Consider the following 60,948-nt stretch of genomic DNA (forward strand, 5'->3'; position numbering starts at 1 on the left):
GAACATATACCACTGATTCTGGCCCCCTTGAACTGGCTGGCTGTATGTTTCCGAGCCTGATTCAAAGTTTTGGTTTTGACCTATAAAGCCTTACACTGCACAGGACTGCAATGCTGTGAACTGCCCAGAGAGCGTCAGCTATTGGGCAGTACAGAAATGTAATAAATGCCTTTACAGAGTGTCTCTTGCTGCATGAACCTACCCATACACTACACTCCTCTGAGTGCCTCCTCCAAGGGAGGCTCGGAAGGTGGCAATGAGGGAGACGGCCTTCTTGGTGGTGGCCCCCTCAATTATGGAATGAACTACCCAGCAAGGCCCACCTGGCACCAACATTGTTTGGCAGCATATGATAGGCTTTTAATCGGGTCATGGTGTGTGTGTGTGTGTGTGTGTGTGCACTGTGTTTACATGTGTGCAGCTATGTTTTTATATTACGCATAATACTGTATTTTAAAGGTTTTTAATCTTTGTAAACAGCCCAGGGAGCTTTGGCTATTGGGCGGTATAGAAATGTAATTAATGAAATTAATGAAATTTCTCCATTGGCTTCTATGGGTAGAAATAGCATCGGAAGAATCTTTCCCAGACAATTATCATTCTAAATTTTCTATCTCTAGGTTGAGATTCATGCAGGGTGGATCAGCTCAAAGACTACACAGCGTCGATTGCATATCTATGAAGAATATCGGGCGGGCTGTTAGGAGATTTTATTGAATAACTCCCCTGTCAATATCACCGCGGAGAAGCCTATTGGTAGCGATGGACGTAAATCCTAATTATGAGGACTTCCACGTCGCTTCTATTGGTTCCTTGTCTTAGCAGTCAAGTGGCGGTTAGTGAGATCTCTCTTTTCTATTTGCTACGCCGGTTGGGCGGGGCGGGACGTTCCTTTCAGTGCGAGGCCAGGCGGCTGCGAGAGGACGGCGCAGCCTCGGGAGCCCCGAAGAAAGGGGACAAGGAGAAAGTGGGGAGCTCCCCTTTCTCCTGTGCGGGGACACTCTGGTCACCATGGAGGACGGCATCTATGGTAGGGACACCTGAGACTCGCTCGTTGGAAAGCGTAAATGGGACGAGGGGAATAGGCGGAAGGTACCATTGTGAGACCCGCCCAGCAACTACAATGGGAAAAAAGGGTGGGTGGACTGAGCCATTCTCTGCGAGGGGGCGGGGCCGGTCCCTTACAAAGAGGGGTGTGGCTGGAGTGAACCATGCGACTTAAAGGGGGAATATGTGGGTGGGCTGTATCGAAGGGAAGAAATAAGGATCTGACGTGACCCAGACTGATCTATACCATTATATTAACCGGGCGGGCCTTTTTTTTTAGGCTGTACCCTTCTAGTGGAGGGGCGAGATAGGGCTGCACCATTGCAGTAAGAAGGCTGGGGCTACCTATGGTGTCGAGCCCGTCAAAGCCGACCGAGACATGAGGGGGCGTGCGGGGCGAGCCATTCTGTTGAGGAGGGGTGGGGGTTGCTGGCTGAACCATTTCGGCTGAGCGGAGGAAGGGAGGCTTAAGGGGGGAAATCCCGTTACAGTTTAAATGAGGGGCTGTACCATTCCTGGGGGGGGGGGATCCGAGGTTAACCATGCTGGGGCGGGGGGAGCGCTGTGTGAGTCACAGAATCGTCATTAATGCTACTGCTGCTAACCGGATTATTTAATTTAAATTTTTGTAAGCGGCCTTGGGAGCCCAGTCTTAAATGAAAAGTGGTTCCTGAGCACAACTACTTATTTTTATAATTAATTAATTGTACTTGGCATTTTATGTAGCACTTCCGAGTATTCAAAGCATACATTACCTCAGGGTTTGCTACAACAGCATTTCCCCAAACCTGTGATAGCTAAAGAACGCAATTTTTCTCTATAATTAAACTGAATTTAATTTAAAATGGGAGGTGCTTGCACCCAAAAAGGTTTAGTTTTCGCATGTGTGGAAGAGTAAGAATTATCCAACCTCAGAGAGTTGTGTATGCAGTGATCTGGTTAGCAGAATCGCAGCATGCTTAACAAGCCATGTCAGTGAGGATAATTAGGGAAATCCAGCATGCACAGCAGGGGAAATATGCCACCATGGCTTATTGCCCTCGCTGCGATTGCGTGAACTGGCCCAGTGTCTTTCTGCAAAAAACCCTGTTCTGGGTGTACCTCCTGGTTGGAAGGGAGCCATCCCAGAGCAAAGAGCTCATCACACACATCATACACCTCTCCTTCAAGTAGCTCAAGGCAGCGTAATGGTTTTCCACTCCCCATTTTTCATTCCCTGTATCAGTGAAGTAGGCTAGGCTGAGCAATAGGGATTGGCCCAAGATTGCCCAATGAGCTTCATGGCTGTTTTGAGATTTGAACCTGGGTCTCCCAGTTGTGGCCCAACACTCTAACCACTATACCACACTGACTCTTCTGAGGACAGGTAATTCTGCCACATCTGTGTATCAGAAGTGATTGAATCTGCTCACACCCAATGCAGAGTGACTGAAAGACCATATTTATAATGCTTTAAAATACTAACCATGCCAGTTTAAGCTAGTAGTTAACCGCAACCTGCAATGCAGAACCCACTTTACATTTTTATTACCATATGCCCCCACCTCTCTTCCTCTTTCTGTTCATTTCCCACTTTTCTCTCCCTTCCTCCCCCCCACTTCCCTCTATGCCCTGCTCTGTCTCTTGGGATCTCCCTTTCTCTGTCCTTCTTAAAAAAACAACAATGAAGAAATAAAAAAGAAAATGGCAGTGATACTTCTGGTGTAACTTACCTTTAGCTAAGGGCATGCTCAACCTAGCAGTGAACACTGGTTGAAGACCAATGGTTTAAACAATTCCTAATCAATAAAGCACTGGCTGGACATTGGAAAGATGGGATGCTTGTCATCAGGTCTCTGGATATTACTTTATCTTTTAGGTAGATGGTGTCCATACCTTACATTGCTGTGTGAAGAGGCAAATTCAGCAGCTGAAAAAATTCTGTACTTGCTGAGTTCCTTTACAGCTATTAAGGGCACAGGTGCTCATGTCATCTTCTGCACCTGGTCACCCTGTCACCAGTCGCTGGGATGGAGGCATATATGTGTGTGTGGGGGGGGGGGGGGGATTTAGGGAAAGGCAGGGCCTATACTAGAGGGCATGGCTTCCTCTAATTTGGTCCCACTCCAGGCTTTGGTTTCCATTGCCACCAGCAGGGGGTGATCAAAATGGCTAGAAGCCTACACTCTCCAATCCTCTCCTCTTCACACAGTGCCTCCAGATCTGACGCCAGAGGAGAGGCTAGAGTTGGAGAACATCCGGCGGCGGAAGCAAGAACTCCTGGTGGAAATCCAGCGGCTGCGAGATGAGCTCAGCGAAGCCATGAACGAGGTGGAGGGGCTAGAAGCCAATGAGGGAAGGTGAGGGATACCTTTTCTGCCTACGTGACTCCTGGCAAGAGATTTCTTTACACAGAGTGACCACATCCAGATTGTCCCTATATCCTGGTGCCAAGAGGGATCTTTCTGAAAAGAACTAACTTCTTCCTTGGGATATCTCAGAATATGCTAATCCTGATACTTGTTTGCCTGCCACTTCCTTGATTGGCTGGGATTTTCTTGCAACATTTTAATCCAGCCTTTCCCAACCTGGTGCCCTCTGGATATGTTGGACTACAACTCCCTGCATTCTGACCATAGCCATGCTGGCTGGGGCTGGCAGGGAGTTGAAGTCCAAACATCTGGAGGGCATCAGGTTGGGGAAAGTTGATTAATCGATTCATCAGATTGCTTCACTTTATTTATTTATTTATTAGATTTATTAGCCGCCCATCTGGCCGGCTACCTGGTCACTCTAAAAGTGGTTAATCATCTAAAAGGTGCCCCTGATAAATTGGACAGCAGATGCACTTTATAAAAACTGCAGATGGCAGATGCTTTCTTATGAAACATTCCGCAGTTCTCTCTAACATACAGAAGGAATGTCTCTCCTAAGATGATGCCTGCTGCCACACATGTGCATCATGTAAAGATGAAGAAAATACATTTTTTGCTTCAGAGGTAGCATTCATATGCATGTACAAATGTAATTAGTAGCTTAGGGCACAATCCTATGCATGTTTAGACAGAAAAAAGTCCTAGAATTTCCAGCATGGAACACTGATTAATCTACTAAAATTGACAGGTAATTCATTAACATTTTAAAAATCAGGTTGTAGTCCTAATTTAAAATACCACTGGGTCAAAAATCTCCCACTGCCCCCCATTGGATCCTTTATGCCCTGTAAGGGTTGGAGGGTAGTTTTCTGCTAATTCACGAGCAGGGACCTAAATTTTGTAAACCTAGGGAGATGGGGAACCTACCTGTATGATATGGGGTGACATAGGTTTTCCTCAATTTTTTCTTCCTTTTAAACAAAACAAAAAATGCTTTGCCACCATGCGAAGCCAACAGTGCCCCTGAGAACTATAGGAAAAACAGAAAGAGAAACTGAAGGAAATCCTCTGCTATCTCATATAGGAAAGTCCACCACATCAGGGGTTGGACTCGATGGTCTTGTAGGCCCCTTCCAACTCTACTATTCTATGATTCTATGATCTCAAAAATTTATATTGTTCACCTCTTTCCCAAAAGACAGCTGGAATTTGGCTGCACTGCACTTCACTCAGCGCTAATTTAAACCCACCTATAGGCTGCTTGTCCTTTCCCTCATTTTTAGCATGAGTTGAATGAACCATATTTGTGTTCTTTTGGGTTTCTGTGCAACCATGTCCCAATGGCTGCTAGAGAAAAGAAAGAAGAATGGGAAGGCACCAAATGCAGGAAGAGAATGAACATATATATCTATGCTGGAGGCTTCCTCTCTTTGTTTTCCAACAGCTGCTAAAGGCCACAGTTAAACTATTCCTGAAAAATCCTGCAAAGCCTCAGGCTACCCTACCATTTCTACACAAGCTGCGTGATGGGGAAATGTACCTTATTGTAGAGAAATAAAAATAAAAAGAAATAAAAGCCCCACAGCACACATCCTGTGAACACATCCTGATTCTTCTAAAAGCAGTACCTGTCTCAGTCAAAATTTCCCATCTTTCCTAAATGGACTGTGGAAGATAAGCCTATCAACCACCTTTAGCCATTACATCTTTAAAAAATGAGACCAGATGCTGGGGGGAAACAAGGACTGTCATGCCTTGCTTGCATGTGGCATTTCCAAATTGCCACTTGTTCAAGTGCTTGTGAGTTTCTCAGGGACACTCCGCACCAAGCACTGTCCAAGATGGTCCTTTGGTCTGCTGGGGCACAAGGCCATTCTTGCCTCCTCATTTCTTTTTTGTACAGAAGGTTCAGTGTCTGTGTCCATCATTTCAAAGAGTTTCATCACTGATTATCCCTCTTTTAGAGCCAGTTTGAATTCTCTGGAAAAGCATATGGCATGGTTGACTGTACTGCTCCAGAGTGCAGGTTGAAGGTTGTGTGTTTGGATAGTTTCCCAGGTTAAAAAAAAAACCTTCATGTGAAAAACTCATTCAGAGGTTCTGAGGTAGCTGCCTCCCTGAAATGTAGATTTCCATGTATTGTGACATGGGAAAGTATTCAGACATGCAAGCCCTACATACATCTGCATTCTGAGGTGATACAGTCTCCAGAAGACTGTATCACTCACATTTCCTGAAGTCTGAAAGACTGTAGAGGTTTGCACTCCCTTTCTTTAAGAATCAAAGTTGTGCTTCCTTGTCTTGGACAGTAAAACTCTTCAGAGGAACCGGAAGATGGGGATGGGCCGCAAGAAATTCAACATGGATCCCAAAAAAGTAAGTGGCTGCTGGAGGTTGCATGCTACAACTTTCTGAGGTTTGTGGAAAGGTAATATAGACGTTTTCTGATGGAACAGGAGCTGCTGGGAATGACTAATCCTGGGTTCTCTGCAAGCGTGGTTATGTCAGAATTACATTAAAATGGGGTAAGAAGCTGATGCACCCAAAGTTATCTGCGAAGGGTGCCTGAGGTTTAAAGGTTTTGATGGGTGGGAAGATGTTTGAGCCAAGATGCCGAGTCCGATGGTTCTAAGTTTCTCGGTCTGGTTTTTCAGGGAATCCAATTCCTGGTGGAAAATGAGCTGCTGCGCTCCACTCCTGAGGACATTGCCCGCTTCCTCTACAAAGGGGAAGGGCTCAACAAGACAGCCATTGGCGACTACCTGGGCGAGCGGTGAGAGGGGGCGGGACTCGGGGTAGAGCAGACAGAACCACTAAAAAGATGTGGCCATTTATGATCCAGTGCAAGCCCAGTGTTGGTGCTTGGGAGCTTCCTAGGGCACTGAGAAAGAAAGTAGAGATGGGAGGGGACGTAGGTTCACCCTGTGTAGCCAGGGGAGATAAACGGGTTTGGACATTTCTGAGTGTGGTGGGTGGTTTAAAGGGAACGTCAGTGGGGGAAGAAGGGAGGCTTTTTGCTAGACTGGTATGGCAGTGGTCACTGTGCAGGGGAAAGGAGCAGGCTTGACTTTAACTCTCTCCACTCTTTATTCAGGGAGGACTTTAATATCGCCGTGCTCCATGCCTTTGTTGACTTGCACGAATTTACTGACCTCAACCTTGTGCAGGCGCTCAGGTGAGTCTGGAAATGCTCAGTCCTCTGCTAGGATAATGGAGGACTGAGCAAGCCTCCCTTGCTGGCTAGAGTAGGTCTCCTAGACTTTTGGCTGCAGGCAGCCTTGCCCCTTACTGTGCTGACGGAGGGAATGGCAGTAGCTACGTAGCCTTTCCCTCAGCCAGAGTTGGACATTCTTAGCTCTGCCTCCAAATAAGTTTTGAACCAGGCAGATGTGGACATTGCCATGAGGCTCAAGGACAGAGGACCCCTACAGTGTCCTTATATGCCTAATTTATGACAGAGAGAAAACTCGCCCCACATATTCTCCTCAAACGAGGCTTTCTTGTTACTTGTGCACCTGCATGCAGCCAAAGTACTATTTACTACTGTTTAATATGCCCATGGTTTTAATGTCAATGTGATTGTATTGGGGCATCTGTGTAAGATAGCCTAGCCACAGGGGAAAATCACCATGACATATCTTTCTGATTTCTTCTGTCATGAGCAGCGTTTAAGAAAATCACTGGAAGGAGCTAGAGTTCAACACTTGCCCCAGTATCCCTCAGTATGATTTAACTTGCCTGATGGAGGACTGTCAAATATCACAAGCAGAGAATAAGAATACAGATGGCATTTGCGGAGCAGAGAACTCAGGCCACTTCCCAATTTCATGGTCTGTTCATGATCTTTCCCACACCCACAATGCCCTTTCCAGGCAGTTCCTGTGGAGTTTCCGATTGCCAGGAGAAGCCCAGAAGATTGACCGTATGATGGAGGCCTTTGCCCAGCGGTACTGTCTGTGCAACCCGGGGGTCTTTCAGTCCACAGGTATTGTGTTCCCTGGGAAATAGAATGGGGGGGCCTCTTTGGTTGAAAACATGGGATCTGGGAATCAAGGAGCTCCAATGTTCTCTGGCATGGAAAAGAATTCTGGCACTAATTCAGCTAGACAATGTGCATTGAATATGAGTCTGTGTTTGCTATTAATTTCCCTACCAGGAAATTGACTTCAACTTTGCATGGTCGGGTTTTGTTACTGTTATTACTGATATCCTGCTGGTCCACCAGTGTCTTAAAAATTTTAGAAGCAATTGCAAAGCTTAGGCTATCTTTGACAAGTAAGGCGTAACTAGTCTGTATTAAGTGATCCTAAGTATGTGTTCTTACTAAGAATGTAAGCAGTGCCTTGCAGGATCAGGCTACAGACTACCTTGTTCAGCATTCTTTGCAAGCATCCCAGCAGCTATCAGGTACTAGCTGTTCCAGCAGAATGATCCACCAGCAGGCCATAGTGTACCTTTTGCCCATCTCCATCGTGCAATTGCAGCTGGCCTCTGACAGACCCACAGTTCTCTCCGCTGGCTTAATCACAGGGGTTGAGGGCTGTAAGCACCACCCTCTTTTAGGGAGGGCTTAGAGCTTTTCTACATATTATGCAGAATAAGGGGGTAGAATTATGGACTTCTGTCTACAGGTGGGGTATCATATTTATTCAATACCCCCTTGTAAAAAAAGAATAAATATGTGTGCAGTAAGCTAGCACATGAGATAAATGCTTCTCATGACCTTCTCTCCTTCTCTTCCTGAGGTGCTAATGTTACTCCATGCAGGAAGCATTTTAAAAGGCAGAGCATTCTAAAATATCACACACACACATGCATTCGTTCAGAAGAATGGTCTACAATTCTACCATCTTTTGTAAAGTGTGTAAAATTCCTCTTAGCATGAAAAGCCAGACAACTGTTAGAGCCATAGAACAGCCAATGTCAAAGCATACTACACAAATACATATTAGAATTAAAGTTCCATCAGATCCTACGATGAGAAGCTACAATAGGTAAGTTTCTAAATCAAAATAAACTATACAGGAGTTACAAGACAGATGTGCTGAAATGGGTATTGAGGGCTTTTTTCTTTGTTGACCTTCACCCTCTCACCCCTTCCCCAGATACCTGCTATGTCCTCTCCTTCGCGGTGATCATGCTCAACACCAGCCTCCACAACCCCAACGTCCGCGACAAGCCCACAGTCGAGCGGTTCATCACCATGAACCGTGGCATCAACGATGGAGGGGACTTGCCTGAGGAACTGCTGCGGGTGAGAGGCTGACAAAAGGGAACATGAGGCCTTTGGCCAAGCTAGATGGGCCTGTTCGGGGTGACCTTTGTGTGGTTTTCAGGGCAGGGGTAGAAGGGAGGAGGCTTTTCATACTCATTTTCACCATCTCAAAAATCCTCTGCCCGCTTGTGAGAAGTTTTAACTTCTTATTTTGACATAATGTTCTTGTTGCAAGTGCAATTTTTTCTGCATTCATTGAAACATTGTTGCCATTTGTTGTGAGCTCTTTGTTCTGCGTTTTTTCCCCAGGATACGTTTGATACAATGTAGTCTCAGTGTTGTACCAAGCACATGTCTTTTCTCTTTGCCTTGGAGAGGGATGTGGTCTTCCTGTAACTCCTCCCCTTCCTCCCCTCCCCCTAGAACCTCTACGACAGCATCCGTAATGAACCCTTCAAGATCCCCGAGGATGATGGGAACGACCTGACACACACTTTTTTTAACCCTGACCGCGAGGGCTGGCTCCTCAAGCTCGGTGAGAGGGCCTCCCCCACTTCCCCTTAAACACTGTGGCCTTTCCCCCTTCCGTTCCCTGCTACCCTTCCCCTTGCCCTCCCCCACCACCACTACCCACTACCCCGCGATCTTTGCACGTCTCTGCGCTCTCCTCTCTTCCCCCCACCCACCTGTTGTGTCATTTAAAGCATGACCTCTCTCCATCAGATCAAAGGGATCCTCCTGAAATCCACCCCAATATCTCTCCCCTCCTCACCAACAAATACACAAAACCCACTGGGATCTACTGTTCATCAGATTGCAAGGATCTGGTGAAAACCAGGATCCTTCTTCCCCACACCCCTTCCCCCGGCTCCTCACTGAGGTGGATCTCCTCTGATGGATGATGAGAGGGGTCTGCTGGGATTTTTCGGATTTCCTCTAAAAGCTGGGATCCACTGGAGATGTCACGAAGGTCACTGAACCCCACCCGCCCTGACCACTGAAAGACCTGCTAAAAAAAAGCCTCTCTGGCATCTGCTGTTTCGCCAGTTGTTGCGGGTATGTTTTCAAGGCAATCTTATGCACCCATAAAATTTGCTTTTTAAAAACAAAACAGGACATTTCAGGATGCTGAAGCCTAAGTCTCTTCCCATATTCAGCACCTGATATTTGTCTGGTTGTTAGCCATACGTGCTCCCAAGTGATCAAGCAGGCTGGCAATGCATCCTAGAAGGTGCCCTTGAAGCACAGCACTCAGTCTGCCAGGCTTGCATGGAAACATGGTTGATGGCAGGCAACGTCGTGGCACTTGACTGCCAGGTGCACCAGTTCAAGAGACCCCCTCCCTTTGCCTCACGAAGAAATTGACCTGAGGGTAGTCGTGCTGTGCTCTTCCAGCCTCTGGCCAGCTTCAGTGTGTGGCGTAGATGAAGCACTTCCACCCTTGCTGAAGTTAGTCTGAAGAAGGCATGGTATTTCCCATCCCATCACCTTTTCCTGTACTCCAAGCCTGATGTGGCACCAGTAGAGTCTAATAATAGTTCACAGACAGACAAGCAAAATCATATTACAGACCTCAAGTTCAAGTTAGAGGTGGCCAGATCAAGAGTAAAGGGAAGGTGAAGGGTTGTGTGGCCAAAGCAGCATGACTTCAAGCTGAAGGAAACAAGAGAAAAACAGTGTTACGGGGAAGATGTGCTGCTCACCCCATTGGCTCTCCACACAAGGGGGTGAAACATCAGTTCAGAAGGCGGTGGGCTCGGAACCCTGCCAGGCCTGGTTAGGGTGCAAACTGGAGAGGTCGGGACCCATAGCAACTGTCCACATCTCCCTATATAGGTTGATGTTTGGAAAACCATTGCTGCAGTCAGTTTACCCAATGCCGCCTGCACTTTTAGTAGTAGAGTTCCATGCAATGTGTCAGTGTTTAGGGGGGCTTGTCATTTGGCCAAGTGATGCCTGCCCCTTATACCCACCCCAATAAAATTTAAACCCTTTTTCCCTGTGCCCATCCACCCACCTCCCAACCCTAATGTCCCCAAATACCTGTGTCTGTGTTGGAGGATTTTTGATTTGACCATGTACTTCTACCTTATGTTGATGTAACTTGTTCTCCTTTCTCTCTCTTCCTCTCTCTCTCTCACCCCCATTCTCTCTATCCTGACTCCCTGGTCCCCACCTTTCTCTGCCCCCTCTTTCCCCACCACTGCTGCCCTGCCCCCCTCTCTCCTCCACCATCCCACGGCGCGGACTACCACTGTCTGAATTCTGCCCCCCAACCCAGGAGGTAGGTGGAGAGGAGGGGGCATTTGGCTTTGCAGCAGAGAGCTGGTTTGCCTCGTGTTCTCTCGGGGGGAGTGGGGGCTGATGTTTGGGGGTTAGGGCATGGAGGCTGGCAATGTACTGTGCTGGGTGGTCTCAAACAGTGGGTGAGACGTGGATGTGGAGCCCAAGTAGGAACTAGGATTCCTTTGTTTTCTGAAATGGGAATATGCTTTAATGCAGCCTTCCCTGGCCTGTCGCCCTGCAGATGTGTTGGACTACAACTCCCACTATCCCCAACCAGTGGGGCCACTGGGGATGATGGCAGTTCTGGTCCAACAGATGTGCAGGGCAACAGGTCAGGGAAGGCTGTCTTAAATCATAGGTTGTTTGGCTGACTGCTGGTGGTTTGGGACCCACAAGTGGGTCACGCCCTGACCTGAGATGGCTTGCCGGGGTGAAATCATTGCTACTATCCTTCTAAATCTGTTTTTGTTTTCTTTTTAAAGGGACAGAAAATCTGAGAGGAGGGGGGATGACTGGATGCAAAGGAGAACAGGCTTCCTGTATCTTTAAATAGTTGTGCAGAAGGTGGCTAAAAGGGAGCTCTGGTCAAAGGCAACTTGCCACTGAATGCCAATAGCAGGAGAGGGCCTGCTTGTCAGCTTCCCAGAAGCATCTGATTGGCCGTTTTGGGAAGCAGCGGAATGCTGGTTGATGTAGACCTTTGGTTGGATCCAGCAGGGCTCTATTTATAGGTTCTTAAGAAGGAATTTCAGCTGCCCATAACATTGCCCATTCCCACATGAGAAGCTGCACCTGCTGAAATTCCTTTTTCAGAACTAGTAAAGGTGGATGAGCCCTCCCTTACTTTACATCTGGTCACCCTAGAGCAGTCTTCCCCAACCTGATGCCCTCCAGGTGTTTTGGGCTTCAACTCCCATCATGAGACCATTGGCCATGCTGGCTGGGCCTGATGGAAGTTGTAGTCCAGAGCATCTGGAGGCCATCTGGTTAAGGAATGCTGCCCTGGGGGGAAGCAGGGAGATGGGAGATGTATGGTTAAAAAAAGGAAACTGGGTCCCATGTTGCAGTGAGCGGTGAGCCCTGGGTCTGAAAGGTTGAAAACTACTGCCGTAATAGATTGTGGGGGATGCAGAATGGGGGAATTGTGTTTGAGTTCAAAATGGGAAGCCTAAAAGGAGGACCCAGAATGAAATCCCATATTTTCTTTCCAAATCAGCCTCCCCAAAGGATTAAAAGTTTTGCCACATGTCATATAAGAAGGCATCGCAAGCCAGACCTCTGCACATATGCACACATACAGATTAACCTTGCCTTACGCTGGGAATGGCACTTGGCTTGAGCCTTGTATAAGTAGCTTGCCTCAAGCCTGTCGCAACTGCTTGTTCTGTATGCCAAGGTTGGCAACATTCCCCAGAGGGCTATACCATGGTCTTTTCCTGAATATATAGATTGGTCTATATTCAGGAGAACCCAGTGCATCTGCAAAATCTGCCTATCATAGCAGTAGCGGAAGGCGAGAAGTCCCCCCCACCTTCTAGGAGAACGTTCCTTAAAGCCAGGAACAGCTCTTTGCTTCACAAAAGCAGCAGAGAAACGATGCTTTATCAAAGTAGGTTCTCTCAAGCTAGCTGCATGTTTGCTTGTTAGGGTTTTACCTAACCCTGCTAAATGTTAGCTATGATATTAAACAGTAGTCCAAATTCACATTGAATTAAGACCACCACCACAAGTGACAGCCTTATGAGGTCCTCATAGAGTGAACTTTGAAGTGTATCCCAGTAACCTGTGCTTCCATTTTCCTTTTAAAAATGGGGGTCCGCATTTGGAGGCCATTGGGTCAATTCTGTGTCTCCCCCCATTCCCCAGTTTCCAACAGAGGGGGGAAATAGTATAGCAAAGCAGCAAATGTGGCAACAGAACTTGCTGGGAAGCCACAATAGAAGGTGCTGCATCACTCATTCACAACTTAAACTAGCCCACTGGGATAACTAATGTGTACAAAGTAAATCCACACTTGAAAAAAAAATTACATACTCCTGTTCTAGAGGAACTATCCCCCAGAAGCCACTACTTGCAGTTGTGTTTGGTAATTTTGAGTAACTCCTATAAGGGGGTTTTCTGCCTCCCCCCAAAAACGAGGTACCATTCTCGGGTTCTCCTTGATCATTCATCTCCCTTCTTTGCTTTTTGTTTCCTTTTCACTGAACCCTTTTATTGCATTGCCTTTATTCGTAAGCATGACTTCCTGCCCCAAGGCACCAAGGTTTGGGAAGGGTTAGAAATCTAAAGAAAATGTATATTAAAAAAAAGCACAAATCCCACCAATTTTACTTTCAGGAGGGCGAGTGAAGACATGGAAGAGACGCTGGTTCATCTTGACCGACAACTGCCTCTATTACTTTGAATACACTACAGTTAGTACAATTTCTCTTCCCACCCCACACTCTCATTACCAGCAGCATGGAATCTAAGTGCCCCAGTCCAGGACAGTTGTGTAGCCTGCTGCACAGAGTGCAAAATGAACAAAAAAGGGAGAAAGGCCCCTTGGCAATAACGTGAGCCCTGGCGTTGCGTCAGTGTGGCACAATGGCCCACGATCCTACAAAGGTGTGACAACATGGGGCAGTGCAGCTGCTCTAGAGCACCTTGCTCAGGACACAGGCAAGGCAGGGCATGGGGAGTAACTTCACTAAGTTCAATCCTATCTGTGTCAGTGGGACCATTAAAACACACACACGCACGCACGCACCACCAGCTTCACGTTTTAATGTTGTGGCTACAAATCGAGAGTAACTCAAAACACACGAGTGACACGTGCTTCACCAAATGCCAAGAACAAGCACTAAAACAAATAAGCACCAAGTACTTGTCCCAACTAGGAGGAGGGTGCCAACTTGCTTGTGCCAGTGGCAAAGTGGAAGCTTCCATAGGTTCAGGCTGTCATCTTCCCCATATCCCAGAACAAGTCCATCTAGCATAACCCTAAATCTCTGCCCCCCCCCCCCGCCCCAATCTACTCAAGTCCTTGGGCATCTTCCATTTCATTCATATTCTTAAATTCATTGATAGGACAAGGAGCCAAGAGGAATCATCCCGTTAGAGAACCTGAGCATCCGGGAAGTGGAAGATCCACGGAAACCAGTGAGTGATGCTGCCTTACCTTTTCATTTATTTTAGTGTTAACAGATTGCCTGCCTGGTGCTTGTGGTTTGGGGTTGGCCACGTTTTACTTATTTACAGAAAACGTTTATACCCCACTTCTCTGCTCTCAAGAGATATTAATATACAATCTGCTGTTTTAAAATTTTCAATGCTATCTACTGGATTTTTTATTTTCTACTATCTGTTCATATTTTAATTGCTACTTTAATTAAATTAATTAAATAATTTAATTTAATTTAATTCCAAAGGGTCATTTGTCAGTCTCTTGTAGCAGAAACCACAAAAAGTCCTGTGGCACTAACAAATGTATTATGCCTTGCCAGCTAGGCATTTTATTGTTACCAGTTTTGTTTGCCTTTAACTTTGTTTTTATTCTGATGTATTTTCTTATTTTGTTGTAAGCTGCTTTGGTTAATGGAAAAGTAGGTTTTAAATGTAAACTAAGGCTACAGCTGTATACACACTTAACTGAGAGTAAGCACTATTGAACTCAGTGGGCCTTCTGAGTAAATGTGTATAGGATTGCACTCTATATAAATAAACTGAGGGCACAATTCTATGCTGGGCCTTGCTGGGAGTTTTTTCTGTCTGAACGTGAATAGAATTGTGCCCTAAGGATCAAAACACACCTCCAGTTGAATGCAAAATCGTTGTACATTAAATGCTCAGGAGACTAAAACTGTTTTAAGCTGGTGCCTAAAAGACATAAAAGCTTTGGCAGCTGTTGGATATTTCTTGGGAGGGAATTCCATAAACAAGGTGCCACTTGGGAGGACCAGAAATCATAACTGTTCTTAAAATTTTAAAGCCATGCTTTAAAAAAAATCCTCTTATAAAAAGGAAGACATTTTTAAAAAAGTTAAATTCCATGATGGCTTCCCACATGCTTGCCAGTTGCTCTCAGTCTCCTGCCTCCCCCCACCCCCGGCCATCTACCACTCCTGCCTCCCCTCCTTGAACACTCCAGTCTGTTGAAAAGGCCTTAGTGTGAGGGTGCTTGCAAACACCTGACTTTTTAAGGAGCTGCTCTTTCTTCCTCCCTCCCTCCCCCCACTTTTTTTAGAACTGCTTTGAGCTCTATATTCCCAACAACAAAGGCCAGCTAATCAAAGCCTGCAAGACTGAGGCAGACGGGCGTGTGGTCGAGGGGAACCACATGGTCTACCGCATCTCAGCGCCTACGCAGGAGGAGAAGGACGAGTGGATCAAATCCATCAAGTGAGGAGAAGGCACCATTCCGTTCTGTGGGATCTCAAAAATCCTGGCCCCCAACTCTTCCCTCCTCCATGCTCTAGCCTATCCTTCCCCAACCTCTAAATGTTTTGGACTACAACTTCAAGAATTCCTGACCATTCACTGCGCTGCTTCAGAATGATGCGGGTTGAAGGGTACCAGATTGGGGAAGGCTGCTGTATCCTTTTAGATATCATACCGCTTCCAGAAAATTGTACACACCTCACTTGAATTTGTAGATCTCAATTAGCCTAGAGCAGCAGTTGTTAGCTTCTTCAGACTCTAGACCCATTGTTAACCCTAACTTGCGACATAGGCCCCAGATTTTAATGTTTTAATGTATATGTCCCTCTTTCTAGCTCCCTGTTTTTCTCCTCTCTCTAACTTTCTCAGAGCATATCTTCAGTGCAGACATACTGGTTTAACAGATTTCTTCTCCCTAGGAAACCTTGGGATAAGTAGTTCAGGAGAGAGGGCAGAGCTAGAAATCGCCAATACATTCCCTAGCACCTGCACTAATTTTCAATTCCTTGGATTTGGAGGGCGGGGTGGGGGAGAAAGTCATGACTTTAAACTAGTAGAACTGGCACATATTTGGAGTGTTGTTGCAGGAAGACTTGGGACTTGTAGACTCAGAGCTCCCGAGATCAGGGTCTTAATTTAAACTTCCCTAAATTCCCTCTTCTCATTTTCCACAGCCATTCAGATCAGGAATCACACAAAAGAGACTTCTGGGATGATTAAAATAATTCTTCTAAGATAAAAATAAGAGTTCTGAATAAGTTACAGACTTGCAGTGGGATTGCAAGAAAATAAGTTCATCGGTTGATCAGACAAGAATCTAAGAAAAATGTCAACTTAATAAGCATCATTTTACGACTATAGAGGTGACACCTCCTTCCTTAAGAGTTACAAAGTGAGCCTAGTAGGCGGAGGGTGCATCCTCTGTGGTCAGAGTGTGATGGGCCTCTGTAGCTTAGGTGTGATAAATTTGCTTTTTCAGAAATAGTGACACAAAGCGAGTCACTCATTCTAGCCCTTGCTTGAAAATTCCCCTGCTTCACAGGTTGCTTTGAGAGGCTCCGTTTTCTCATTGCACTAGAATGCAAGGTCTACAGCAAGCATCTCAAAGTGGCACTTCTTCTGCGCTGATCTCAACAAGCATAGACATACCCCACCTCCTTTTCTCCCACTCCAACCTTGTATTCTTTTTTAAGCAAATGTTTTTATGCCATTGTTGTGAACTCATTTAGCTCAGTCCCAAGAGATGAGTTAGAAACAAGTGATCTAGAGCAGGGATGGGGGAACTTGTGACGCTTCAGATATTGTTGGACCCCAACTCACATCATTCCAGCCAACATGTCCAGTGGTCAGGGATGATGGGAGGTGGAGTGCAACAATATCTGAAGGGCCACAACAGGTTGCCCAACCCTGACCTAGAGAATCCAGAAGTCCTGGCTCCCTTGGCATTCCTTTTTCTACCCCACTGAATTTCAGTTCTGTCCCAGGAAGAGAATCCAGGAGTCTTGCCTCCTGGTGAAGACTGAGGACATCCTTGCAAACAGGAGCAGGTGTGCAGGGTTTTCTGCTGCAGCATGAATGCTCTGCCTTCGCTGCCCAGATGTACATCCTGTGAATTGAATACTGAATCCCTCTTCCTCTTCACCCTTTTTCCCATTCTTCAGGCAGGCTGTTCCCTTTCCCTCCAAGAGCCTTCCATGTTTATCTGGTCAAAGTTTGTTTGGCTTTTTTTAATATCAGTTTGTTCAAAAAGTTATCTGAGAAAGTGGAGAGGTGGCTTCCTGGCCAACCAATCAGCACTTTGCACTTCCCCTTCAGCTCCAAACAGACAGAACAGGTTTTCTCTGAGCACAGAGGGAGAAGGTTGTACACCTGTCCAAAATGTGATGAGTTCTGTTCCACAGCCACAAAAATTATGTATGTCTGGATGCACCCGTAGTCTAGCCAACTTTTACCCTTCCCTCCCAAAAGTATTCCCTCTGGACTAATTCAATCAATCTAAATTTTTCCCAAGTATGGAATGAACTATACGTAGCGGTATGTTTAAATTATGGATCAAGATTATTTGGTGTGTGAGTGTAAGTGAGAGAGAGACCCCTGCTCTCTTACATAGAAGGGAATGCGTCTTCTGATGTAGTGCCTGCTTCAGTATGACCCAGTTCACACATCATAGCTCGCTGGTTCCCACACACACATGCTCCCATTGCAATAAACAGCCCAGGGACACCCCATCCCTTGGTTGTTTAGCATGACATCCAAACCCAGAACTTTTGAGTTCAAATTCTGGGTGGTTTGCCAGTTCCAGGTTCAAATATCACAATAAACAACCAAGAGATGGTATGTCCCTGGGTTGTTTATCATAGCAGGAGTGGGCAGGCACGTGGAAATCAGCACACTCACTTACTTCCGCTGCATTTTCAACAACCCACAGTCAACAAACTGGGTTGCTGATGACATGCAAACTGGGTCTGCATGATGTATACCATCACCATCAGTATCACCCATCTTAAAAACAAAAGTGTGCTCTAGAACTGCTGTCGTAACTCTTATGCAAATATATGCATAATTGACTAAACCTTGCAAGATTCCTTGAATCCGGTGATAGCCCTGACCTATAGAAGGGGGAATTAGATAAATACACTGTTAACTAGTAGCCATGATTGGCTAAGATTCCTCTTCCATATCCAGAGATAATTTAATTTGATCATGTTTGCTCAGAGAGCAATTCAGAGAGCAGTCCTATGGCCACTAGACACTGCCTAGATGACCATAGGATTTCTCAGATTCTGGGAACTGAGGTTTTCTGACCTTGGATCCCAGAAACCATGCTCGCCACCCTCTCCTCCTAGTCAGCACAGTTCTTTCCACTATGCTGCCCTCTCTGCACTTGTAAACGGAGCGCGGAGAGGGTGAAAATAGGGTGTTCCTAGGGGAGGGGAAGAGACTGCGAAGGCTGTTTTAGACAGCTTGCTATCTGGTCTCCGGGACCCTTCCTTCTCCCTCCCTGAAGCCGCAGTTAGACGCCCGAAAATGCACGTCTAGCCACAAATGCAGGGGAGCCGGAGCACAGAGGAGAGGATCCCCTCCGTGCTCCAGCCGGCCTGCATTGGATAAGCATCAGCCTCCAAGTTCGAGGGCTGACATTTGTCTCCATAGGATTGCACCGTCAGTGTTGTGTACATGAGCTTCTCCTCCCAAGAACCTTTGTGAAGTAGGGTAGGCTGAGGGGGAGTAGCCCTGTTCAGGCAAACTGCTCAAATGTTCTGTCAGTGTGTGAGTGAGACATGCGAAGGCCCCCTCCCTGCAGATGTTTGTGCTGTAAAGGTGGACGCCAGGGGCAGGGTTAGCTGGAGTGCTCAACGTTGATGTGGGGCAAGTCGCCACAGCCCCACTCACACACTGATAATGTGCATGTGAGAGGTGCACCTGACTAAGGCAAGGCGACTCATTGAGCTTAGTGAATGAGCAGGGACGGGGACCCAAATCTCCCCTGTCCACCCAACACTCTATCCATTATGGTAGGGGTGGGCAGAAGGTAGATCACCAGATGTTTAAGAAGTCAACTCCTAAAAGCCCTTGCCAGCATGCCCAGTGGTCAGGAATGCTGAGAGTTGAAATCTAAGCTATCTGGAGATCTACTTTCTCCCCCCCCCCCGCACTGCACCACACTACACCACACTGGCTTCAAGCTGGGGCAGAGCAGAATGCAGCACAGTGCAAGCGACTCGGCGCCTCCCCATGCCCACAGCCTAGCTGCTACCCGATTGGTGGCTGAACTCTGCACCTTCCTCTTTCTCCCAGGGCTGCCGTGAGCGTGGATCCTTTTTACGAGATGCTGGCCGCCCGCAAGAAACGGATCTCGGTGAAGCAGAAACAGGAGCAGGCATGAGGTGGGGATTCTCCTGCACCTACCCTTCTCTCCCTGCAGTGCACCCTCCTGCATCTCTTCTTGGACCTGCTGACAAACCCACCTGGGCTGAGCTCCATGAAACGAACCACCCCTCTTCCCTCTTCTGATCATTGGACCATTGCACGACTTGGCCAGCCTGATGGCATGCCAGCACGCCTGGCACCCTCTTCATGTCTCCAGAGCTTCCACTCTCCCTGCTGGGATTTGCCCATGGGCATGACCTTGTGAACTGTCACACTGTGGTGTCTGCAGAGTATGGAAGCCTCATTCTCCTTCTCTAAGCTACTATCTTAGGCTCTCAGCAGAAGCAGGCAGATGGCTTTGAAGTCTCTCTGCTGACTCCTCACCATGACAATGAGGGCTACAAACCCAGGCCATGTTAAGAGAATGTTTCCTGCTTGACTGGGCCTTCTGCCTGTTTATGCCTCCCCACTTACAGCCAGTCTACACATTCAGAAAAAGAAACTGGGAAAGCCCTCTTAGGACTGTACCACTTCAGAACATGTGGGCAGAGGGGATTTCACTGGTCCACTACATAAAACTAACACCCTGCACATCTAAACCAAGCACATCAGGGAGTAAGCTAGCATGTCTTTCTGATACGCTAGCTTTCTGTGTTTGGGAGTTTTTGAGCTTGGTTCAGCTCATTCAGTCATTTGATTTTCCCTCAGCTGCATCTTGATCTTGGTACAGTCATGGGAGTGCTGTACCACATGCTTTTTCCTGGCAGTGTAGACTGTCCCTTAGAGTCTGTTGCCAAACCAGCTACACTGTGCATACATGGAACCAGTATTTTGGCTCTGACCCAATTATATGAATAAGGGCTGCGTCCCATTATTTAGCATTTGCTCTACGAAAGGAAGAGAGCATGCCAGCAACCAGCAGGGGGCAGCGGGAAGCCAGACAACTAATGCCCACACACACTGACCCAATTCTGAACATGATTCAATTCCTCCAGCGGGAATAGCCAGCACATACGCAGAACTGACAACTCTTTATTCTTCACAGCCAGGGCTACAAACCCCTCAGTCCCTCTTTACTGCCGTCTTCAAGAAATTGAATCACTCCCCCGAAATCCTTGCAGATTCAACAGAACATTGCCTCTAAAACTGATTGTTTCTTTGTTTTTTCTCTGAAATCCTTCTCTTCTGTTTGAGGTCTACCATCAAGTGATCTGGGGCTTCCCTCTGGAGTTAATCCAAGATGTTTCCATTGCTTTACAGAGGAATGTGATTGAGAACTTTGGCATGATGCTGGTATAACTCTGTGGTTAGAATCTGCCCTGAATCCAGTGGTATATTGGGGTGGATGATGGTAGAGTTTTGCTTGGACAGTACTGAAAATAGAAGCTACATACACACGCACACTCCTATTTTCTTTCAAGGTTCAAACTTCTGGTCTGAAACTAAAAGGCTCTTCCTTAACATTAACACAGATGAGTTACCCCTGAATCCTCTTTAACCTCTTGTGGCTAGACAATCAGGGTGGTTAAAGGTTGGAGCTCCCCAACTTTTTCAGTGCCTGTTGATGTGTGCAGCAGGAAATCAAATCTACATCGATTGATATAAGGTCAGAAAACAGGTGGTGTGGTTTCCAAACAAGTTAACCCAGAGTGAAACAGAGCAACGTTGTGAATGTGCTAAGATCTAATCTCTACAGCTCCTAGCTGCATAGCTCTAAATTCTTGGGTGGGATAATGTACCTCCATGTTAGCTAACTCTAAATCCAGTCTTCCACCATTGCCTTGTCTCAGGCAGTCCCTTTGGTACAACAGCTCAGGTTCTGCAGGGCTTATTGCAATCCTGGAACTGAGCTTCCTAGATCCATGTGAAGCGGTTTGCAACAAAGCTCATGTCTTTGCTAAGGGTGAAGCATTAATTGCAAAATGCTCATGAGCCTGCAGAAGTCTCTGGCTGCAACAGGAATGTGGCCCTGTCTAAGTTCATGCACATTTCAGTCTGATCAGTATTCTCTGTCCTGAGAAGAACGGCATCTCTGAGGACAGTAGCCTGTTCAAATCCTGTTTTTCAGTTAAACATGAAACGGTGGCAGATCTGGGTTAGTGCCATGCACCATCATGAATTTAGAAGGGTTGTGGTTTTGTCTCAGTCAAAATGAGAATTACTCTTCTTTCCACAAAGAAATACAAACAAACTAGAGGCAGCAAGGAAAAAAATGGTTTCATATTGATTAATTTTCAATCTCTCTGAGCGAGCGAGAAAGCGAGCACTAATACATTTGGGTGTAACTGATACAAAAGGGACCAAGCTAAATCAGAGCATGAATTTTGTCAATCTGAATTAGGTTGACTGTATTTGGGTTGGGTCACTTGAAATTAACTCAGATTGGTTAGTCTGAAGGCAAAACCAGCCATCTTTATTTCCTCAACATTCTCCCAAAATTTATGGGCAAGTGTATTAATTTAACAGTTCTGCTTGACAGGTTTTCCCCTTCATGTAAATTATTTCACTGCACCGAAATGCCCTAGAAATACCCTCTTGCTTTGGAACACACCTGTCCTTGTTATGTGGCATCTAGGCTACTGACGTGAAATGGGACCACATCACTTAGCCTAATGCTGGCTTGCGGTGTCCACATTAAATCACAGACCCCAGGGCTCTTATCTCTCCACCACTTTCATCATTAACCTTCTGGATACTGTCCTCAGAAATCCCCAGATCCTAAAAGCCCTTCATGCTATGTTCATGCCCCCTTTTAATACCCACTGGACTTCACTGCCTTCCCAAACGTACTAGCCTAATCCCCCTTTGAAACTTAGATGAACTCCATCTCAAAGTCAAGGCCAAACATTTAACACACATTTTTCTCAATTTAAATAGCTGCCAGGAGAGGGTGCTGAAAATCATTGGGATGGGGGTGGGGATAGTTTAACCATTTCCTCCCCTGCTGCAGTCTTGGTGAAAGATATTCCTCCCAAGCTTGTTGGAGTAGTGATTTTTACCAGGACTGGTGCAGGGGAGGAAAAGGTTTAAACTTCCTCTCCTGCTATTACCCTGATCATTATCACACACCGCAACTGCTGTTTGCATTTTTTAAATTCTGCATTTTATATGCAAAGATGCATTTAAGATCATACCTAGTTTGGCACTCATTCCCATTTTTTTTCCTGACAGATGAACCACTTCTGACACAATTACCCTTCCCCAAAATCCAAGTCTCATTTTTGGAACTTGGCAAGATGTTCTTACCCCAGTAGCTCTGGAAAACTTACTTTCAAATATCGAACTGACACAGTTGAAAGATGAGGCAGTTGGAAGAATCCCTTCTTACTGCCTTTTAGGATTAATTCTTCAGCAATAGCAATGGAAAAAACCCTCCCCACCCCCTATTTATCGTTTATTTACATACCTGTGTTGCAGGGGTGGGGAGTGGGGAAATACAGCAAACCCCTCACCTGCTCCAGAAGAAGAAAGTGAAGGAAGGGCATTTTTTCTTGTTTTTAAATCCATCTTCTTTTATGATGTTGTCTTTTTGTTTTTAAAGAAAAATGTTAATTATTTAAAATTTTAATGTATGCATCTCTGGATGATATGTAAACACTACAGACTTGTCTATGTGTTGCCAGAGTCATTATTTTATTATTACGATTAATAAGGAATGTGGGAAAGCCAAGACAGAGAATCTGTTCAGAGTGCCCCACATAGCAAAGTGGAGTGGAATCAGTTTAAAATCCCTGAGCCTGATCTGCAGCATGATGAGTGCAACTAAAGATCAAGAGAACAGGCTATTCCATAGGGATCCAAATGGGATAACACAGGGTTGTTTTGCACACATCGTTCTTTCACTGGCTTAGTTGTCTTTCCCCAAGCAGCAGCCTGCTGCATATTCCAGTCCCAGCTGATCCATACCTGGGAAACCTGCTCTTTCTGTGTAGGTACAGCACCCTTAGCTTCTATGGGGCAAGGTGTATACATTGAGACGTCTCTCATCACCTCTGACTGTGGGTGCTCCATGCAGATCATTGGCGAAACAGGCCCTTTCCTGGTCTCGGAGGAGCAGCAAATGGGCAACCTTGATCTTTGGAGTAGTGATGCGTGAGCTTCCCCCACTCCGGAGCTCGTATCCAATTGGCTAAGTAATACTGCCCCCCCCCCCGGAATTATTCAGCTCATTTCATGGTCAGTCCCAATTGAGAGGGAGCCCTCTCACCTGCTAGCCCAGCCTTCTTCCCACCCATCTGCTGTTCAGCACAAAAAATACCTATCTTCCCCACTTGCCAGAATAGTGCACCAACAAGGCCCCCCCCCCCCCAGCACCATCTGACTCATCAGGCAAAGCCATAAGTAGCCCCTAGGAAATGTCATTTTCCCCAGGGCTATTGATAAAGTAGGAGCCCTTGGAGAAACAGCATTTCCCATGTTTATGCCTGGCCTGGCACGGCCACTGGAGAAGGGAGCTGGGAGATCAGCTGCCAATGGAGCATGAGCCCTGTACTTAGGGTTGAAGGTGGGGGGGGCAGGAGTGGGGTGGTGGGATTGGAATTCACTGCTGGCTCAGATTTAATTTTCTCCAGCTCAGAATAAAATCAGCCAGGGAAGAATTGGGGGTGAGATAATGCTCATCTTGCATTTGAAATTAGAATTAAGATTTTCGGTGACACTGTTCCTCTAAAGTTGGCCTTGCTTTGGGTACAAGCATCCTGCTTATTTAGAAAAGCAAAAAAGGAAATGTCAGATAAGCATGGGGCCTAGTAAACATCAGGGTGGAAATCAAATACAACTTCTGGGACCAACCTGCTGTGGTGAAGCCAGAGGTGGTCCTTTTCCCTGCCACCCTGCTTCCCAGGAGCCAGGCTAGATCTCTCAGTTGTGCTGGGGTCATTAATACATCCTTCCTGAGGCTATTAATGCACTGCTGCTCTGGTGACCTTGCATGTCCCACTGCCAAGGGGGCAGATCTGCCAGAGCCACTGCTAATGAGATCAAGACCAAGTAAGTAAACTGCCTGGGCACAAGCCAAAACACAACTGAAACTGCTTGGCTTCTAAAGGAACTCTCAGCACACACACCCTTGTGAATTTTGATGTCAACATTCGCTGGATATTCTCTGAACGTTCTTGGTGCTATTAATTGCTCATACCCTATTCTTGCCTTGCTCATAGCAGCTTGAATATGGTTGCTAGGAAGTCTCTCATCCCCATACCTTACAGGGCCAAACCCTGCTACACTTTCTGCTTTGTGTTGCCAAATATTCATTGACTATTTCATATCTCTATTCGCTATGTATTTGTTGATGGTAGATAAGATATTTAGTATATAATAGCGGGCATGAAATTAGGGATGTATGAGTATTTTTTAGGGATGTATGAGAATTTCATTCTGCTCAAGCAAACGTGCATTAGCATGTCTGCATTTGTGCAAATCTCCCCCCAAAGTAAAAAATTGGTCTGTGGAATCCACGTGACTCAGAAAAAGCTGGTCCACTGTGGAATCCACATGTTGGATTCATGGAAATCTAAACTTTGAATCTGTTGTGGATTACTCCCTGTGTGTGTGAAAGACAGCGGGAATGCCTCTTTTCAGATGGCGTCTGCAGTTTTTATAAGCAAATATTTTTATTTTAAAAAATTACGCCTGCAGCCCAATTTATTGGGGGGCATCTTTTTGTCGATTCCATGTTTTGAATTCATTAGTTTGACATTATTTGATAGCTGGCATGCAATTGTGTTTAATGCTTGACAGAATTTGACTGCTGTCAGTGTATGAGATTTCATTTCTGATTAAATCTCAGAGAAATGATCTTCTGATCAAAACTAAGACTCTAATCCTATACACACTTACTTGGGAATAAGTCCCATTAAACCATAGGCAATTTCCTCTTCTGAGGAAACCTGCATAGAACTGGGCTGTAAAAATGTGCTCAATTTTCAAATGCTGCAGTAAACTTTTGCAGTCACATAGTGATGTGCCAGCCTGAATCGAATGTTGTCAAATATGAAATAACATTCAAAGTTTGGAATGTTACTGCCAAATTTTGAATATTTGTGAATATTTACCTCAGTCCCAAGTCTACAGTGGGTGGTCAGAAAATACTTGATATTTTTGGTTTCTCATACTCTCTCTTCCCTGTTCATTCATTCCATGTCTCTATTCATCCATACAATCTGTCTCTCTCAAATGCAGTCAACTGATGGATTTCATAAATGACGTTTAGTAGTTAAGTCTGGATTAAGCCTGGGTCTCTCCAGTTCAAATCTTTACATCTTCTCTCAACCATTGACTCGCTGAATGCCCCTGTCCAGCCCGTACCTTACAACTTCCCCATCAGTAATGTGTGTGTGTGTGGGGGGGGGGGTGATGGGGGGGTGCACTTTTTACTGAGAAGAGAGTGGCTGAGAGAAGAACATGACAAAAGGCTTCTTGATCTTGTTCTCCTTCCTGCTATCTGTATGCTCAGAATTACCCCTTCCTCCGCTACTATCCTGCTTTCTTCCCTTCTCAGGGGAAACATACAAGGTCTCCTTCTTTCCCCTCAAAAGAAAACTGGTTTGAACTGAGGTGATTTTGTAAAAACTACTAGAGATAAAAGGTTAAGCAGATTCTCCTCACTCATTCTCCTTACACTCGGTCTTGGCAGTCTGCACAGCTACTGGGGGGGGGGGTGTTAATGTGGCGGGAGGTCAAAGCTTCTAACAGCTGGCTTGTGAGAAAATACCTTGGAAGCACGCTGAGCTCCTAGGACAACGAAAAGAACTGTGTTCTGAAACAAACAGTTGAATTCATAAAAGAAAATAGGACCAAAAGGATGCGGGAAAGGGTTGCAGTTTCTTTAGCAGGTTTATTGCATCCAGTTCAGAGTAAGAAAATTCAAGACAATTAACCTTATATCACACCCACCTCCCAAAGAATTTAGGATTTCTGGTTTCTTCTAGGCCCCTCACTTTAGAACAGACGTCGTGTGCAAGGTACATGATCTGCTCAGTGGTGCCACAGTCAGTCATTTTAGACTTTGGACTTAAACGTCTTACAGTCTCACCCCTTTAGATGGCAATGTGTATTACTAACTTCAAAATGTGGTAAGCCAGCCCTATTGTGCTTGTGGGCTCTCCTGCTCATTCTGGTGAGAGGGACCCTGGAACTTCACTCCAAGGTCCTGCCCTGATAGCACTACCAATTCTGCTATCAAACTTGCAGCCGAGAAATGATGGGTATCTGTATCATGCTTGCATTTTTTTCCAGTATGAGTCTTATAACAGCATCAGGGAAAAGGCAATTTCTATAGGGGACACGGTGCAGGAGGGGGGAAGGGTTAAATACCCCTCCACCACCACTGCTGCTCCAATCAAAATCATAGCACTCCTCCCCTGCCCCATAGCTGCTAGCTGCTTTTATGTTTTGTTCTTAATCCCAGTATCACACCTGCTTTGGTGCTTTCTCTCATGCAGTAGTAGACAATCACACAACCTCTTTTCCAAAGAATTCAGACGTCCTGTCCCTGAGACACACCTACTGCTCTGATGTGCTGGATTTCATTTTTCCTTCCAGAAGGTCAAAGTGTCTCGATAGCCATTCTCTTAACTGTAACATCCTGATATTCCTCTATTTATAACAGTGAAAATGCAAAAATAATCCCCCCATTTACTGAACAATCTAACCAATGTACCTACTACACCACTCAATACAGATCCATGAAACTATTTTCCCATTTTTTCCCCAACCCATATTGGTTTCAGTCAATCTGAGTTGAATTTTCATGTACAATACTGATTCGTGGCCTACAGCATGCGGCCAAACACTTATTTTCTACCTGATCTGTCATCTCCTGTCATCCCGTATTCTAATGTGCATGCTGTGAAAGTCAATGTTAATGTGGGTTGAGCACATGAAGCACTGAATCGGGGTTTCCATGAGTGATATAGTATTCAGACTTTCCCTTTGCCATGGCATATCAGAACACTGGCCAACAACAACACACCCCACCAAAACATGATTTTATGGTGATGTATAATATGGCTTTTTGGTGTTTCCAAAATCTGACCACATCCCATCAGTTCTCATTTGAGTTTGCTTCTAGGGTTATGTGACTTGACCCCTGGTTTTAGTTCAGCCCATATCCAGATTACACAGTTGATCGACATTTGAAAGATTTTCCCAAATGTGGTTTGACTCAATGTGGGTTTCCTGATGTCACTGAACCATATATTGAACCATTTATAGGGCTAGTCTAACACATGCAAACTCAACACTGGGTTGAACTGAAACTAATGGAATTGGGGGGAAACCCGGAAAAATGGCCATATAAATCCACCTCGCAAGAGATGCATCAGTCATATGTGAGCAAAATACTCCTACAGATCTGTCCCAAATCCTATAAACAGGCCTTTACCTTGGAAGTGATTCATGAGAAGAGGAAAAGAGAGATGAAAATCAACAGCAGGATCAGAATCCAGCTCCGCTAAGTTTTGGGATAGGTCCTGAAAGCACTGAGAGTAAATCACTGAGTGTCTACCGAATTTCAAATTTCTTACTAGGATGCATAAAGTGTAGGTGACTGGACGTGTTTGGGATGAAGGAGGGAGGTATTCCCTATCAGAGAAAGCAAATGAGCTAAGGTATGAGTTCACCAATGACTGTTTAGGTTACCAGAAAACAGGATCTTGTCTCCTGAAATGAAGAAGTGTTGGAGAACTCTCCAACCCTTTCAAGAGAAGGTGGCCATCTATTTCTTCAAAGGAACATTGTTTGGAAGAAGGGTCTTAAGCAGGGGAATACCCAACTCCCCTCCAATTCCTGGGAAGCATATTTCACAAAGGCAACAGAAGGGAGCTACTAGTAAAAAAAAAACAGGAGTTCTGCTTTCTAGATGGGAGATAGTTAACGTAACTCAGTTTGCCAATGGTTGGATGGTCCCATGCTTTCAGCCACTTTCCCAATGAACCAATACTGTCCAGTAAATGCCTTAAGAAAGACTTCTAAACTGTCCTCAATTCTACCTGGCACATGCTGCACATATACGTTCCATCACAAGGCACCCCGTTTCCATTTACCTCATAAGGAAATGCTCTTAATTCCAAAATAGGATATTTCCATATAACGTTTGGGGATGTTTCTTCTTTCAGAAATCCCTCAACTCCATAAAACCACTCTATACAAAAGATGCCAAGGCTCCAAATATTTTCTTTTTGTTTTTTAGATAAAATTTTGATCAGGCACCCTAGCTGAAAATCCAGTCATTCTGCCTCCCAGACCCCAAGTCCTTCCTACACAAAACTTGCTACATATAACCCGCTCTCCTCCTAGGAACCCAGAAGTACCCCATCCCAAATGGAAAGATCCCCAGTCTTTTCCCAAGGAGCTCAGGAAACTTGGCTTCACCCAGCCTTATTTTTTAAACCATTAGGTTCCTTTTTCCCTCCAGGAAACCCTGGGGTCCTTGCTTCCAGCCCCACCATCTGTCTTTAACCACAAGCTTTCGCTCTCCTCCAAGAGAACACCAAAGTCCCTGTTCCTTCGTGGCTTCTCAGTGGCAGGCATTAAATGGTAGCTTGACCACTCCTCCATGAAGCTCCATAGAGGCTTCAGCCCAGTTGATGAGGTCACCGCCAGCATAGCTAGTGCAGGTCGCCATCTTGTAAATCTCACCCAGTGTCAAGATATGGCTCCACATGTTGAAATCTGAGATTTCTCCAATGAAGGCTTGAGTGGCATCAAAGCGGCCACCAAGAGTGTCCTGCAGGAAGAGGAATATGGAAACATAGTGAATTTAGAGAAACCATTCCTGACCCACCATAGGTGGTGACAGAACTTAATGTGGGATATTTACCTGTTCCTGGCCCAGTACGAAAACACCTCCAGGTTTCACTGGATGCCAGGGAGCCAAGTTCTCCCCACTCCCTCTTCGGACCCCATCCTGGTACGATTCCCAAACGCCATCCCGGGTTGACCACGTCACACAGATGTGGTGCCACTTAGCATCATTAATGGCCAGTGGCAATGTGGTGGCCTAAGGGCAGAAGAATGCATAGAAAAGGATTAAGGCAGGGATGAGCAAACATGGTGAGCCCTCAGGGTAGTGTTACAAATGTGTCTGGATGGCACCAACAGTGTTGTATGCTGCATGGCCTTGAACCCAGGGCAAGCAGGTTCAAGTCTGCTTCAGCAAACCTCTCTGAGCCCAACCTACCTCACAAAGTTCAGTTGCAAACCTCCAACATTTTCTAGAGGAAAATCAATAAAAATGGAGAGGAGAGGCAGAACAGAGCCCAGGATATTTTGCCTCTCTTATTGGCAGAAACACAGAAGTTGAAAGTGAGGCCTCAGCATCCATTCATAAAAGACTATGGCTATGTTGTAAGGACAAATAAGATCATACTTGTGAGCAAGTGAGTAAGCGAATGAATTAATGAAATGGAAATTAAATATTTGTATATTTAAATGGCAGAATTTATTCCAAAAACAGAATTGGGTACGAGAGAGGGTGTTGGTCATATAATATTCTAGTGCAAAACTATAGGTATCTATGGATATGAGACATATCTATCTATAGAAAGAGTATATCTATCAATAGTATATCAATGTATAACTTCAAGTATATCTCTACTGGGGTTCCTTGTATATCTAGAGATAGTGTACCTATATCTCTGGATACTCTATCTATAGATATCTATCTCTCTGTCTATAGATAGAGTAACCAGAGTATCTATCTATGTACAGTCAGGGCCAGAAATATTGGAACAAGGATAACTGTTTTGGCAGTTGGCCTCTGTACACCACCACATTGAAGTTGAAAGGAAACACACCCAGATGGGAGCGAAGTCAGGACTTTCAGCTGTAATTCAAGGGGTCTGACAAAAGTGGGGCACTAACCATTCAGGAAGGACAGCCAGTGGCATACACCCACCCACCCCATCGTTGGTGGCTCATAAGTAATAGAACGAATGGCTGACAAGCAGCTGCATGGCCAGGTGTGGCCTGTTTCCTGGGTACCCCATGACCAATCAAGCAGACAAAAGGCATGGAGGTGGTTCTGAGTGTTACATTTGCATTTGGTAGCTGTTCACTGGAACTCCCAACATGAGGTCCAAAGAGGTGTCCATGCGAGTGAAGGAGGCCATCATTAGGCTGAGGAAACAAAATAAACCCACCAGAGAGATAGCAAAAACAGTGGGAGTGGCCAACACAACAGTTTGGAACATCCTGAAAAAGAAGGAATTAACTGGCAAGCTCAGCAACAGCAAAAAGCCTGGAAGACCACGGAAGACAACTAAACTGGATGACCGCAGAATTCTGCTCATGGTGGAACCCTTTCACAACATCTAGCCAGGTCAAGAACGCTTTTGTGGAGGGAGGCATGTCATTGTCAACATCTACAGTCAAGAGACGGCTTTAGGAATGTAAATACAGAGGCTTCACAACAAGGTGCAAACCACTGGTAACGCTCAAGAACAGACAGGCCAGATTAGCCTTTGCCAGCAAACACCTAAAAAAGCCTGCCCAGTTCTGGAATAAGATTCTTTGGACTGATGAAACCAAGATTACCTTGTACCAGAATGATGGGAAGAGAAAAGTATGGAGAAGGACAGGAACAGCTCATGATCCAGAGCATACCGCCTCACCTGTCAAACATGGTGGAGGCAGTGTTATGGCATGGGCATGTATGGCTGCCAATGGAACCAGGTCACTGGTGTTTATTGATGACCTGACTGCTGATAAAAGCAGCAGGATGAATTCTGAAGTGTATAGGGCGATACTTTCTGCTCATATTCAGCCGAATGCTGCCAAACTGATAGGACGGTGCTTCATATTGCAGATGGATAATGACCCAAAACATACGGCAAAAGCTCCCCAAGAGTTTCTCAAGGCAAAGAAGTGGGATGTTCTTCAATGGCCACGTCAGTCACCTGATCTCCACCCAACAGAGCATGCTTTTCACTTACTGAAGACAAGACTGAAGGCAGAAAGACCCACAAACAAGCAGCAGCTGAAGGCAGCTGCAGTCAAGGCCTGGCAAAGCATCTCGAGGGAGGAAACTCAGCATTTGGTCATGTCCATGGGTTCCAGATTTCAGGCAGTCATTGACTGGAAAGGATTTTCATCCAGGTATTAAAGGCGATCCTTACGTTTGAGATGATGTTGGTTTGTTCCATTACTTATGAGCCACCAACGATGGGGGGGGGGCATATGCCACTGGCTGTCCTTCCTGAATGGTTAGTGCCCCACTTTTGTCAAACCCCTTGAATTACAGCTGAAAGTCCTGACTTCGCTCCCATCTGGGTGTGTTTCCTTTCAACTTCAATGTGGTGGTGTGCAGAGGCCAACTGCCAGAACAGTTATCCTTGTTCCAATATTTCTGGCCCTGACTGTATCTCTCTTATACAGCAAATCCTTGGTCGTGACCTCTTGCCTGTACCCTATTGGCAACCCTCCTAAGAACCCATTTAGTGCTATTTCCCAGAAGTACAGCCAAAAGGACTTGAAACTGTAGTGAACAAAACAAGCTCCTGTCTCTTGAATGTATTGTTAGGCCCTTTTCAAATTTGGGGGGACATCACTGAGTTGATTCAGACCTCATGACCATAAGGACTAGAAACTTAATTTTTGGTTGTAAACCAAAAGGCAGCCAATGTAGAGAAATATAAACGCTGTGGATATTCTTCAAACAACTCTTCCCACCACCCAAATCAGCAAGCTGCTGGATTAGCTCTAAGCCCCACAATACCAGCCCTGGTTTCGTACCTTGTCATTGATGAGCAGTTCCATGGGGTTATTTCCCCACTCAATGAGCACCACTTCATTGGCCTGCCCCGGTACAGAGTACGAGAAGGGGGTGCCCATCCCTGGTGCTGAACTTGCCTTGAGCCAGAGGCAGATGGAGAAGGCAAAAATCTCATGATGGAGGGTGCGCTTGATTTTGACAAACATATAGTTGGTGCGGTGGGGAAAGCCCACACGGAAATACTCAGAGTGCTTCTCCACTTTGTGCCCTGGAGGACAGAAGAGATCAGAGATGTGGAACTTAGCTGCCAACACAGAGAAATAGAAGGGAAGCGGGTTTGTCCATCCATCCATGGCCAGCTGACCTGCCTATCTACCAAATATCCATCCCTGGGCTTGCCTCCCTCTGTTTATCCATTCACGTGTTCTGTGCCAGCTGTAATTAAACCTAAATATATGTAACTGCAATAACATATTTTCTTTCCCTGCTTACCTTCCCTGCCTCCACTTCCCTTCCCTTTCTCTGTTTTCTTCCTTGTGCTGAATTTTACACTGTAAGCTCCTCAGGGCAGGAACTTGTCCTCTTATTCTTTGTGAAGCATCATGCACACTGCTCATGCTACATGAATAATAATGACATTCATGCATCACGTTCTACTATTCCCGTGTGGGGGACCTCTTTCAGCTTGAGGGCCGAATTCCATTTCAGAGAAGCTCTTGGGGGCCACTTTCCAATGGTGGGCGGGCCCAAAGGCAAAAGGGGTGGGGCCAAAGTTGTTTGTGAGGATAGAGAGTGATCCATGTACACAGCCTTGAGCTCCTTTACAAGATATAAATGCAGCAAATAAAGATTGAACAATTCCATTTATCGACCTATCTCTTCACATCAAATGTTCTCTGCGCATCTTCACAAGTACTCGCCTATCAACCTTCTAATCTATTCATCTCCTTATCATGAAATCCACCTTTTCATCATTTAACGCAGGGGCATGGTACCTCTTTCAGCCCGAAGGCTGAATTCCATTTCAGAGACTCTCTTGGGGGCTGCGTTCCAGTAGTGGATAGGGCCAAAGGCAAAGGGGACAGGGACAAAATAGCAAAAGCGCGATCATATTTTAGCTTACAGCTCTCGCTGCCAGTAACTGAGCCTTAGGAGAGGCATTTCAACATTTGAGAGTGCAAGGGAGGGGACAGACACTGCACAAAAGGCAGAAAACCAGCAAACAATAGATGGCTGGGGAAGAAGTGCATGGTCAGGGAAATCCAGAAGGCCAAATCTGAAGTTTTGCACCCCTAATTTAAACCTTTCTGTCCCGAACTAGCAGTTTACTTAATCTTCCTTTCTTCCTTCTGCACATCCATCTCCATCCCATTGGACCAGAACCATATTCCCCCTTCTCACCCTGATTCTGCCAGCCTCTGGTACAGCCACTCACCTTTCTGAACACTGTGTCCATGAGAAACATGTTTGTGCCTCAGCCCTGCGCCTGTTGGCACACCATGTGTGTGGTTTTCAAAAGTGTTTAATTTCTCATGGATCTGATGCTCCAAGAGGCTTATCTTCTTCTGAAGAGCGTCACGCAGAGATGAGGAGAACACAGAGCCATTCCGATTGTGCTGAGGAAGACAGGGCAGGCCCTCATGTTAGCAGTTATTTAATTGGCTCTGTCTTTGCTCTTGTGCTGCCCCATACGTACACCTGGAACTCCCTCCCAGAACACCTACTTGATGCTGCCTCTCTCTCCCTTCAAACTCCTCCCGAAACCCACCATTTCATGAAGCCTTGTGCAGAGCAGCCTCTTAGTTCTCATCCCCTATTGAACCTAACCCTAAAGACATATAATGGAACAGAATGCCCAGCTTTCTTGTTACCTTCACCTCCATCTTTCTCTCCTCCCTCTGTTGCCTCCCTGTGTGGAATTTAAGACTGCAAGTATCTCAAGGCAGAGAGACTTCTCGTTTGTCTCTCAAATGGCTTACAACATCATCAATTATTGTTGTTGCTGCTGTTATTGTATTATTATTAATTATTGTTGTTGTTGTTGTTGCTGCTGTTATTATTCCCTGATCTCTGGAAGTCCATTTCACCTAACGTCAGGCCTCATAGAACAATTGGCCCACTTCCCATGCAATTCTACGCATGTCTAAGTCCTATTGAGTTCAATGGGGCTTACGCCCAGGTAAGTGTGTATAAGACTGCAGTCATGGTCGATTTCCAGGGCCAGCCCTGCCATGCAGCAGGATGGAACAACCTGCTTTAGGAGGCACCAAGAGGGTACAGCAAGTGTTGGTTCCAGTGAGGGGAGGGGAAATTTGGGCTCTGCTTCAGGCAGCAAAATGTCTTGAGCCAACACTGCCAATTGCCACACTTCCTTCCCTGCCTACCTCTGAACTGGCAGGCCTACCAATTTCTATATTGTCCCCCTGCTCTCCAGTTTGATGTGGGCCTGGATATATAATTCTTGCTTATGTATTAAGAAGGGGGAAAGTAAGGGAAAAGGTCAGCAGATTTGTGTTTGGTCACCACACTTAGGTCAACACCTCGGATGCTCTGGTAATCTTTGTTCCCACCCACAGTAATGGTGGCAGAGTCATCTTCCAGTCTCTCCTCCCATGGCTAGTTTTGTAATCGCCCTCAAGCATGAAGCACTAAGGAGTTCTGCTGTCTTTGAGACTCAACAGAATCAAAACTGAACCTGGCTGTCCTACTTCCCGGGCACTCTAGCTCTACTCTGTTAAAATTTCACAGTTTTTAGAGAAAACATGAGAGTACTGGTTCATGCTTTTCCATTCGCTCCACTAAAACCCAGCTGGTGTGATGAGTGGGTCTTGGTGGATCATTTAACAGAACATCGGCTTGTTCTACAAATCAAAGCACACAGTTCATATTTTAATAATGTTTTTCTTCAGTACTGGCATTATCATCAAAACCAGCGCCATATTATGAAAAGCATGGGTCCTAGGCCAAGGCCTTGTCAGCCTGTTCGATAATCCGGCCCTGGTCCAAACAGCTTTGATCTCCATTGCCAAATGGAGGAAATCAAGTGCAGGGCAAGTATTCTTAACTGATCTGCAACCTTTCTGCTGACCACCTCAATGGAGCTTGCAGAACACCAGCGACAGCGGTCAGCAGGCCAGTTTAAAAATCTCTGGCCTAGGCTCTGGCCCCTTCCTCAGGAGACGTTTCTGTACCTTAGATATCAATTAAAAACAATATTTTCCTGACATTCTTTTCAGTGGGGAGTTGTTGTAGGGGTATGCTAATTTTGGATTTCAAGCGTGTGTGTGTGTGCGCGCATGTGTGTGTAGTGGTGGTGGTTGTCGTGTTTTCTGCTACTGTTTTTTTACTGTGTTTTGAATTTATTAGTTTGAGAGTCTGTTTTGGAGGACAGCAGGAAGGCTATAAATATTTGTATGCATTAAATAGAAACAATAGAGGCCCTCCCATACCTAAGCTACTAAGGTGGTTAGGATTCTCTCTTGATTCCTATCTATAACTCTGGCTCACCAGGCCAGCCCAGTGGTTTGAGCCCTGGGTATCTAAAGGACTGTCTTCTACTGTTTGGAGCTGCCCATCAATAGAGATTCATGTTCCATATGAGACAGTGCTCCCAGTACCCCTGACTTTAAAGTTAGGGCTTTTCCTGTAATGGCACCCCCACTATGGTTCCTAGGCAAATTTGATGCATGTCATTGCTGGTTTCTGTTAGACACCAGCTAAATTCCATCCCATTTGCCCAAGCTTTTGACTGCACTTGATACTGATTTCTTTTGTAACTGCTTTTCACCATTATCTGTACTGCTGCATTGTTCAGTTTGTTTATCTTTAACTTGCTGTAACTCGTCTCCTGTAATTGCAAATCACCTTAAGAGCTATTATAGGGTGCTTCAAAATGAGGCTTTTAATGTGCAATCGCCCTGCCTCATTCACAGAATTTTACAGGAGGCCCAGAGTAGTCATTGTCTTTTAATCCTCTTGTTTTCCCACAGCTTCTTCTGTCTTTTTTCTTACCCTGGAAAATCCCGTAAGGAAGGAAAGACAAAATAGCCGCACAATGCCATCTGATTGTTAGTGCCAGAAATAAGCACAACATCAGCAATTAGAGCTGTCATCCAGTTAAAGCAATCTTAGCCAATTACTCAATTGGGCTTTAATTGAGTAAATGATGAACAAATTGCTTTCATGTGCATAAATTTACATATGACTAGAAGAATAGTTTTGAGGGAAACAAGCATAATCCCCTTATTTTAGGTGGGGACTTGTATATGTTTGTATATGTCGCAGGGGGTGCTATTTTAGAAGGGGCATTCCTCCTGTGTGAAAGGACAAGAAGAATGCCTCTTCCAAGACGGTGCCTCTCGTCTACCGTTTTTATAAGTATTTGCATTACAAATCATTAACATTTTCTTTAAATGTATCAGCCCATTAATGAAGGAAGCCTTTTTAGTCCATTAAATGGTTTTTAACCAATTCATCTAACATTTAATAGATTAATGGCACAATACTATGCATGTTTTCCCCTTCGTGGATCACTGCCTCGTTGTGGCGAAGGGGCTTGTGTAACTCAGTGAAGCCATAAGCTATGCCGTGCAGGGCCACCCAAGACGGACGGGTCATGGCGGAGAGTTCTGACAAAATGTGGTCCACTGGAGAAGGAAATGGCAACCCACTCCAGTATTCTTGCCAAGAAAACCCCATGGAACGTATCACAAGGCTAAAAGATATGACGCCGGAAGATGAGCCCCTCAGGTCGGAAGGTGTCCAATATACTACCGGGGAAGAGCAGAGGGTATTTCCAAGTAGCACCAGAAACAGTAAAGCGGCCGGGCCAAAGCCGAAAGGACACTCAGCTGTGGATGTGTCTGGTGGTGAAAAGAAAATCCAATGCTGTAAAGAACAATATTGTTTAGGAACCTGGAATGTCAGATCAATGAATCAAGGTAAGCTGGAGGTGGTCAAATCTTGCAAAGATGGCAAGATTGAACATCGACATCTTGGGAATCAGCGAACTAAAATGGACAGGCATGGGCGAATTTAATTCAGGTGACCATCATATCTACTACTGTGGGCAAGAATCCCTTAGAAGAAATGGAGCAGCACTCATAGTCAATAAAAGGGTGGGAAAAGCAGTACTGGGGTACAATCTCAAAAACGATAGAATCTCAGTACGAATCCAAGGCAAACCATTCAACATCACAGTAATTCAAGTCGATGCCCCAACCACTGAGGCCGAAGAAGCTGAGGTTGATCGGTTCTATGAAGACCTACAACACCTTCTAGAACTAACACCAAAAAAAGATGTCCTTTTCATCATAGGGGATTGGCATGCTAAAGTAGAAAGTCAAGAAATCACCGGGATAACAGGCAAGCATAGCCTTGGTGTACAAAATGAAGCAGGACAAAGGCTAATAGAGTTTTGTCAAGAGAACACGCTGATCATAGCAAACACTCTTTTCCAACAGCACAAGAGGCGACTCTACACATGGACATCACCAGATGGTCAATATCGAAATCAGATTGATTATTACTTTGCAGCCAAAGATGGAGAAGCTCTATACAGTCAGTAAAAACAAGACCTGGAGCTGACTGTGGCTCAGATCATGAGCTTCTTATTGCAAAATGTCGGCTTAAATTGAAGAACGTAGGGAAAACCACTAAACCATTCAGGTATGACCTAAATCATATCCCTTATGAATATACAGTGGAGGTGAGGAATAGATTTAAGGGATTAGACCTGATAGACAGAGTGCCTGAGGAACTATGGACGGAGGTCCGTAACATTGTTCAGGAGGCAGCAACTCAATCCATCCCAAAGAAAAAGAAGTGCAAGAAAGCCAAGTGGCTGTCTGATGAGGCTTTACAAGTAGTTGACGAAAGAAGGGAAGCAAAAAGCAAAGGAGAAAGGGGAAGATATATCCAACTGAATGCAGAGTTCCAGAGAACAGCAAGGAGAGACAAGAAGGCCTTCTTAAATGAACAATGCAAAGAAATCAAGGAAAACAATTGAATGGGAAAGACTAGAGATCTTTTCAAGAAAATCAGAGATATCAAGGGAACATTTTGTGCAAAGACGGGCATGATAATGGACAAAGAAGGCAAGGACCTAACAGAAGCAGATGAGATTAAGAAGAGGTGGAAAGAATACACAGAAGAACTATACAGGAAAGATCTTAATGTCCCTGATAGCCATGATAATGTGGTCACTGAACTTGAGCCGGACATCCTAGAGAGTGAAGTCAAGTGGGCCTTAGGAAGCATTACTAACAACAAAGCTAGCAGAGATGACAGTATTACAGCTGAGCTATTTAAAATCCTAAAAGATGATGCTGTTAAAGTGCTGCACTCAATATGCCAACAAATTTGGAACACTCAACAGTGGCCACAGGACTGGAAAAGGTCAGTTTACATTCCAATTCCAAAGAAGGGCAATGCCAAAGAGTGTTCAAACTACCGTACAATTACGCTCATCTCACATGCCAGCAAGGTGATGCTCAAAATCCTACAAGCTAGGCTTCAGCAGTATGTGAACCGAGAACTACCGGAAGTACAAGCTGGGTTCCGAAGAGGCAGAGGAACTAGAGATCAGATCGCTGGAAACATTCACTGGATCATGGAGAAAGCAAGTGAATTCCAGAAAAATGTCTGTTTCTGCTTCATTGACTACACGAAAGCCTTTGATTGTGTGGATCACAACAAACTGTGGCAAATGCTTAAAGAGGTGGGAGTACCAGACCACCTTACCTGTCTCCTGAGAAACCTGTACGAGGGTCAAGAAGCAACAGTAAGAACCAGACATGGAACAACCCATTGGTTCAAAATTGGGAAAGGAGTACGACAAGGCTGCATATTGTCGCCCTGCTTATTTAACTTATATGCAGAGGACATCATGAGAAACGCCGGGTTGGATGAATCACAGGTCGGAATTAAGATTGCTGGGAAAATTATCAACAACCTCAAGATACGCAGACGATACCACCCTAATGGCAGAAAGCGAAGCGGATCTCAAGAGCCTCTTGTTGAGGGTGAAAGTGGAGAGTGCAAAAGCTGGTTTGAAACTCAACATTAAAAAAACGAAGATCATGGCATCTGGCCCCATCACTTCCTGGCCTATAGAAGGGGAAGAAATGGAAGCAGTGACAGGTTGTATTTTCTTGGGCTCCACGATCACCGCAGATGGTGACTGTAGCCATGAAATTAAAAGACGCTTGCTCCTTGGGAGGAAAGCTATGGCAAACCTAGACAGCATAGTAAGAAGCAGAGACATCACCTTGCCGACAAAGGTCCGCATAATCAAAGCTATGGTTTTCCCAGTAGTAACGTATGGCTGTGAGAGCTGGACTATAAGGAAGGCTGAGTGCCGAAGAATTGATGCTTTCGAACTGTGGTGCTGGAGAAGACTCTTACGAGTCCCCTGGACTGCAAGGAGGTCAAATCAGTCAATCCTAAAGGAAATCAACCCTGAGTGCTCATTGGAAGGACAGATACTGAAGCGGAAGCTCAAATATTTTGGCCACCAAATGCAAAAAGTCACTGGAAAAGACCCTGATGCTGGGAAGGATTGAAGGCAAAAGAAGAAGGGGACGGCAGAGGATGAGATGGCTAGATAGCATCACCGATGCAATGAATATGAACTTGAGCACCCTCCGGGAGAGAGCGGAGGACAGGAAGGCCTCGCGTGCTATGGTCCATGGGGTCACGAAGAGTCGGACACGACTTAACGACTGAACAACAACAACAATTTTGCATGTTTAGACAGAAAAAAAGTCCTCCAACTCCCAGCATTCATTAGCCAGCAGTGCTTGCTGGGTAATGCTGGAAGTTGTTGGACTTTTTTTCAGTCTAAACATGCTTAGGATTGCGCCTTAAAGATTATAGCCTTATGAGCAATATTTTTAGTAGCATCAATAAAGCCATATGTGATTCAAGAGCTAGAATCGTTTGTAACAGGGGACACCAGAGCACAACTTTCCAACCTAACTGGTCAGATTAATTGGTGCTGCCAAGGCAGTAAAATGCTTCTGGCCACTCTGTTAACCCTCAAGATCCCATAGCCCTACTGGAGAACCTAGAGATCCTGGCTGTCAGGCTCAGTTTTCTCCGTGACAGATTGACCAGTAATCCTGGAGGAGATGATGTTCCTTTGGCCTGTGCCATCTGCTCTGGCTCTCATTTGACTCAATAGAAGCTGTACAATAACTTGCTTTCTACTTTGGCACACCGAGATAAGGGCTGTGTAGGATTGTCTGCAGGACACAGACTTTGGTAGCTTTGTTCCAGGAGGTGGTTGGATGCAGGCAAAGTTTGGGCTAGTTAGCTTTGTGGCTGAGTGGGGATTTGAACCCAGATATACCCGGTTCTTGCACAACACTCCCACCACAACACCACTCTTGTATATTGCTAGTGTGAGCCTATATGGTCAACCAAAGAATCCCCCCAGGGCGAGTTGTCTCATCCTGGGGTGGCTGGGTTGACTATATTATCCTGCCATGTGGTAAGGAGAATTTTACCACTCATCAGTTACAGATATAGGGAAGAATGTAAAGTGGAATGGACATCTGTTTGCGCTTTTTATTGTATGCTTTAGATTAAAGGTAAAGGTGTAGGTGTCCCCAGCCAGTCGTGTCCGACTCTAGGGTGCGGTGCTCATCCCCGTTTCTAAGCCAAAGAGCCAGCGCTGTCCGAAGACGCTTCTGTGGTCATGTGGCCGGCATGACTGAACACCGAGGTGCACAGAACGCTGTTACCTTTCCTGCCGAGGCGGTACCTATTTATCTACTTGCAATTTCTTGCTTTCGAACTGCTAGGTTGGCAGGAGCTGGGACTGAAGACGGGAGCTCACTCCATCACACGGCACTCGGGTCTCGAACTGCTGTCCTGCCGACCTTCCGGTCTGCAGTTCGGCGTCTTAACCACTAAGCTACCGCGGCCCTATGTTTTAAATTACAGTGTTGTAATTTTATTGATTGCTTTTTATGATTTTAATGTTTGCATACTGCCTTGTATAATCTTCTTTCAGAAAAGCATTGTTATTTATATTCTGATCTAATCTTTCTCTGCAAGGGAGTGTAGGATACCCACCTTCCAAACTACGCCCATGTGGTTTGACTTCCTGCTGTGGAGGACTGCAGTTACAAATCATGAGTTTGTTTCCTGGAGGCTTAATTAGTCCCACTTGAGAGTCAGACAGCTTCCCAGTCATTCCTGGTTCCAGACAGAATGGGAGCAAGTATGAAAGAGGCACAACACATGCAGGACAAAGGGGGCAGGAGCTGTAAGGAAATGGCCTCCCTCAAGGAGTTAACACAAGGTGCACGTGATGGTGAAAAGGGAAGGCATAGACAGCAGGGCAGACAGTCACACAGAGTGGCCAGACTGACTACATGATGTACCTCACCAAGAAAGCAATCTTCAGTGCAAGTGCCATTCTGTGATTTTATCAGGGCCCACTCTGCTACCTTAAATGGCTCCTGCCGATGTGCTCAGATCACGTGTTCTTTTATTGGTTTTAATCAGGTCCTGGATTTTTCTTATTATTGTTTAAAATTGTTTAGATAATATGTGTGACTGTGAGTGTGCTGTCTGTATATATGTTTGTATGTCAATGGTTTGTTATACTATGGGCTTTTTCATGACATCGTTAACCACCGGGGCACATCCAGAGGTATTTCCTGGTTATTCCAGCTCAAAATGATCTGGAAATAACGCACTATCTATTTAAGTTGAACTATTATGTGATTCCCCTTCATGGATCACTGCCTTGTTGTGGCGAAGGGGCTTGCGTAACTCAGTGAAGCCATAAGCTATGCCGTGCAGGGCCACCCAAGACGGACAGGTCATGGCAGAGAGTTCTGACAAAATGTGGTCCACTGGAGAAGGAAATGGCAACCCACTCCAGTATTCTTGCCAAGAAAACCCCATGGAATGTATCACAAGGCTAAAAGAGTTGACGCCGGAAGATGAGCCCCTCAGGTCGGAAGGTGTCCAATATGCTACTGGGGAAGAGCAGAGGGTATTTCCAAGTAGCACCAGAAAGAGTGAAGCGGCTGGGCCAAACCCGAAAGGACACTCAGCTGTGGATGTGTCTGGTGGTGAAAAGAAAATCCAATGCTGTAAAGAACAATATTGTTTAGGAACCTGGAATGTCAGATCAATGAATCAAGGTAAGCTGGAGGTGGTCAAATCTTGCAAAGATGGCAAGATTGAACATCGACATCTTGGGAATCAGCGAACTAAAATGGACAGGCATGGGCGAATTTAATTCAGGTGACCATCATATCTACTATTGTGGGCAAGAATCCCTTAGAAGAAATGGAGTAGCTCTCATAGTCAACAAAAGGGTGGGAAAAGCAGTACTGGGGTACAATCTTAAAAAATGATAGAATGATCTCAGTACGAATCCAAGGCAAACCATTCAACATCACAGTAATTCAAGTCTATGCCCCAGCCACTGAGGCCGAAGAACCTGAGGTTGATCGGTTCTATGAAGACCTACAACACCTTCTAGAACTAACACCCAAAAAAGATGTCCTCTTCATCATAGGGGATTGGAATGCTAAAGTAGGAAGTCAAGAAATCACCGGGATAACAGGCAGGCATGGCCTTGGTGTACAAAATGAAGCAGGACAAAAGCTAATAGAGTTTTGCCAAGAGAACATGCTGATCATAGCAAACACTCTTTTCCAACAGCACAAGAGGCGACTCTACACATGGACGTCACCAGATGGTCAATATCGAAATCAGATTGATTATGTCCTTTGCAGCCAAAGATGGAGAAGCTCCATACAGTCAGTAAAAACAAGACCTGGAGCTGACTGTGGCTCAGATCATGAGCTGCTTCTTGCAAAATTTCGGCTTAAATTGAAGAACGTCGGGAAAACCACTAAACCGTTCAGGTATGACCTAAATCATATCCCTTATGAATATACAGTGGAGGTGAGGAATAGATTTCAGGGATTAGACCTGATAGACAGAGTGCCTGAGGAACTATGGACGGAGGTCCGTAACATTGTTCAGGACAGGAGGCAGCAACGAAATCCATCCCAAAGAAAAAGAAATGCAAGAAAGCAAAGTGGCTGTCTGATGAGGCTTTACAAGTAGCTGAGGAAAGAAGGGAAGTGAAAAGCAAGGGAGAAAGGGGAAGATATACCCAACTGAATGCAGAGTTCCAGAGAATAGCAAGGAGAGACAAGAAGGTCTTCTTAAATGAACAATGCAAAGAAATCGAGGAAAACAACAGAATGGGAAAGACTAGAGATCTCTTCAAGAAAATTGGAGATCTCAATGGAACGTTTTGTGCAAAGACGGGCATGATCAAGGACAAAGAAGGCAGGGACCTAACAGAAGCAGATGAGATTAAGAAGAGGTGGAAAGAATACACAGAAGAACTATACAGGAAAGATCTGAATGTCCCTGATAGCCATGATAGTGCGGTCACTGAACTTGAGCCGGACATCCTAGAGAGTGAAGTCAAGTGGGCCTTAGGAAGCATTAGTAACAACAAAGCTAGCGGAGATGATAGTATTCCAGCCGAGCTATTTAAAATCCTAAAAGATGATGCTGTTAAAGTGCTGCATTCAATATGCCAACAAATCTGGAACACTCAACAGTGGCCACAAGACTGGAAAAGGTCAGTTTACATTCCAATTCCAAAGAAGGGCAACACCAAAGAGTGTTCAAACTACCGCACAATTGCGCTCATTTCACATGCCAGCAAGGTGATGCTCAAAATCCTACAAGCTAGGCTTCAGTAGTATGCGAACCGAGAACTACCGGAAGTACAAGCTGGGTTTAGAAGAGGCAGAGGAACTAGAGATCAAATCGCCAACATTCGCTGCATCATGGAGAAAGCAAGAGAATTCCAGAAAAACGTCTATTTCTGCTTCATTGACTATGCTAAAGCCTTTGATTGTGTGGATCACAACAAACTGTGGCAAATTCTTAAAGTGATGGGAGTACCAGACCACCTTACCTGTCTCCTGAGAAACCTGTACGAGGCTCAAGAAGCAACAGTAAGAACCAGACATGGAACAACCGATTGGTTCAAAATTGGGAAAGGAGTACGACAAGGCCGCATATTGTCACCCTGCTTATTTAACTTATATGCAGAGTACATCATGAGAAATGCCGGGTTGGATGAATCAGAGGTCGGAATTAAGATTGCCGGGAGAATTATCAACAACCTCCGATATGCAGACGATACCACCCTAATGGCAGAAAATGAAGAGGATCTAAAGAGCCTCTTGTTGAGGGTGAAAGAGGAGAGTGCAAAGCTGGTTTGAAACTCAACATTAAAAAAACGAAGATCATGGCATCTGGCCCCATCACTTCCTGGCATATAGAAGGGGAAGAAATGGAAGCAGTGACAGATTTTACTTTCTTGGGCTCCAAGATCACCGCAGATGGTGACTGTAGCCATGAAATTAAAAGACGCTTGCTCCTTGGGAGGAAAGCTATGGCCAACCTAGACAGCATAGTAAGAAGCAGAGACATCACCTTGCCGACCAAGGTCCATATAATCAAAGCTATGGTTTTCCCAGTAGTAATGTATGGCTGTGAGAGCTGGACTATAAGGAAGGCTGAGCGCCGAAGAATTGATGCTTTCGAACTGTGGTGCTGGAGAAGACTCTTACGAGTCCCCTGGACTGCAAGGAGGTCAAATCAGTCCATCCTAAAGGAAATCAACCCTGAGTGCTCATTGGAAGGACAGATAATGAAGCTGAAGCTCCAATATTTTGGCCACCTAATGCGAAGAGAAAACTCCCTGGAAAAGACCCTGATGCTGGGAAAGACTGAAGGCCAAAGGAGAAGGGGACGGCAGAGGATGCGATGGCTAGATAGCATCACGGATGCAATGAATATGAACTTGAGCACGCTCCGGGAGAGAGCGCAGGACAGGAAGGCCTGGCGTGCTATGGTCCATGGGGTCACAAAGAGTCGGACACGACTGAACGACTGAACAACAACAACTATGTGATTAAAGCAGCCACTAGATGGTGCTGTTTCATTGATCTGTATGGAACCTTGAAAATTAAAAACTTCCCCTCTCAGAAATCACTGCTGGTTTTTTCTTTAGCATAAAGGCAGCTTATGTGTAATGTATTTTTAATGGTCTTCAGCTATTGGGCTGTATAGAAATGTAATAAATGAAATGAATGAAATGAAATTAAAGTCCCTAAAAATGTTGCAGCACCAAATTACTACTTGGGTTGCTTGTGTAGTGGGGTAGGATCTGTGTTTTATTTCCTTCCTTCCTTCCTTCTAATCTTTCATTCCATCCTTCTTATCTATCCATCTAATCTATACTTACCTACTATGCATGTAATCCATCTACATGTTCCACAATCCATCGACATGTCCCGCCTTACTTCCTGGGCCTATTATCCCGTTTCATATGGCTATTTGGGGAGATGCCACATTTCCTCACAACTGAGGAATATAACTGTAAGGAACATTTGACAGAGAGGTCCAGTACTACTTGGTAAGTACAAATTACCTTTATCATATTTTACCTGCACACAACAAATTTGTGAGGTGAAGCTGAGGGACAGTCTGTGAGAGGGAAGGACAGGCAGGGAGAAATCCTACTAGATTAGTGACGCCACACAATGCTGGTTTCTGTCAGGACAGGAAGAAACAAAAAAATAGTATTTGACCTTCATGTTCTGCCATTCTTGGAACAGGTGTTAGTCCTCAAGGTGGAGGCTGTTCTGTTCTGTGGGACTTCTGTGGGGTGATGAGGAATAAGGGCTGTGAACCTTGTTTTCCCCCAGGCTCAAAACGTCTCTCAAAGATCCTGCTTAAATGTGATTAGAGATAGCTGGGTGCATGTATGGAAAAATAAATTTGTCCACAGAAAGAAGGTTGAAACCAGATCAAAAATTTTGGGGTTGTTCCCCCCGCCCCTCAGAGTTGAAGATGGTATGAAACAGGCATTTTTGTTCATGGTGCATAATGCACACAACATTGTCATTCCTGATAACTGGGTTTTGAAGCTTTTTCTCTAGCATTCCAAAACCTGCAATGCAAACCATATTTAATGTGAAGTGAGAGGGGAACAAAAGATATACGTATGTAACACCATGGTCAGCGATGGCTTTTGTCACACTACCTTCAACTGCCTTTAAAAAGCAACTATTGTATGTTTCCACATTGATCTACTTTCACAGGGAAGTAGATAGATCAGCAGTTGAAGTGGACAAGTTAACAAATGAAAGAAGACAGAGTGTGTACAGAAATTGGGGTGGTGGAAGGGAGAAGTAGCGGATGGATGTGGGACAGGCAGGCAACATATGACAAAAAGGATTAGAAAGTGTGTCATATAAGGAAAGGTTAAGGAAGCTGTGTATGTTTAGACTGGAGGAAAGAAGATTAAAAGGGGACTCAGTTGGAATCTCTCATCTATTTTAAATGCTGCCACAAAGAAGGCAGGCAGGAGGCAATTTAGTCTGTTGGCAGAGGCTGGGCCAGGGGCAACAAATTTACACTGCCAGAATATAGTTTTGGGGGATAGAAATCTGGGGGTGGGGAGCATGGATGCCTTTGTCAGGGTGGAAACTGAGCCGATAGAACCCCAGAGCAGTTCTGATTCTGAGGAGGAACAGCAATCCGTGGGAGAGGAGCGCGCTCATCTCTCACAAGCACAGCAGCTGGCAGAGATTCCTCCTGCCAGCATTCCTGAGATAGATAGTGACCCTGGCAGCGAGACAGTGCAGGAGGGTGGCTTGCTGGACGCTCGACACCAACACCGGGAGCGACAACAGCTGGAGGGCACGGAAAGGAGGCGTAGCGCTCGTTTGGCGCACAAGCAATGGTCGTGTCCCAAGGACCCAACGGAAAGAGGGAGGAACTCTCCCTAGCCCATAAGTTCAGGGTCTTCCCATGGTTCTCCTTCAAACGGGGACCAACTGCCTAACCTGGAGCATAGGCTACTCTGCTGTTCCTTGCTTAGTCGCTGGTGATTAGCATCTGAAAGAGTCATTAAGTTGTAAAAGGAGTAAAGCCTTGAAAAGAATCCTTTTGTCTGTGTCTTGAGTTAGCTATTGAAGTAGACTGAAAGAGGCCACCAGGGCATTCCTGACAGCCTTCTTAACTGAAAGAACTGTAAGTTGTATGGGATAAGCCTAGAGGTGGTTCAAATATGCATGTTGGTTATTCGAAGACCGCGATATCAAATAATGGCTTGCATGTGCAAAGGGGATATAATGCCACAGATAATGGCATAATGTTCCTATCTACAAACACAGTCTTTTTCAGTGGAGATGATTCACACATTCTTCTGCTAGATGTTAAGGATAAAGTAGGGTTTGCAGTGGAGAGGAATTGTGATGTGTGTACCAACCTTTAGATGCTCCAGTGCTAGAGATTTTGCAAAGTGGTCAAATAGATATGGACCTAATAGATATGGACAAGGCAGAGGATATCTTGCTTCATAAGATACATGAATCGCTAGGTTTCTATGACAGATGATGGATGGATGTTTGGGATAGTAGTGATGGATGACTCAATGCACTAATGAATGAGCAGTTCTGTCTGTCCGGCTTGGGGTCCTTAAGAAATGGGATCCAAAATATTTCCCCTCTTAAAATTACTGATTTTAGTTTGTGATTTTCCAGGCAGATGTTACTGTTAGTAGTGCAGGTAGGCTTCAAGGATTACAGTCCTCATTTCACTTGCAATGCCCAAATTATCACTATGGGATAAGACTTTAGCTCCATGCATTTATGTGTACATTGGGCAAATGTGAAGAGGTAGCAGGAAAGCTTGATGTGGGATGGTGACTGGTAAGAAAAACTTGGGGCGGGGGCAGTGGGGGTGGAACAGTATTAGGAAAGCTGGATTTAGAGGTGGTTGTGTGCTAGATGTAGTGTCTTTTACCAGGGAAGGAGGGCTAGAGCTATTTATTGTGGTCATATGGAATGACAGGGAGCAAATAAGGAAGAATGATGGATTATACGATCATAGTGGAAACCGATGTGGAGTAAGGTTGAAGAATGTATATGATGATAACTCACTGATGAGCATTTGTGAAGGTGGATAGTTTGATGGTCAAAGGGAAGGGAGGGAAGAAATTTGGGGATGAGCACAAGATAAACCATGGATGGACAGCTGGGTATAAGATAAGGAATAGCTGGACAGATAAGGAATAGTTGGACAGATTTTAAAAGAATGAATAAGTGCCTTAGGAAAGGGATATTTTTTTCAAAGAGAGGTGACTGATGCACAAGCCTCGGTACCTGTAGATGCTCCAGTCTCCCCTTGAGTGATTCCAGCAATCTCTCCATCTGGTACACCCCTGTAGATATCTCCTTGGATGGATCCTCCATGGTATTTGCAGCTGCAGCCGCCTTGCGAAAGGCATCGTGGGTGTTGTGTCCCACCTGTAGTTCATGGTGCTCCCGTTGTTCAAAATGGTGGTACTCATTCTCCCGGGGATGAATGCCTTCATGGGGATCTCGGTGGGCAGCCTCATGGTGGCCCTGATGTCCATCCTCACGGTGGCTCTGATGTCCATCTTTACGGTGGCCCTGATGTCCATCCTCCCCGTGGCCCTGTTGTCCATCTTCATGATGTGCCCTGTGACCATCCTCATGGTGGGCCCGATGCGCACCCTCATGATAGCCTCGATGGCCTCCCTCATGATGGCCATGGCCATGGCTGTGATTCTCTTCATGGTGACCACCATGGTGCTCCTCAGTGTGCCTCCGGGAATGGGTTTCACAGCGGCTCAGCTTTGCTGTCAGCTCCCACACCGTCTCCCTCTGGTCCAGAATCATCTCCTTCTGGTGCACCAAGGTCTCCCGCAGATGCAAGATGGTTTCCTTGGCTTCCTCAAGAGTCCCTACCCAGTGCCCGTTACTCCCACTGTTAGCTCCTGCTCCATGTCGCTGCTGACTGGTTGACTGGCAGCCATTTTCCATGTCCAGTGGCATAGGGCTGCAGATAAACTTGGGCAAGCTGTATTCAGAGGCCAGTACCAGAGGAGAGAAGATAAGGCACAGCAATGCCCAGTGGAAGGCCATCTCCACAGCTGTAATGTCTCTGGCAGATGAGAAAGGGGTGAAGGTGGGTTTAATAGCCAAGGAAAGAGAATGAGTTTGATAGCCAAAGAAATAGTGATGATTCAGGTCACTGGTAAGGACTCTGTTGTACAATAGATTTACATCCAACATCAATCATCCAGACCCTCTCTGAGAAGACCAACAAAAATTCCAAGATGCCAGTTTGGTGCCAAAAGAAGGGTCAAAGGCCTCTATTAGGAAGGAGACCCAAAGATCTTTGATAGAAAAGTGGAAGATAATCCAGTTAGACTGTGCAAGGGAGCTACTCAAGTCAAGTTGGGTTCACCAAGCCACCAAACATAAATCAGGTCTTGCTTCCTAAATGCCCCCGAATCTGGTTGCTTTGCCTCCGCAATTGAAGCCTTTTCTTCCTCCCCTGGTATCTGTGCAGAACCAAACTGTCAATAGGCATCCCAGCACTGTAAGCAGGTGGGATTTGTGCTTTTCCTGCCTCTCCTTCCTGTCTAATTTGCCAAATCCGCTGAGATGCCGAGAGAAGCATCATCTCCCCTGGTGACCAAGAAGTTAATGGGCTTAAGGCAAAAGCTTTGTCATGGCAAAGCTTTTTCCTTCACCCCTGCCCAGCCTCCCCACTCTGTTGCTAAGGCCCCTGCCTGGCAGCCTATATACGACCCCTCCTCACGCCACTGCCCCCAGCAGATAAGTGACTTGAAAAGCTAAAATTCCACTCAGAGGAATTCAGTTACCAGCCAGAGAAAGAGAAGCCAAGTCTGAGCTTTGAACTAATTCACTGGTTTGTCTTCTAATGGAAAACCCTTATATGGAGCCCATTATTCATAGGTAGGTTTAAAATGTATGAAAAAGACAAAGGAAAAAAAGAGTGTGTCAGACTGTAAGGATAAATATATTGGGACAGGGTAGGTAGAGATAGATAGATCAAAAACAATCAGTAAAAATACAGTGCAATACAAGCTAGTTCATAAATATTAATACAAAACTCCCATCACAAACACCGGTATCACTGATCATTCTATTCGTGTTTGCTCCTCTTTCCCAGAGAGTTGGGAAATTCAGTAGCGCCTCAATAAGGTTTGTTTCTCTTGGAAGCAAGAGTACTTTTAGTGCTTTTTCTTTAAAAAAAAATATCTCTAATCTCTTGAGAAGTGGTGATAATCAGTCAACAACAGACAATCCTAGCCCAATGGCAGAGATAGTCCAGGCTCAAAGACCTCTGAATACAATACATTGCTTCTGTCAAGCTTTGGTTTCCCATATCTGACCCAGCCAACTTACCAGATCCAATACTTTTTACATGTTGTTTTTCCCCCCTTACAACCCCTAAATCCAACAGCATTTGTAACTGGGAACATTGGAGACATTATCATTACCTGAAAGGGGTTATTAGTACATTGGGTTACATCCAGACTAAGTTAACTGCACAGAGTTCCTTCTCACTGAAAATAAATGGGACCTAATAAATCATTACTAACTTTTCCTATTAATTTCAATGGGATTTAAGTGCAACTAACTTAGTCTGGATTAAACTGATAGTCCAGACCTAACACAACTACCCTTCTGGAATCAAATACATTATATTAATCATCTACATTCACATACACACAAGAAACAGGTGTCATGAAGTACAGAGCTATTTCTCCTTTAAAAACTCATAAAAGTATATATTTTAAAATTAAAACAACATTGGGTACAAATCTGACAAAATTCTAAAATTTAGAAAAATCTTCAGACGTTGAGCTTTTCAATTATTATTATTGATAATTAATAATAATAATTAGCTGGGAGCTGTACAGTAATTATATTAAAACCAATAAACCTTGAATGTAGGCTTATAATCTACCCTCAAAAATCACCTTGATTCCTCTCTAAAGGATTTTTTTTTAAAAAAAACAACAACCTAGAATCCTAATTCTTGTTGTTAGTGAATTTTAAGGCAATACTATTAACCATCAGCTTACTGGGTTTCTTCACACAGAGCTTTTATCCTGCTATTGAGATTGGTTACTCATGGGCCTTGTTAACCTCCAGGACGTCTCCCACACTAAATGGCTTTTATTCTGTTGCTAAAAAGATTGGAGAAAATGATCTATCAAATTACCGCGCCTGAGTTCTGCTTGTGTTCCCTCCTTAAAAGAGGAAAAGCCGCAATAAGAGGAGCTAGACCACCATGCCATCTAACGTCTGTATAATGAAACATGTGGGGGACTCAGATAAGGGGTAAAAGGAGGGGGAGGAAAAGCAGGTAAAGGGAGTCTGTTGTGATCCTACGTTTAAAACAGAAGCAGAAAAGCCTGTTTTAAATGCGGGATTTTAGGCTGGTGTAGAGATGCTCGATATTTGTATCTTTGGTTCTTGTCTATAATTTGTTCTCGTGAGGAGAACAAATTATCATTGAGACAATCCATGTGAGCCCCATAAGTCACTTTTCCACAGGTATGTTCATGCAGCATCATTTAAAAAATACTGAGGCATCTGGAGCTGGAAAATCCTGTGGCATCCAGAATTGGTGGTGGCAATAGCGGCATCTGCCATCCCATTTGGTTCATGTCATTCTAGGTCAGCCAATAACAATAAGGCTCGTTCCCATCATCAGCTACTCAAGTACATTGAATCGCAAGACCGCTTGTTCTTGTTCTCCATGGTCCAAGGCCTCACGCAGTCTGGTCCAGAACACATCCTCAGCCTCAGGGTTCTCAGGCCAAGTGAGGTAGCTGTCTTGCTTAATTAGTTTCCTCAGTCGATGATAGGGAGACAACCTAGGAAGGAAGGCAGGACTGAGATTTTCCATTCTCTAGTGCATACACACACACACACACACACAGAAGGACATCAAGAAGATCCCTGTTGGAACAGACAGAAGGTCCATCTACCCAGCATCCCACGTCCCACTGTGGCAAGCTATCTGCCTCTGGGAAACCCACAAGCAGGATATGAAGGCCACAGCGCTCTCCAGCTGTTGCTCCTCAGCAACTGGTGTTCAGTGACATACTGCTCCTGAACATGGAAGTTCAATTTAGCCAACGTGGCTGAATAGCCACTGATAGACTCTTCTTCCACAAATGTGTTTAATCCTCTTTTAAAGCAGGAGTGCACAACTAGGGTGGCCACTTACGCACTGCCAAAAAGGAGGACACGGGTCACTAAAAAAGAGGACACCGATTTGCATAAAATGTTCATGTGCTAATTTATAGGTAAAGATGCAAATGCAGAAATAATTATTATAACTTAAACAGAAATACAATGCATCTCATCCCAGTGGGAAGGACTGCGACCAGGTGACCTGTGGGTCTGCTCAGTCTGCTATTCAGGTGCTGCTGTTGATGGACAACTTCAAGGGGTCACCCTGCTCTCCTTTCTTATGGTTTATTATCTTTCAACTGGAGTTAGGTTGGATATCCTTTCAAACAGAAGGACTGTCCTCTATAGAGTTGGACAAATGGCTACCCTGTCCACGAGCCCTCAATGCCTGTGCTGTGGCCCCCACGCCCCTGCCACCACCAAATCTCCCCTCCCGGATCAGGATCTCTGTTTCCGTGGCACTACTGGTAGTGTGGAAGCAGCGATACCCGTTTGGGTCACTGGGAGGATTTTTTTTGCCTCCCCCTCCCTCAGAGACCCCAAAGCAGCCTCCCTACCCCACTCAGTTGATCTTGCATAGGATTGCTGGGTTGGTAAATATGTTACACACACCGCCCTCCCTGGTGTGTGTGTGTGTGTGTGTGTGCGTGCACAGACCCCAGACTCTCCTACCGATGCCAGATGCAGCCCCGGGGCCAAAAATGCTGTGTACCTGTTTTAAAGCCGTCTCTAAGCTAGTGGCTGTCACCACACCTTGTGGCACCATTATGCGTTATATGGATAAACTTTTCTCTTATCTCTCCTAAATATACTGCCCATCAATTTTGCTGGATGTCTCTCAAGTTCTAGTATTATGAGAGAGGGAGGGAAAAAATCCTCCCTATCCACTTTCTCAACACCATGTATCATTTTATTGAGAACTTTACATGCTTCCAGACACTAGGGGGCAGTAGAGAATGTCCTGTAGCTTGATCAGTTCCTATTCCTGCTCCCCTGTCTTCCTCTTCTCTCTTCCCCCTTCTCCTCTCCCTCTGCAAACAAATGCCATGCGGCTCTCTCCCTGAAGGAAGCAAGTAACCATGTCTTGTGCCTTCGCTCAGTTACACTCACACACCCAGCTTTAGGGGGTGCTTGTAGTTAAACATATAGTCTTCTCTGACTATGTGTATAAAAGCATTCAGTTGATTCGAACTTCCATTAAACTGGCTCTTGCCTGCATTTATTGCCTCCAGTACTAAATGCTGTGTTGCCACGCTTTCTTTGTATAAGGCAACTGTGCTGTAAGTCACACCAGACTTTCCAATATTTATAACCCTTGGTCATGTCTCCCCTCCCTCCTTAGTCACAACACAGTGACCAGAGTAGCTAGGATCTTTCCTTTTTGCTCCCATCTCCAGCTTTCCCACCATATTCTCAGTCACCCCCCCCCCCATCCATTGGAATGAATGTAGATGGAAGCCCTACTTTATAATCCAGCATTCTTGGCCTCACCTCTTGCTGAAGAGCTTTCCCCACTCACCTGTAGTTGGGGATTTCCTCCATAAACACTACAACCAAAGGGTCCTGCCCATGGTAGTAGATCTTGGAACAAGCAAGCTGGATTTCCAATGAACACCACTCGTTCTCCAGGTAATTGTTGTTCACCAGGCATAAGGTCTTGCGGCTTTGGCTTATTCCATTTTGCACATTGTCTATGTAATATTGACCGGGGGCAAAATCTCTGGGCCCAAAACAGAGCCGGAAGCAGGGCTCTCCTTCCTTTTCCAGCTTTTCCAGAAGATTGTTCACTACCCAATCATAGTCCTGACTGCAACAAGAAATGTAGGCATCATATTGGTAGTCCTGTCCTTTCTGGTGCAGTTGCCTATGGCCCCAGCCCCTCAGCAGGTAGTAAGCATACCTGAGGGTCCAACCAAACTTGGCATAAACCAAAGTTATAAGCAGGAACAAGAGAGTGATCACTGTAGTGACAATAAAAAAGTACATCCCCCAATTTCCAAAGCAGAAGGACATGTCTTCATCAGCAAAGAGACGATCAGTGACCCCGGGGCCAAAGCAACGATAGGAGTCCAACAAGGCCACTTGGATATTTGGTTCCGACACAGACCAGTTTTGGAACCATGCATTCTCACAAGAGCATGTCAGGGGGTTCCCAGAGACATCCAAATACTTTAGGGAGGAGAGTCCACCAAGCAGCTTTTTGCTCATGTTCCTCAGGACATTCTTGCTCAGGGAGAGCTGCTCTAGAGATGCCAAATCAGAAAAGACTAGTTCAGGCAGGTCCCTGATGGCGCTGTTTTCTATCCAGAGTTGACTTAAGTTATATAGCCCTTGGAAGAAATCTTGACGGAGTTGCCAAGAGCCATTTTTACCTGGCTCAATTTCAGAGAGGTCTAGGGACTCTAGGCTAGTCAGGTTGACAAAGGAGAGATTGTGGAACAAGATACTGGGGTTGCCCTTCAAGGAAAGGTATTCTAGACTCCCCAGGCCTTGGAGAAGTTTGTCTGGGGGACAGATGGGCATTCTAGGAATCTGATAACCAAGGTCCAGCTTGCGAAGGGAGTGAAGGCCAGCAAAGGGGCTCGGATAATCAAATTTGTTGTAGGTAAAGAGACAGTTGTGACTGAGGTCCAAGGTTTCCAGTTTTTTGAGATGTGCAAAGACTCTCTGAGACAACTTGTAAAGGAAGTTATGATCCAGGGAGAGATAGCGCAGGGAGCTGAGACTATCAAAGGCACGTCTTTGAATGGTGAGGATTCTGTTTCCTGAAAGCAGGAGAGTCTTCACGTGGTTAAGATTAAAGGCATGATCCTTGAGTAATCTGATGGTGTTATCCCTCAAGTCCAAGAGCTCCATTTTACGAGCATAATGGAAGGTGTCACGGGTTACAGCTGTAACCTGGCAGCCCTGTAAGATGAGTGTCCTCAATGCTGCCATGCCAAAAAAGGATTGCTGCTGAAGATTTGTTAGGTGGTTTTTTGACAGATCAAGATAGGTCAAATTCATCAAAGGCAAGAAGACATTATTCTCCAATTGGGTAATAGAATTTCTCCTCAGGATCAGTGTACGTATCCTCATATGCTTCCCCCAGGCATTAGAATTGAGATGTAGCACCTTGCATTTGTCCAGGGAGAGGAACTCCAAGTTCTGAAACTTGCTGAAGACTCCATTACTCAGATGCCTGTATCCTGTGGTAGACAGATCCAACCATGTGAGATTAGTACAGGAACCCAACTGGCTCAGCTGAGAGTTATTCATCTGGGAATGCTTGATGTCCAAAGAGGTCAAAGATGGGAGGCTTTGGAAGACAGAGCAAGCTGTTGATACAGTGTTGTTTAATGTTGGATTCATACTGGACAAATGCAACATGGTCAGGTTAGGAAGAGATACATTGAGAAGCTGAGAGATGTTTAGGGGGTTCATGTCCAAGGACAACTCCACCAAAACAGGAGTGGCTTGAAATGACTCAGCGTTCACGTGTGACATGTTGTTACAGGTTAGGTTCAGTTGCTGCAAATTAGGAAAGGAGCAGTTGGACAAGTCCAGCCTGGAAATGTTGTTGGTGTTTAAGCTGAGGTTTCTCAGGACAGGGAAAGTGACCCAGCTAGGGCCCATACATGGGGTGGAGATCTGATTGAAACCTAGATCCATGTAAGTGAGGTTGAGCAAGCCTTTCACAGCTATTGCCACCTCTCGGAGACTGGACAGATGGTTGGAGGGAAGATGAAGTTCCTGGAGAGCCTCCTGGAACATGAAGGAGCTGGGGTATAATGTGGCAATTTTGTTGTGACCCAAATGCAGCTCACGTAGATTCCTCAGGTTGGCCAACATGTTGGGGCCCACAGAGGCCAGCTCGTTCCAACTCAAATCAAGCACCTCGAGGTTCTCCAAGCTTTGAAAAGCATTAGGCTCAACACCTGATATGTAGTTGTGGTCCAGATAAAGTTCCAACAATTGAGAAAGTTGGAGAAAGGCCATAGAGGCCAGATACTTCACATCATTGTGGGAGGCATTAAGCCAACGAGTGGAGTTGGGCAAATGGGAGGTGGCAGAACTCAGGTTGGAGATGGCACGGCCAGTACAGAGAGCAAGACCTGGTCTGGTAGGGGAAAGGATACAGTAACGGAGCCCAAAAGAATCAGCGCCCCAGTGTGACCACAAGAAGAAGGCTAGCAGCACACAGAGCATCAGAGGGATCGGGGTGAAATGGGACATAATGAGGCAGGAGGTCTGTGTGCCTACTGTGTGCTTTTATCCTGCTAGAGCCATTTGTTTCTTCTCCATCTTGCAACATCAGTGAGAACTACCATGCAGCAGATTCATATGCTCCTTAAACAAGAATACAAAGTGTTTCTGATTAGTTAAATTGCAGGTGGAGTGGTGAATATGCTAGTCCTTGGCATCATATGAACATAGCTATGTCTGTACCATTCATTCACTGTTTATATACAGGAAAGGTTCTTGCCCATTTTCTTCTCCAGAAGGGACATGCTACAGCAGAAATCTGTTTTTACTCATAATTCATTGCAAGACATCATGTTGCACCTATACATTGAGCTGGATTGACACTTAGGGTGCAATCCTATGGGTTGCACTCTGGGTACTCGTAAGCCCCCAAACTCGGCAGCTCGTGCTTCCCTCTCTGCACTTTAGCTAGAGGGGTGATTTTGCCCGTCTAGCGGAGGCTTTGAGGATGGGGAGGGAAGGAGGCTGGGGCGGCCATAGGAGGCATCGTAGGACTGCCGCCCCATCTCCTCCCCTCCCACAGCAATGCCCCCTTCTCCTGGTCTCCATGCTCCATTTTATGAGCGTGGAGAGGCAGCCAGCATGGTTCTCTCCATGCCAGCTACGAGGAGGAGGGGAGCGCGTTTTCTTGGCTCAGAGCCTGGAGACCTGTCTCTGCCAGGAAACCGAAAAATCCTATGTCCCCCAGACACTGTCTAGGAGACACAGGATTGCTCCCTCCATCTGTCATATTTAGAATAAACCCACTGAAATCAATGGAACTTCCGCTAGTCACATGCATCTTAAGTTCCATTGATTTCAATGCGTGTGCTCTCAGTATGACTACATTTCGAGGATCCAACCCATAGAAAAAAACTGTCCTATAGCGAGGGAGTGAGCATCCTCTCAATGACAGTCAGGGACGCTCTGGGAGGGGATGAAGATTGTCCCTTCAGCATCACACATGCAAGACTTTTTCACCTTCTCCAAAGCATGTCACCCCTAATACTATCATATTGTTATAGCTTCTGCCCAACTATTCTTCCCTTAGGATTGAAAGGGAGCCTTTTTCAGTGCTCAGCAGGGAAAATCTCTTCTCTCTGATGAGCTACTGATCAGAGAAAAGATTTTCCCCGCCTGGAGATGGGACAGAAAGAAGCTTGTAGGCCAGACAGAGAACCCCTGCAAGCCATATCCAGCCCATCATCCAGAGATTCCCCATACCTGCCTTGGGTTAGTAGCCCAAAATGGTTGTTAATGCCTCTCTCTATGGGAGCTCATGGTTAGGGAATTCTTTCCCAATACTGGGATATCTCTCTTGAGTCCTTGGAAGGGGATAGCCATCAGGGCTTGGAGAAGGTGACATACACATATTCAGCTAAGAGGAAGGGACTGATGTAAGCTGCGTTTGTGGAAAGATACCAATTTGCAGTTCAGAACAGACAAAGGCAGAGGCAGAGAAAGTTAACTGAAGGCACCTTGAGGATATACAAACAGCAGGCACTCCTACACGGCAGCAGATCCGCTACCCCACATCAAATAACTAGAGAAATAGCGGAGTGCCTGCTGTTTGTATGCTCTACCTGTATATTTGTAAACGAAGCAGATATTGAAAAAACTCCCTAAGTTTCCATTACATCCAAATGAAACCAAACCCAAGTAATGGTACTCCAGGTACGTCTCACCACTCGGGTGCAATGGTACGTTTTCTTTTTATTTTAGGCAGCGTTTCTTCACAAACTCTCCCCCAGATGGACAATCCTTGCAGTCACTAAGGGATGGGAATCAAACTGAATCAGAATTTTAGAGCTAATTCTAATAATCACAAAGGCATGTGGCACAACGCTCCCTAAACTAGGGGCATCTCTGCACCAGCCTAAAATCCTGCATTTAAAATGGGGCATTCTGCTTCCATTTTAAATGCAGGATCACGACTCCCTTTTTCACATGCTTCCTTTTCCCCTCTTCCTTTCCCCCTCCTTCTCCCAGTACCTGAGTCTTCTTGCATTGATCTTGCTCCTCTTCTTGCCGCTTTTCTTCTTTTCAAGGAGGAAACAATGGGGTAATTTGATAGCTCATTATCTATGATCTATTTAAAAACAGAACAAAGGGCATTTAGCACAGGACACATCCTGGAGGTTCACGGTGTCATGTAAAGAGCCCGCAAACTTCCATGAGGGAACAATCTCAATCTCATGATAAAAGCTCTGTGTGAAGCCCTAGAGGGGCTTCCAGACAAGGCTTTTACTGCGCCATCACCTGCCTCATTAATGGAAGTTTACAGTGGGTCCAGATGATGATGTCTTCCGCTCATCACCCTCCCATGTTTCTATGTTTTCCCATTGCTTCTTCCCGTTTTTCCCCCTTACCACAGAAAATCCATTATGGGGGAAAAAAACACAACAGCTACCCAAGGCCTTCTGGTTGTGAGCACTACAATCCCTAGGGCTACAACCTCGATCTAGAGCGCTCTAGGCGCCGTAGGAAGCACACCTATATACAGAAGCCAGGAGCAGCCGAGTATGAGTGCCTCCCTAAAAAGAAACTAGAGAAAGGCTGGGGGAACGGGGAATGGTTGTAAAAGAAAGGTTATAATGGGGGTGGGGATTTATAGGGTCTCAGAGCTTGGGGATTCTGTCCTCACATGCAGCTGTTTCTTTGTACATCGCACTTTAAAAAATACAAGAGTCCACGCAGTGCTGCCTCCAGGTTTCTGAGGGCCCTTGGGCAGGATACCTGCAATTGACCTCCTCCTTCAGTGTGTCTGCCCTTGCACCGCCATTGTCACCAGCTGCTCTTGCGCCTCCTCCTCCTTCTCATCATTGCTATCACTTGCTTGCTTGACAGGCAGACAGCCAGTGAGCAAGCAAACCATGGCATCTGCTCCCCCTCACCACCACTGTTGTCTGGGCCAGAGCGAGAGGCAGGTGAACAAGCAGGGTGCAATGGTGAAGAGGAGGAGCAACTCCAGGAGATTCTTGGCTCAGAGCCTGGAGACCTGTCTCTGCCAGGAAACCGAAAAATCCTATGTCCCCCAGACACTGTCTAGGAGACACAGGATTGCTCCCTCCATCTGTCATATTTAGAATAAACCCACTGAAATCAATGGAACTTCCGCTAGTCACATGCATCTTAAGTTCCATTGATTTCAATGCGTGTGCTCTCAGTATGACTACATTTCGAGGATCCAACCCATAGAAAAAAACTGTCCTATAGCGAGGGAGTGAGCATCCTCTCAATGACAGTCAGGGACGCTCTGGGAGGGGATGAAGATTGTCCCTTCAGCATCACACATGCAAGACTTTTTCACCTTCTCCAAAGCATGTCACCCCTAATACTATCATATTGTTATAGCTTCTGCCCAACTATTCTTCCCTTAGGATTGAAAGGGAGCCTTTTTCAGTGCTCAGCAGGGAAAATCTCTTCTCTCTGATGAGCTACTGATCAGAGAAAAGATTTTCCCCGCCTGGAGATGGGACAGAAAGAAGCTTGTAGGCCAGACAGAGAACCCCTGCAAGCCATATCCAGCCCATCATCCAGAGATTCCCCATACCTGCCTTGGGTTAGTAGCCCAAAATGGTTGTTAATGCCTCTCTCTATGGGAGCTCATGGTTAGGGAATTCTTTCCCAATACTGGGATATCTCTCTTGAGTCCTTGGAAGGGGATAGCCATCAGGGCTTGGAGAAGGTGACATACACATATTCAGCTAAGAGGAAGGGACTGATGTAAGCTGCGTTTGTGGAAAGATACCAATTTGCAGTTCAGAACAGACAAAGGCAGAGGCAGAGAAAGTTAACTGAAGGCACCTTGAGGATATACAAACAGCAGGCACTCCTACACGGCAGCAGATCCGCTACCCCACATCAAATAACTAGAGAAATAGCGGAGTGCCTGCTGTTTGTATGCTCTACCTGTATATTTGTAAACGAAGCAGATATTGAAAAAACTCCCTAAGTTTCCATTACATCCAAATGAAACCAAACCCAAGTAATGGTACTCCAGGTACGTCTCACCACTCGGGTGCAATGGTACGTTTTCTTTTTATTTTAGGCAGCGTTTCTTCACAAACTCTCCCCCAGATGGACAATCCTTGCAGTCACTAAGGGATGGGAATCAAACTGAATCAGAATTTTAGAGCTAATTCTAATAATCACAAAGGCATGTGGCACAACGCTCCCTAAACTAGGGGCATCTCTGCACCAGCCTAAAATCCTGCATTTAAAATGGGGCATTCTGCTTCCATTTTAAATGCAGGATCACGACTCCCTTTTTCACATGCTTCCTTTTCCCCTCTTCCTTTCCCCCTCCTTCTCCCAGTACCTGAGTCTTCTTGCATTGATCTTGCTCCTCTTCTTGCCGCTTTTCTTCTTTTCAAGGAGGAAACAATGGGGTAATTTGATAGCTCATTATCTATGATCTATTTAAAAACAGAACAAAGGGCATTTAGCACAGGACACATCCTGGAGGTTCACGGTGTCATGTAAAGAGCCCGCAAACTTCCATGAGGGAACAATCTCAATCTCATGATAAAAGCTCTGTGTGAAGCCCTAGAGGGGCTTCCAGACAAGGCTTTTACTGCGCCATCACCTGCCTCATTAATGGAAGTTTACAGTGGGTCCAGATGATGATGTCTTCCGCTCATCACCCTCCCATGTTTCTATGTTTTCCCATTGCTTCTTCCCGTTTTTCCCCCTTACCACAGAAAA

At 45.5% G+C, this 60,948-nt stretch overlaps 3 protein-coding genes across 3 annotated transcripts; 1 reads left to right on the plus strand and 2 right to left on the minus strand.

The window, feature by feature from the left end:
- Nucleotides 1-875: 875 nt before the first annotated feature.
- CYTH2 (cytohesin 2) lies at nucleotides 876-22,801 on the plus strand. Its single transcript, XM_084805578.1, has 13 exons — nucleotides 876-1,030; nucleotides 3,239-3,386; nucleotides 5,711-5,777; nucleotides 6,056-6,174; nucleotides 6,496-6,576; nucleotides 7,274-7,386; nucleotides 8,507-8,655; nucleotides 9,040-9,151; nucleotides 13,240-13,316; nucleotides 13,972-14,043; nucleotides 15,128-15,282; nucleotides 19,120-19,208; nucleotides 20,237-22,801. The coding sequence occupies exons 1-12, from the start codon at nucleotides 1,012-1,014 to the stop codon at nucleotides 19,205-19,207; spliced, it is 1,200 nt and encodes a 399-aa protein (XP_084661704.1). The 5' UTR covers nucleotides 876-1,011; the 3' UTR covers nucleotide 19,208; nucleotides 20,237-22,801.
- Nucleotides 22,802-26,008: 3,207 nt separating this feature from the next.
- Nucleotides 26,009-49,820, minus strand: LOC146342071 (neuronal pentraxin-2-like). Its single transcript, XM_084805580.1, has 5 exons — nucleotides 48,136-49,820; nucleotides 33,339-33,519; nucleotides 31,924-32,171; nucleotides 29,012-29,191; nucleotides 26,009-28,918 (listed from the first exon to the last, which is right to left on the minus strand). The coding sequence occupies exons 1-5, from the start codon at nucleotides 49,069-49,071 to the stop codon at nucleotides 28,709-28,711; spliced, it is 1,755 nt and encodes a 584-aa protein (XP_084661706.1). The 5' UTR covers nucleotides 49,072-49,820; the 3' UTR covers nucleotides 26,009-28,708.
- LOC146342072 (uncharacterized) lies at nucleotides 49,804-56,329 on the minus strand. Its single transcript, XM_084805579.1, has 2 exons — nucleotides 53,537-56,329; nucleotides 49,804-51,695 (listed from the first exon to the last, which is right to left on the minus strand). Exons 1-2 carry the CDS (start codon nucleotides 56,230-56,232, stop codon nucleotides 51,533-51,535), a joined length of 2,859 nt encoding a protein of 952 aa, XP_084661705.1. The 5' UTR covers nucleotides 56,233-56,329; the 3' UTR covers nucleotides 49,804-51,532.
- Nucleotides 56,330-60,948: the final 4,619 nt, after the last annotated feature.

Source organism: Heloderma suspectum, chromosome 6 (assembly GCF_057233095.1).
Source record: "Heloderma suspectum isolate Gila_16-S chromosome 6, 16-S_ref, whole genome shotgun sequence".
NCBI classification, from domain to species: Eukaryota; Metazoa; Chordata; class Lepidosauria; order Squamata; family Helodermatidae; genus Heloderma; species Heloderma suspectum.

Bases quoted from the DNA above. Each gene is read 5' to 3' on its own strand.
- CYTH2 (XM_084805578.1), top strand. The intron at 3,387-5,710 runs GTGAGGGATACC...TGTCTTGGACAG, and splicing joins CTAGAAGCCAATGAGGGAAG to TAAAACTCTTCAGAGGAACC. The intron at 14,044-15,127 runs GTGAGTGATGCT...CACTTTTTTTAG, and splicing joins TGGAAGATCCACGGAAACCA to AACTGCTTTGAGCTCTATAT.
- LOC146342071 (XM_084805580.1), bottom strand. From the start codon at position 49,071: ATGTTGGATGTAAATCTATTGTACAACAGAGTCCTTACCAGTGACCTG. The intron at 33,520-48,135 runs GTACCGAGGCTT...TGTCTTCCTCAG, and splicing joins GGAGACTGGAGCATCTACAG to CACAATCGGAATGGCTCTGT. The intron at 28,919-29,011 runs GTAAATATCCCA...CTCTTCCTGCAG, and splicing joins TCGTACTGGGCCAGGAACAG to GACACTCTTGGTGGCCGCTT.
- LOC146342072 (XM_084805579.1), bottom strand. From the start codon at position 56,232: ATGTCCCATTTCACCCCGATCCCTCTGATGCTCTGTGTGCTGCTAGCC. The intron at 51,696-53,536 runs GTGAGTGGGGAA...CTTCCTTCCTAG, and splicing joins GAGGAAATCCCCAACTACAG to GTTGTCTCCCTATCATCGAC.